The sequence below is a fragment of the Saccostrea echinata genome, unplaced genomic scaffold (assembly GCF_033153115.1).
Source record: "Saccostrea echinata isolate AGI-Se365-2 ecotype Australia unplaced genomic scaffold, CSIRO_AGI_Sech_v1 ptg000033l, whole genome shotgun sequence".
NCBI classification, from domain to species: Eukaryota; Metazoa; Mollusca; class Bivalvia; order Ostreida; family Ostreidae; genus Saccostrea; species Saccostrea echinata.
The window spans coordinates 3885045-3957133 of NW_026889782.1; the positions used below are offsets into that span (position 1 = coordinate 3885045).

At 33.7% G+C, this 72089-nt stretch overlaps 1 protein-coding gene and 3 long non-coding RNA genes across 4 annotated transcripts; all 4 read right to left on the reverse strand.

The window, feature by feature from the left end:
* Positions 1–9242: 9242 nt before the first annotated feature.
* Positions 9243–28525, reverse strand: LOC133198033 (von Willebrand factor D and EGF domain-containing protein-like). The gene is made up of 16 exons (XM_061334188.1): positions 28516–28525; positions 28141–28409; positions 27485–27571; positions 26380–26775; positions 24076–24161; positions 23720–23783; positions 23343–23528; positions 21182–21405; positions 15935–16190; positions 15642–15797; positions 14754–14922; positions 14303–14493; positions 12828–13067; positions 10273–10387; positions 9972–10119; positions 9243–9423 (listed from the first exon to the last, which is right to left on the reverse strand). Exons 1-16 carry the CDS (start codon positions 28523–28525, stop codon positions 9378–9380), a joined length of 2643 nt encoding a protein of 880 aa, XP_061190172.1. The 3' UTR covers positions 9243–9377.
* Positions 28526–28630: 105 nt separating this feature from the next.
* LOC133198581 (uncharacterized) lies at positions 28631–29697 on the reverse strand. The gene is made up of 3 exons (XR_009722502.1): positions 29586–29697; positions 29365–29499; positions 28631–28763 (listed from the first exon to the last, which is right to left on the reverse strand). It is a non-coding gene; the product is annotated as an uncharacterized LOC133198581 (long non-coding RNA).
* A 1374-nt stretch (positions 29698–31071) lies between these two features.
* On the reverse strand, positions 31072–39131 carry LOC133198582 (uncharacterized). Its single transcript, XR_009722503.1, has 3 exons — positions 39042–39131; positions 31279–31375; positions 31072–31172 (listed from the first exon to the last, which is right to left on the reverse strand). It is a non-coding gene; the product is annotated as an uncharacterized LOC133198582 (long non-coding RNA).
* Positions 39132–46110: 6979 nt separating this feature from the next.
* On the reverse strand, positions 46111–47588 carry LOC133198686 (uncharacterized). Its single transcript, XR_009722546.1, has 4 exons — positions 47531–47588; positions 46837–46933; positions 46464–46611; positions 46111–46174 (listed from the first exon to the last, which is right to left on the reverse strand). It is a non-coding gene; the product is annotated as an uncharacterized LOC133198686 (long non-coding RNA).
* Positions 47589–72089: the final 24501 nt, after the last annotated feature.

Here is a 72089-nt window from a genome sequence, read left to right on the forward strand (position 1 = left end):
CATAAGCTGCTATACGGGGGCATCAGTGTTTCACAAACATCTTGTTAGATTTCTTTTTCAATCAATCATTGAGTGCGTGCGTTAATAATTTTTAATGTTTTTCTCAATCCATTTAACGACGCATATATGATAAACATGAACTACATGTCCAAGTATATATGTAAAATAAAAATAAACCTCGGTATTCTTTCAATGTTTGGATATTTTTCTAAAACTTTGAATTGATCAAATAAGACAATTTTTCTTGCAACATCAACTTTAGTAAAGTACAAGAGAATCCAAGTCCTTTCAAAACCAATTGTAATATAATTTGCGCCTTGAGACTATGTTATTATCTGTCTTATGTAAACCAACAAAACAATAGACAGAATTCATAATATTTATAAATTTGTGTGGTCAATGCTTGAATTGAAAGATCCATAGGGGACCCTAAAATTTGGTCCTTTTAAAACCATTAGTTCAGGTCCTCATATTTTCATATGGCGTGTAAAAACATGCCCAGCAGACAAGAGGACATGATTATTTAAAAGGATTCTTTATTTTTCATTAAAGGCAAATGTAGTACAAGTATATATATATATATATATATATATATATATATATATATATATATACATATAAAACACACTAAAACCTTATTAAGGTCTTCCGTTTCCAACGGAAGACCTTCTACTGATTGTGATGATTAAGAGTATTCTTATTATTCTTTTTTTTTTTTCCTAGACGCCTACTTTGACGCTTCATATCTTCCTCATTTTTAAACAGATTTTGTTCAAATTTTCAGAGCTTTTAGACTTTACAAAACACTGTCAGAATACCGTAATACAATTCGGAAATTACCTTCTGTTCACGAGTTATTCCCCTTTGATTGAATTTAGCATGCCTCCGATTTCCAGACAAAGGCTCGGAAATGGTTATAATTGGAGCACAAAACGCTTTGAAATTGAAAAGAGGAAGCATTGAAGTTGTGCACATCGGTTTTTGATTTTTGCATTAAAAATGGCGCTAGAGAGGGGTCAAAAGTTAGAACGCGGAAAACAGCAAAAAATTTGACATATTTTCCTTTATATCTTGAAAACTAGAAATATTTTGTTAAGACATGTAGAACAAAAGTTGTGCATAATTGCAAGGGCTTTCATATCATACTATTTAAAAGGGGCTGGCCCCTATGATTAGGGATCTTGGGCCCTTAAAAGTTTTTGCTTTATAACTCAAAAACGGTAAATATTTCGATCTGGATCTTGGGAACAAAATTGTTCTTTTACACCTTTTTGATCTACTGAAAATGTTGTTTTGTTCGAGTATACCATGGGTATTGCGTAATACGTATTAGAAAGCAGGCCAGGTAAACAGGTAACGTTTTTCATTCGGCAAGGAAATCAGACCTCTTCATGTGTATAACTTAAACAGACTTGCTATCAATAATATACCCTGCGGTATTTAATGTTAATTTTCTTTTTAATAAGGTTTAAAACGTGGTTTATGGTTCACTATTAAATTATTTATTACAACTAGTCTTTCTTTTCTTCTTTTTTAAATTAGATTAATAGTGTTCAAAAGCGGAGAATATTAAATCTATCTTTCTACGTTTATTATTACAACAAACTTTGTAAGTGATTTTAAACTGTATGCATTGAATAATTCACGATCATTAGCTGTATGCATATTACGGTCTCCATGTTCAGCTCGATGTTTAGTTATGTAACCCAACGCGCGAATCCCACGCTGTTGATCGAGGTCACCAGTGTACTAGCCACCTGTGGCCTTAAACAAAGCTAGTATTTGTGATCGCGTGTAATGTCAATTTTGTACAAAGAGCTATTAATTAATGGAAAGGTATGTTTTTAATTATATCGAATCAGTAAGATTACTTTACCGATCTTTTATAATCTTAATTCCAAACACTGGTGCAAAAAATCATTTTGAATTTTAATCGCTGTTTTTGTCTGTTCACACAACAATACATTTTAAAAAAAAGTTGCTCTATCCCGTGTTGTTGTATTTTAATTCATCTGCAATTGTAATTGAATGGGGGCTTCGGTAAATAATTGTAATTACTACGCACATATTATTTTTACCATCACTCTTGTGAATGTCCATTTATTATTTATAGAATTAAATAAACATTAACATAAATAAAAATTCCTTCAAATGTACTATAATTCAAGTCTTTGTAAGATAGCAAACAGTTTCATCCATCTCTGCCGCTTTGTGTCTTAAGTGTTGTAGTCCAGTCCTCGTTTACATACACGGTGCCACAGAGAGCCGCGGGCACCTCGATGTTGAAATACACTGTGTACTCTGATAGTTGCTCTACACCGCACAAACAACTAACGTGTACATGCAGTGTAGTAATTGGCAAAGATTGTTTGAAAAATATAAACTCGCATGTGTTCGCTATGAAGCATTCAGTTTAAATTTTATTTACATGTAGATACCTTATAAGAACAAAATAAAGTAAATGTATAACACCTAGAACAATGTTTAAAAATTAAAATACAAATATCGTGTGCTCGGAAGGGAAGATGGCTTGAAAGGGTGTGTCTGTGAATGCTTGGATCTAGCAACACACTTCGCAAAGTTAAGCATACTTGTGTCCAAATTCTTTAAAAGTGGGGGCAATCCCCAATCCTCGCACCCTTCCTTTTTGAATCTAAAAATATATACCATACTGAGAGTTGTATATAGAGCGGGAATGTTATTTTATTAGTCCTTAAAGGCACAACTTAAGAAATGACTTATAAATTTTTTTAGCTAAGATTGTTTCGCGATACAGCTGTGATAAATCTTAGGAACTTCTAAAGTTATAACTTAGGCATATCTTAAGATAACTTAGGAAACGTTTTTGAAACAGGCATGTCAAGCATTCAGTCAGATCTATTACGACGTCCATATTACCATATAAGAGAATGAAATTTTGTTTTGTATATAAAGTGGTTATTACAAATATGCGTGTTACAAAAATGTATGTTGAAATCTTCAAAAGCTATCGAATTATTTGCATACGTGTACTCGTACATATGAACATTGATCAACACTGATCAAGTGTATACCGGGACCCGGGATAGTCTTATTGTAGCTCTTGCTTTGTCAAATCATTACTTTCATACCCCTTGCATTTAAGAAAAACAATGTTATAAAAAAAATAATAATCTGACATATAACAAGTATACATGTAGCGTGTGCAATTTATTTGGCTAGGGGCATGTACACACGTGGTTCGAAACTGTAGGGGGCTACAAATGCGGCCATAACTAGTATATTTTTGAGGTGTTATAAAAAACAAATAATACTCACAAAAGCTTATAAAATTGCCGTTCTATCGATACCTTATATGCCATGTTTCATCCACCAACAACGCCACGACATCGATGAGAAATACGTTTCTACACGGGCATTTTCTTCGAAAAGGATAGGAAGTTAATGAATTAAAATAATTAATTCTTTTAGTTAACGCATTATGTTTACCTCTTTATTTGTTGTATGCAATAAGTATAGACCTTACTAATAATGACTGTTTGGTTGTCACACCTGTGCATGTGTCGTGTGAGGTACAGCGGTAAGGTAAATTACCGAGAGTCGCGATGTGCGGGGTGATTCGGAATACCCTAAATGACTGTGGTCCATTGAATTTCTACTAGTAAATCAACCTGTCAAATCTAACATGGGCCCACATAATACGACTAAATTCGTTTCATGAATGAACTGGTTCTTAACAAATATATGTACAGTATACACTATCTTTTCTTTAGATCTGTTTGTTTATTATTTTCAACCACAATCTGCAGTACATGTATAGTTACACGAAATCCATGCACAACGGCGCTACACCTGTCAATCAAAATCACTCGATATTGTGAACTCAGTCTGGTATTACGGCAGCATTTCCGAAGTGATTCAAAATATTCTATCGGCTAATTCTAATTTTTCGCGTTGAATAATAATATTTTAGAACAAAGTTGGAATTAAGGCTGGAGCTGCATGCTGTGAATTTATCACACCTGCAGTGTGCAGTCTTCCCTTCTTACATGTATATGAAGCATCTGTTGAGTAATGAATCAGAGAGCATAATATGCGGAACAAGTTTGATTGAGATTTTTACTTTTCCTTTAAGATAAAATGATTAATAACATAATTTATGCATCTAATAGATACATATAAATGTACATGTATAGCTTTTTAAAAAACAAGAATCTGTAATTGAAAATGTGAAAGTGAAGAGTTTAGGTAATAGTTCTTAGCCAAAATTTAATGACAGTTCATTCCTTCCTAGTCTCTATATAACTTTTAATTACGGCCGTGCCCTCTCCCCTTCAAAAGATGTCTAATACATGCTTTTAAATTCTGTTTATGTATCAAGAAATTTATACAGGTACTTGTAGACAGGATCCCCCCCCCCCCCCCCCAAATTCAACCCCAATGTTTGTTGGACATTTTTTTCCACAAATTATATTTTTTACACTTATTCATCATGTGTACCATAGGAAAAAATCGAGTACAAGTACCTGTGGAAATTTCTATTTGCCCCCCCCCCCTTCCCAAAAAGACAAATTGTTTTCTACGGGCTTGACAACAGGTACTTGTGGACAGACCCCCCCCCCCCCCCGATATTCAACCCCGGGGCTTGTTGGACATTTTTTCCACAAATTATATTTATTGCACTTACTCATCATGTGTACCATATGAAAAAATCGTGAAAACCCCAAAATAATCGTTCCACACAAAAAATGCCTCACTATGTATAGTTAAAACATTAATTTTTCATATTTCTTGATGAAATTAACATTAATAAAATCAACACAAAATTAATACCGAATTACATATCACTTGAATTTATCATAAAGCAGAAAATCTGTTCTGCGGGCTTCAAGGCCAGCTCAGGAACCTAAAGATGTCCTCATTTAATTTCCAAGTCCAGTACAGAACGTAAATTAAATGAAATAAATCACACGATCACTGGGAAGAACTCAAAGAAAGAAGACTCTTGAGGAAAAGATATTTTGATTCGACTTATAGACTGAAATAAACCGATATTCTCTTTTTGCCACTCTTTCCTGGTGCCCTGGGACTCTGAATGTAGGATCAGTATTTTTCTCACAGGTCCGTTGTACGGATTGTACGGGGGGGGGGGGGGGGTGGGCAGACCTTCTGAAAATAGTCTTTTGTTGTAGTTTTAATATGTAAATTTTGATTTAGTTGCTGCTTGCACCCTCCCCTCTCTTTGTTTCTCTACGGTCATACATAGGCGAATCCCAGCAAAAATGTAATGACCCCCCCCCCCTCCAACACACACTTTTTTTAAAATGTGTATTGCGATAGGACTTAAAATTGGAAAACATTTTCTGTATATCTCTACATCGAAAAATATAAAACAAATATTTTTTTTATATTTCCTTTTTAAAACAACATAGATAATTATGCATAGCTAATTAAATACTGAATTAAATATTTATCTTTGCAGACAATATGCTCTGGGTTATAGAACATGATGTGAAAGCGTATCGTAATGCACCTTGTAATCCTTTGGATTTTCAGATTTAAGGCCAATGCGAAAACCCAAAGACGCCGACATTTTATTATGCTACTGTAATCGAAGATCCGGGGGGCATACAGTTTTTGTCCTGTCCGCCTGTCTATTTGTCTGTTAGACTGTGTTAGCCTCTTTGTCCGCAAAAACTTTAACTATGCCCATAAAATTTGATTGGTTGGAACTACTGCTTTCATATTTCTTATGTGTATTCCTAGTAACAAGGACTTCCTTCAGGTACCAACATATTTGACCTCTTGACCTTGAACTTGGAGTTTGATCCTCTTTCGCAAAATTTTACCAAACTATAACCTTGGCCAAAACTTTTGAACAGTTGGTGCTATGGCTTTTATACTTCACATCTGTATCCCTTGTGATAAGTCTCCTCCTTGGGTATAAATATGTTTGACCATTTGACCTTGACCTTGGAGTTTGACCAACTTTTAAACAACTTTAGCCTTGACAATAACTTATGAATGACTAGTACTAGGGCTTTTATATTACATAGGTAATTTTCTTGTGACAAGGCCTGTCAATGTATACCTTTAATTTTGACCATTTTACCTTGACCTTTGAGTATGTCCTACTTTTGAAAAACTTTAACCTTCGTTTTAACTTTTGAACAGTTGGTGCTAAGGCTTTTTTAATACCACATGTCTATTCCTTGTAACAATTAAGACCTTCCCTCAAGTACAAACAATTATGATCCCTTGACCTTGGAGTTTGACCTTTTAAAGAAATTAACCTTGGCCATAACTTTTAAACTGTTGCTGCTGTGGCTTTCATACTAGTATATATTTCACAGTATATTCTTTGTTCAAGACCTTTATTTGGGTAATAACATTTTTTTTTTATCTTTTGATCTTGACCATGGAGTTTGACTTGCATTTGAGAAACTTTTAACTTTTGCCACAAGATGCCATATGGGGCATCAGTGTTTCAAAAATCACACGTTGTTCAGTATCCAAATCGGGCATAAAACATTTACAATGATCCTTTAAAGCAGTGAGTTGAACCTAATAAATTACGACTATAGAAATTATGATAATTTATTTCGATGTATGGTCTAAAAAAACGTTTATTATACCTCTGTGAAAACTAGCTTACAAGTGAAAAATCACTAGTAAAATAGAATTTGATTGGCCGAGAAAGTCACGTGTCCATCATGTTTGCCCTGCAACAAAACGTCGTGTTTCACGATTGTGACGTCACAATTAAACGAGTGAGGAGTTAGATTGTTTATAGCGACGCTGCTAACTTCGTTCGCGCGGTAACAACAACTTAAAATTCACCCCAAAAAATCACCTTAATTAATGGAATTGCATACAGATAGTAGATTAAACGTTCTTTGTTAAAATGTTTGCACTTTTCAAAATTCGTTTATGGAAATACAGCTAACATACGTCATGAGACGTCACAGTCTAGATGTTCTAAATGTCTCGTGCTGTTTGAAGAGGCGGATCTTAAAATTAAGTGAACAATGCACTCGCGCAACGGTCGCACCGTCAACATATTATCGTTGATTGATTGTGTCGATTTAAATGTTTAAAAGTGTAATGGTGTTTGAATGTTACTGGTGTGATCACACAAACTTGTCACGTAGGAATTTTTTTTTTAATGAAACGAGGCTATTGGTGTACCTGTAACTTACATCTCTTTCATATCGTTCTCATCAAATGCATGTTTGCTTTATTCATTGGATCTCCTTTGTAATTTCTGCATTTTGGTTAATTCGGTATTATAAACAATTTATTGCATAATAGTGAGGGAGACATAAGATTTCTTCGCAAATGAAAAATCATATTTCCCTCGGGCGTTGCCTCCGGGGAGTATGATTTTTCATGGGCGAAGAAATCTTCATGTCTCCCTCACTATCATGCAATAAATGCAAACTGTGAACTTGTCAATTCCGAAACACACAAAAGGGTATCGCTGATATCATACAGAGTGTATCATTGCCTTGATCAGGCCTATAGGAAGCAAATTCAGGGGTTTTTTTTGGGGGGGGGGGCAGCCATACATTTTCAGTCGACAGTTCAGGGGGCACTACTACCATAAATTTCCTGACAAGCAGAAAAAAAAGTCACCAACTACCAAAAATTCCTTGACAAGCAAAAAAAAAGAAGGTTATCAGACGTTTTTATTGAGGTGGCACAAGCTATAGTATCTATGTCTACTATAGTAATCTATATATCGGCAAAATTATTGGGGGGCCCTCCCTCGGTTCCTACGGCCATGTTGATTAAATTTAGGGTCACTAAGGAAAGAATGTTTTGACTGGATGAATGGTCTGAAAGAACATGTGTTAACTTGTCGAGTCGGTAACACATAGATGGGGTTTGCTTATAACCAGAGTGTGTCATGGTTTGATGCAAGGTCATTTGAACGAGTTCAAGGTCATCAACGGAGAAACAACATTCCTTAACTGTCTTTCTACTGGTGAGACATTGCAAGTTGATACCCCTTACAAGATTGCTTATAACCTTAGAATGTGGCATGACCTTGACTCAAGGTCACTTCTTCCTGTTCGCAGCTCCAACGGAAGACCTACTCGTTGCTTTGCAATGAGCTCTGCTCTAGTTAATTTTACTTTTAAAACAAGTACTTTGAAATTGTTCCCCTCAGTGTTTTAAGTTCTTGCCAACTTTTTTTTTTACTTTAAAGACTTAGTTTGATGATCTCGTTTATCTACATTTCATGATCAGTACTTTGAAAATGACTCTCTTCTTACATTTTTTAATTAACGATCGTTTTTAACCGGTGTTTTCATAACAAGCAAAATATATTCAGTGAAACTAAAATTCGGATGTTACGTATTCCTTCCGAAATCTTGCCTTATACAATCTAAAATTTAAGTCGCTTTCAGTTAAATTTTATTGTTTCAGATATTGTCTAGTCCGAAATAATTCTTATCTAGCCGATTTTTTTTTTTAGAATAAGTGATGACCGGATTAGAAAAGTTCCACTGTGCATCATCACACTAACAGTTACTTTGGTAAGAAAAGATTGTTGGTGTATTTTACCAAATATTATTAAAGATTGAAGTGTCTGACGGTAAACCAACTCTTATGTGGTGTTTAATTTTATGTGCATGGCGATGAAGGCTTCCACAAAATTTTCTTACTGCAAGTCAGAAACTTTGAAGAATAACTAAAATCTAGTCCATTTGCATTCCAAAAGACTTCATCCACAGAACGTTTCTATCAGATATGCTTTTAAAGGCATTATGACACGTTCAGTGCCATTTGATGCCAAAGCCTTGTATGCAAAATGTACTTAAGTGAACTTTATAAAAATTCAAGGATTTCTGCTCTCCGACAATCCTTGAAATTATTCCACGGTAAAGACAACATTAGCGTCATTATCTTTCAGGCTTGATAAGCTTCCTGAGCCATTGGTTGATAATCGGTAAACGCTGTGAGTGAGTAAAGATAAATTCAAGAATAAAAATGGACAAAAATGTAAATATATCGGGAAATCTATACAACAAACAATTTGTTAAGAATGTTGCAAATTGTTTCATTTGCATGGATTCTTATAGGTCTTTGTTCGAAAAAAAAATACACAACATAAATTTCAGACACATACAGCCCCTCACAGAAAATATATGAATACATCTTTTTCTTGATCGCAAAGGATTATATTTGGTTGTTAGTTTAAACAAATATGTGGACAATGTAACACCATGATATTTTAAAGAAAAGTAATAGGACATAATATTTATTTTACTTTTCCTTTTAAATTGATCTCGTTTCGTAAGGCATGTCAGGGATTCAAAACATAAAACGAAAGATTTAAGTTGTTTGGGATAAATATTATGCAACACAGAAAGTCAACTCTGGATATCCTATCAGTTGTCCAACTTTTTCGTGTCGAAGATCTGGTTCCTGTTTTTCCTGAAGAAAAAAAAATAAAGAGTCATCTCAAACATGTTTCGTGATTGTATGAAAAACATTTTACTGACGATTGTAAATCATACAACGACTTGATTTCCTAAAGAATCCAGCAAATTGATCGAAGCGGGCTTCTTTTTATACATATTAGATGATAATTTCTTTCGATATCAATAAAATGAAATATGAAGATAATTAACGAACATTATTCAATCTCGAAAGTCCAATGAAACGATACAAATTTGGAGCAGAGCAAACACGTGACCTGAAAATTTAGAGGTGGGATAAATCCAAATCAATTTTTTTAATGCAACGTATTTCGTGATAGTATTAAAAATAGACTATAAATTAGCTTCAGTAAAGTTGGTATTGTCATTTTTAACATTTTCTCAAAACATGATATCGATTAAAATTATTTTTTGATATATACTGCTGGTGTCAGAATCTATACTGACTTGGCTTTTGTTTTAAATTACATATAAAATGCATTATTTCATTTCTTAAATCAATTTAAAAATATATTTCTTTATTGAGATATGCAATATACTTACAATTTCTTGCATGTTTTAAAAATCACTATAGCAGTGATAAAGGATACTGCAAATCCACAGAGAGAACACAAGACAACAATAATAGTCATAAGCTGGACTGAAGACAGGGAGGATTTATTGTCGGCGGTTATCGTTCCTTGCTTACAGTCTGCAAGAAATTAGATTCAAATCGAACTAGTATAAAGTGTTCAATAATCATTTCATGCCTTAATTCAACGTTAAATTAAACTATACGATATTTAGAGAGAAAAATATTGGTATTATTAAAACAGAGGGGTATTGCTCTGAAATTTAGGCTTACATTCATATACCGTCCAATTGTACCGACTAACGGTGGTATTACACATCAAACATTCGTTTACACTGCTTTCTTCCATGAAGGGCACACACATACCTTCGATGTAGCAAAAATTCTCCTATGAAAATGAATAAAATCATACAAACATATCGCACCTAAAACATTCAGCTAGAAACTCTACTTAAGTCTTCAGGGCAGTTTATTGCATAAACCAGAAGACATGCATTTAGTAACGTGTCGAAAGGTACTTTTCCCCACAATTAAGCCCTCTGCGTCGTTTTTTTCTACAGGCATATACTGTAATGTTTTGGGGGTTTCTTCACAATGAATAAGGCATTTGTCGCCTGTAGGGCAAATGAAAAAATTCACAAGTCTATTAAAACAATACAGATTCTGCGGAGAGCAAATACAGGTGTCATGGAGGAGTAAGCATTCTCTTTCGACTGGCCACACCTACAATGTGCGCCTTGTAGTGATCGTATAAGCGGAAAAAGCCATATAGAAAATAGTGTGAAAAGGGAGCTTAATATTGTATGAGGAAGGTCAGTAAACATTCGACTTAACGATAGATTGTGTTTGCTAACAAGGTAATTGTACCGACCAGAGAATTTGCGAAATATTAACTTTAATTGAGACTGTTGATATTCATGTATCATCAACTTATTTGTCATAAACTCGACTTGTTTTAGAAATAGCTCATATGTAGAACATGTTCTTCGGAATAGGATAAATTTAGAGACATAAACTCTATATGCTGGTAAAAATGCTAAATTGCTACATAAATGAAGGGAGTTGTTGATAGAAAAGTTGATGTCATCACATGTATAATATAGTTTAACTGTTAGTTTCAAATCGACATTCTTTTTCTAGTAGAATATCCGATGAAAAACGTGTAAAGCGTTCATACTAATTGTTACTTGCACACTGAATTGTCTACGGATGTTTTCTGTTTCATCCCGATCTTGACAAGAAGCATACGGCGCGAGTGACCGGTTGGCTGGGGATGCTTACTACTCTATGGTACCTGATCCCACCTCTGCTGTTTTAGAGGCCTGTGCTTGCTCTCTCCTGATTTGTATCGTTTGAATGAACTTGTGAGCTTGAATACTGTTCATTATCTCCGTATATTTCACTCTCTGGTTTCTTTTTTAAGGGGTATACTAAATCAACGTAAGAATTAAAATAAATATTCATTTTGTATACTGATAAATCATCATTTTGGAATATTTTACCCTGCGCCGTTAAGAGATTTTTGTTTACTTTGATAATGTATTGCTTGGCAATAGAGCCTTGTAAAATACCATTGTTACCAACCTCGTTATCAGCTTTTCAAAATATTTCATAATGCAGATAATACAACATATTTTTTGACCCTTGAGAGGTAAGTTATTGCTATTGGCATGCGCACTGCTCCTGTAAGCCATGGTGAAAATATTCCAGCCTTGAGCTTGACCAACTTTTCAAAATTACCCCCAACGGTTAATTCTTTTAATGTCTTCTTCATTTTCCGCTACAGAGCATCTTGTTTTCTAACGTCTGGTTAAGATTTTGAAGATAAAGACAACTTATGAAAGGAACAGGCCGACTAATATCCTACAACACTGGAAGAATACCATCTTAAGTAAGCACTTGACCTTTAGAAAAAAAAATTTTAAAATCTAATACAAGTGTAGGTTGAGTGGAATCAAGATCCAGATTTCTGTTGACACGATTTGGACGTAGTGTGCAGTATTGCTGTCCTCGAGGACAACACACCAAAATGGACTATATGTGAAAGGATTCGTCCAATAATATCATACAATAAATATGATTCTATGAATACCATCAACATCCGCCGGTATCATCCCCATATCAAAAAATATAACCCTCTTTTCTAAGAAACTCTCACAGGACACCATCCATACCAATTTCCCTCCGCTGAACCATCCCCGCAAACTTTCCGTATTATCAAACTAATTGGGAATTTTTTCCTTAAATTCTCAAAGTACACCTTTCATAGGAGAAGCGGGTATTTGTGCAACAGATTGAATGTTATTTGATGAGAAATCTATCAGGAGCTTAAACCCAGGAGAAAACGATCCCATTAACCAAAAGGGAAGACCATAGAAAATAACCAGTGTTTTATAGGTAACATTAATCACAGAAGCAATGCTACAATTGAACGAAAACTGAATGAGTATTGGAAGATTTTATGACATCAATTCAATTGATCTAATCTAGATCATCTTATATAAAGGATAAAAAAAATTATAGCAAAAAGAAAAAAAATATAATTCCTATGATTTTCAGCCGTTTGCTTCTGATTAAACTCATTGAAAATCGCCCGATCACAAGTCAAATTGTCAACTAAATCTCTTGCAGCAAATGCCATATTTTCAACAGTTTCAACAATATGTTTAAAAAAAAATGGGATGTAGAAAAAAGAATGGTTAAAGGATGTTGCGTCTTTACTAAAGGGAAGAATAAGAACAATTAGCTTTGAAATACAACTCTGCTGATAATTTTATTTTTGGTTCAATATAAAATGTGGGAAATAATTAATCTATCGTATAGCTTACCTTTAAAGTGAAAAACACATTTCCGGATTCATTATGATACTCCTGACATTCAGATTGGTAGATATAAATTTCATATGTATCAGTGAAGCGCAGACCATCATTGGAGATGTTGAACGTTATTTCAGTTATCCACAAGCCAGAGCTGTTAACAGAATGAGGACAGAAACCCTCAAACAAAGTCCTCTCCTGTAGCTGTACCTGTTTGTGTTCTTCTGTGACTGTTGTTTGGTTTACGTTTACCTGAAATAGAAATTACGAGCAAGAATATTTCTCCCCAGCCTTCACTGAAAGTGGGGGATATTAATTTGGGTCTCTCTGTCCGTCCGTCCGTTTGTATTTCTGTCTGTCTGTAACACTTTCGTTTCTGCGCGATATCTCAAGAACCCTTTGAGCTTTCGCAATGAAATTTTGCAAAGCAACTCCCTATGGCCTAAAGAATAACCCTATTTATTTTGAGATCAAAAGGTCAAGGTCATAAATTCTGTCTGTTTTAACACTTTCGTTTCCGCGCTGTATCTCGCGAATTCTTTTAGCTTTTGCAATGGAGTTTTACACAACAACTCCCTGTGGCCTAAGGAAGACCCCTATTGATTTTGAGGTTAAAAGGTTAAAGTTCAAGGTCGTTAATTTATAAATTCCGTCTGTGTGTAACACTTTCGTTTCCGGGCGATATCTCAAGAAGCTTTTGCAATGAAATTTTATACCATAACTCCCAATGGCCTCTCTCACCTCTCTCAAAGTGTCCCGCCCCTTTTTTTCTTTATTTATTGTATCAATAGTCGCTTGGCACTATTTTTAGCACAGGGACATGTGGAGAGTTATTACGTATAATACAGGTTGTCGGCGGACTTGATATTCTAATTACATCTATTAGAACTGTTTAGTAAAGGCTAAATTAGACAACGTGTATTGTGTTAAATTTTGACAATATCGAACGTGAATATAAACATCATATGTGACCTAATGTTTGAATTTAATCTGCTGTATAATCAAGTGCCTCCTTGGTCTAGGGGTATGATGCTGGCTTAGCAAGCGAGAGACCCGGGTTCAAATCCCGGACGATCCTTTTTTCTCATTTTTATTTTTTTTATTAACTAAATGATAGTACTTAACATGTGAAATGAAAAAGTTATGATGTCTGGTGTTTACAAACTCATAAAATCATTATTACAGTGTGAAAAATATTCTATATAAAAAAAACCTTCTATACACATTTTAAGGAATAAGCAATCAAATTTTTTTTATCCATATTGGCATTTTTTATATGCTTCAATTTACATGTATACATTTAATAATTGTACAAATCCAGGGGGGGGGGGGGGTCCGACCCCCAACCCCAGAACTGCGCATGCTCTTTTTTTCTCTCTAAGCGGTGGATACAAATTCTCTGAATTAGCTTGTTTCATGTTCGTTTCGATGAAGAAGATAGGGATGAATAAAGGTTTAACAAAGGAAGTCACACTTTAAATACATACTTGTTTCACATTAACGTAACACAGTGAGCCCATATTTTCCACAAAGTACTTTCCGAACATAGTAGCCTCGCTACAGTCTCTACTAGAAAGATCACAGAGACCAGCACTGGGAACACTTGTTAATGTGGGAGGTCCGAGTAAATCAAAGGAACAGTCACTTCCTCCATGTCCGCTGTCACAAGAACAGTTTCCTAATAAAGCATTATCAAATAGAAGTTAAAAAAAAATAAATAAAATTAATTCCAAATTGTGATTCGGTATTTTCACTCCTTTTTTTGAAAAATCTCTTTAATTTCTAAACTACATATTATCCGCATTAAGAGACCTCACTTTCATTCAAGGCGACCCATCCATAATTTCTGTCATAAAATAAAAAAGTTTATATATCCAGTCAGGTTTTTCGCAAAGCATAATATGTAAATACTAATGACACCTAGTCATATAATATTACCTCCGCTGCATGTTCCATGACTGCTACAATTACTAGGACAGAGATTTTGTATTGTGTAAGTGACATTAGGTTCTGTTTCCTGAAGTGTGGCATTTAACAAAACGAACGTTGTGCATTGCTCTAAAGCAGCTTCTACATGAATTTGTGTCAGGTTGTCATCACCTGTCATCTAAAGAATTGTAACTAAGTTAGCAAACATTTTCAAAACAGGAATAGCATACATTTCAAAGAAGAAAATTAAAATTTTACGAAAAAATAGTTTCAATAGTTTCGACCGATTCCATAAAAACAAGTGGAGTCGCAGAAATCTATACATTTATGTAACACCGAAATAAATTAAAATCAAACCAAGTAAGATTTTTTGCAAGTAATGCAATATTTTAGCTTTTCCATTTATAATGTTTAACTTTTAATACTTTGAAGCATTTGTTCCAGTTGTAATCATTTTTTGGGGATGGGATGTTGTTCTAATACTTATTCAATACAATAGAAGGGACAATTCAAATATTGATAATGTAATACAGTATTGTACAATAAAAATGAAACCTGTACAATATATATATATATATATATATATATATATATATATATATATATATATATATATATATATATATATATTTATATATATTTATATATATTCAAAGGGGCAATAAAGGATTAGAACGATCATTGAATTAATATAGAAAATATGCAAAACATACATTTTTTTTTAAAATGCATATGGGAAATCATATAACCTAGATTCAAAATGACATTACAAAAAATTGTCAATTATAGACTTATCAAAACACAATTAAAAAAAAATTACATGTTAAATACTGGTTATAAAGTTCAATCAGAGAAATAACAAGAATCAACACAACGTGTCTGTTATTGTGTTTTTACCTTAAGGTCCTGAATACAGTTGGACAAAGTAACATTACTAAGGTCGGTGACATACTGCTGGCAAGTCCTGTATTCCGTAGAATCATTAAAAGCCTTTAAACAGACAGCCTGAGCATAATCCTCTGTTTGCACATACGTAACTGCACGTTTGCTTCTCTGAAAAGAAATGTGCTTCAAGTTATAGTGGTATAATATTTTTACACTTAACTTATATCAAGAATACTGAGGACAATTTTTTCTTTAAATTTGCAAATGAATCCTTTGTCTATGGTGTTGCCATTTATATAAATTACCTTAATTACCACTAAAGGCTCCTGAAATGTATTTTCCCAAGATATGTCACGCTTACGCCTTCTGGTTTTCATCAGATGAATGTTACAGGTGTATTGTTTCCCTTGGTTTGAATAAGAGGGCGTGAATGTGCTATAGGAGCATTCTGTTTTACCACTTTCGGTACACGTGCAATGGGGGACTTGAATGGTAGATAAGGATTCTAATTTGCTGTAAATGGAACTGTCGCCACTCAAGAGATTCTCATTGATCGGTATTCTATAAACCAACCAAAAGACATATTGCAATAAAGAATAATATTCTTTCAACCCAGCACTGTGAAGCCATACTAAAAGATACCGACGGAGCGTAGTTATGTACAAATAGATACTGTATGAAAGGGGTGCTCATTTCTCCATGGCACCTGATCCCACCTCTTTTTTAGAGGTTTGCCATTGTTTTGCATACAATTTGTAAAGTGATAAATAGTTTGTTTGTTTGTTTGTCCCTCTCGAGAATTTTCACACATATGGAGATGCCAACACTTACCGGATGATGATTGCAAATTTATACATGTGTACTTGGCACTCGTGGCCATTGAGCAGTGAGGGGTCTTTTTCTTGCTAACACCTTCTACGATACGGGACTTCGGTTTATACGGTCTAATCCGAAGGACCGGTCTCCACATCCCGTAGTGGATTCGAAACCGTGACGTAAAGATCAGCTCCTTACTCCGCGGTTCTAGAGCAGACGTTCTAACAACTGCGTGCGCCACGCGGGCGACAATGGACTTCTGAGAGGTTCGTTTAATTCAATCATTTCCTTACAATAAACAGTAAGTAAAATGAATACGTTGAACCCCAAAATTCTATTTTTATTCAAACATTCACAATATTGGCTTGTTTTATAGATTTAAAAACAGTATGGTTGCAGAAAGTTGGAATTTTTCATATCTTCTGAAGTTTACAATTTCTTAATATTTTAGAAAGAAAGGGGGCGTACAAGGCGAGGATAATTCCAGCTCTTTTTAAAAGTTCATGGAAAAGTTATGTAACCAGAGTTATGTATTATTAAAATATTAAATGCAATTTGCGCTGCTTTCATATATGTGAGTATGTGGTATGAAAGACTGTGTGATTGTGGCATTGGTATTTTTAGACACTGGACAAACGGTCACATGACTTTACAATTCTATTCACTAAATTCCCGCTTTTTCTTACTAACGACCCGCACTCCTATCCTAACCATTGAACCGGTTAGACGTATCACTCAGTGTAAATTCCATACAGATAGTAATTTTTGTATTCTTACTTGTGTGTGTGTCCCGGTAAGAACTAAACTTATAAAATGTTTTCTTATGTAAAGTCTGAGATGTTTCAATTGTCAGTCTAAATGTTTGTAACGTTTGCGTTTTGTGTCGTCTATATGTTTTTTTTTAAATTATAATATTTATATTTTATATTTTATTGATAAAGTTGCAAGTGAAGCACTTTTTGCTGGAAAATGGGTTTATCGGAGCCACAATAAGTGATTTTTGAATATGAATGGGTTAAGTCTCCATTCTGCATTAACGTTTATATGACAGAAAGGTAAATTTGTTTCCAACAAATGGAGTCTGAACCCATTCTATATGAAAATCGAACATTTCCGAAACGAAATTTACGCTTCGACAAACTCGATTATTTAAATTACATAAAAGAAGACTTCGTGGCATAGTGGTTATCGCGTTCAGTCTAATAAAAGATCAAACTAAATATGTCGCAACGCCACGAATGCCCCCGCAGGCAGCCAAATTTCTTCTTCTTTTTTTTTTTCTAATTTCAAGAGGATTAACTCTGTGGATAGTCATCGAACCACGACTTAATTCAAACTTGACCTATATTTTCTGGTAAAATACCTGCATATGCTATTCCAACCTTATATATACATCCCTATAAAAGTTAGAGTAAAAACTGAAAATGTTTTTTTTCTAAGTTCTAGCGGGATAACTCTGTCAAAAATCATCGAACCCTGACCAAATTAACTTGACTTGCGTATTCCTATGACGTATCCTTATGTCAAATTTGAGATGAATGTAACGACAAAGATTTATGATAAATGTGATGACTTTTAACTTTTTTAATCGTCAACTTCCCTTCGTTTTAAGTTCTTTTTTTTAGAATTTTTTTTTAGCGATTTACCCCTATCACCTGCATATGGGGTTTACATGTATGTCTCTAAGTTGATGTGATACGAAAGAGCATGCTCTACACACGAACTATTTCTTAGACGAGGCGAGCTCTTGACACAGGTGGAAGAAACAGGAATATCAACAGTCTCAATGAAAGTCATAATTTTGCAAGTTCTATGGTCGATACAATGACCCTTTCAGCAAATACAATCTATCATTAATACAAATGCTGACTGGTGTTTTTCATTCTTATTGTTAGGTCATTTTTTACATACATAATTGTCTACAGATTTTTTTGTGTTTTTCCTGATCATGGCATGGAGAACACGGCGAGTGTGACCGGTCGGCAGGGGGTGCTCACTCTTCATGGCACCTGATTCTCAACAATTGGTGGTTTAGAGGTCCGTGTTTGCTTTTGTCCAGATTTGTACAAATTGAATGGACTTGTGAGCTTGAATACTGTTCGTTATCAATATATTTCATTGTGAAAGTAGTCAAAGAATATTTTGAGATAGCAGTTATAGTATACACAGAAATAAATCGTGAAAATCCGCACTGTTTTGGGTGCTATAATATACCATTTATTTTCTCAAAGGATAGTATGGTAGCCCTCTGGTCATTCATCGCAATTTTTAAACCAGCGAGCTACAAATCTGCAGCTAAGGTGTAAGTATGAAATCTAGTGAATTGTGTTGTACATGTAAATTACTGCAAAAATTAAATAATAATTATAACAGATTTATTAACTACCGTTCGTGATTTCATGAAAGCAGCAGCAGCAACTTTCAAGTCAAGAAATATTTATCTTTTCTGCGTTTGAAAACAAAAAATGTTAAAACATCAAAATCAAACCGTGACTTACAAACGAGAAAATTTATATTGTTTTAATTAAGGAATGACCTGTGAATATTTGTTCAATTTCTGAAAGTATTATATTTCAATAAATTAAAGGTTTCGGAACCAAAAAATTTCACTTTTATGAAGACAAAATAATTTTTGTCTGTCCCAAGACAAAAATATTGCCTTACTTCTTCCTCCTTATTGTACACGTGCGCAGACAGCAGACCTACCTACCCTTTTTATTGGGAGGGTGTAATTTCAATACTCATTTTGGTGGAATTTCAAGGTAAAGGCGTAATCCTTTATGTTTCCCTAGTTTGATATTTTGTAATAATATTACAGTGCCTGGATAAACCGGTAATTGTACAAAAAAGCAAGCATGAATGTTTCTCTTTCACATTATTTATTGACAAAAAGTCTATGTGTTGTAAAACTGGTAACCTAAATGCAGTCATATCAAACTTATTTAAACTTACATGCTTAATGAACGTTTGGTTAAATTCTAGCAAATCATATAATTCAGAGCTTCATTTCCATGTTAATATAACTTCTACATTATTGCTCAATGTAGTTTTTGTTTTCTATATATTTACTTCTTTCTATGTTGTTCTAAGCAATGTAAGAATAAAGTGAATTGAAAATTAAACCGACTTTATTTATTGCACATTTCATTCAATAGTTTTCTAATCTTTGACATGCCATCCGTTTTAAAAAGGCTTCTTTAAAACTACAATGTATAATAGTATTTTTTTTTGTATCGTAAATAAGCATATCGTGAAGAATCGAAATCCTCTATTAAAAGCGTAAAATTATATTTCATACGTAACAGCGTATTTTTGGTAAAAAGCAGAAGAATTACGCCAAAAGCGGAAGGGTAGTAAGGTCTGAGACAGTTTGAAGAAGTGACCATGATCTCACGTTCCAAAAAAAAAAAAAAAAAAATAAATGTCTGTAGACCAAGAAATTTTATACAATCTTTTACACCTATAATATCTTATACAATCTTGTATCGTATATATTTATACAATCAAAAAAATTATAAGAACATGTATTTCTCACGTTTGTATGTTCAAATTCAATGTTGTTGCCAAGTATACGCTAGATATGAATAACAGAGACGGTAAGTGTAACCTTGTGTTGGGACATCGGTTAATTTTCAAAATCGATCATCGGTCGGAATCGGTTACTGCTTCCGATGCAATTTTACCGATTATAATCGGATGTCATAGTTCTGTATATAAAAAGAAGACTATTACAAGTATTTCATACATGTATTATTTCTTTATCATGAATATATAAAATATATAATATATTGTTTTCTTTGATGTTTTGCTTCTTTCAAACTTTCCACATATGCACGTTTGGGTTCCTAATCACCTCTGCTTTTTGCTATTTCGCTTTGTAACACATTAGGCGCAATATTCTTTCATTACTATGAAATGAATTTTAAACCGGGAACGGATTATTCCAGATTGCATTTTATACAAAGTACGTTTCCGATGATAAATTATGAAAAATAAAAATCGATCATCGGAATCGGTAGCATATTTTTCGTTGACAATCGATGTTCTCTGATTATCGGTACAACACAAGTGTAACCTTTGTTGTTCCGGCACTTATATTTTTCAGTCATTACAGTTTAATTTATTATATCTTCGCTATGATAATATTTTTCATACATCTTTAGCGTTATGATATATCTTCAAGGAAACGCATGATTTTGACTCATTTTGTAACTTAAAGTGATTGACCTTGCAAGACGATGGATAAACGAGGTATATCGGTGTTCAAAATGTGTAAACAAATTACGATGGAATAAATGTAATACACTCTCTCAATTTGAATATAATTATGGCATTTAACGAAGGTTAACATTGTAATTTATTCTCTTTCAAAATTATATTCATTTTCAATGTGAAATAAGTACTTGATCCGCTGTAAACCTCATTTAAATGCGTCCAACTTAACCAATTGGATGACATCGTGTCAACAAGTGCACTGTGATTTTCTACTTGTTTATACCTTGCTGTGTGGTATTAATCTTGCGTCGTAATCAAAAACTTCTTTACTGCTTAAAATTTTATTTAATTCATTTTCATTTTGAAGGGTGAAGTGATCTTACAGCAAAAAATGTCCGGATAAATTAAGCTCCGCTTTCTTTTTTTTAAGCATAAACAGTGCTGCAAAAAGTTTTAAATGGTACATCTTTTTTAATAATAATGGTTCTTGAATTATGTTTCTAAAATATTTTGATATTTACCTCCAAGAGTCAGAGAAATTGTTTGGAAACATCAAGTTAATACTATCTCTGATGTTGCTGTCCCTTCTTTTAAAGTCATTTTCTTTTACACCGTCAAAGTATCCACATAAACCATCAGCCTTCCTTACATCTAACGTGGAAGGAACGATGTCCAAATTTATGTTAAAATACCCATTCCATTCCATTATGTAAATAGAGAGGGATGTACCGGTTGGAAAATGCACCTGGAAATGACATCTCGAAGGTAATCATAAGATTAACTATACAAGAAAAAAATATATGTTGAAAAAGAACTATTTCTAAGTTTCTAAATTTTCTAAGCAAAATTCGATCTCATAGTTCACTGAAACAAAACATATAGTTAACAGTACAAAAACGCGGACTCCTGGAAATACCAGAAATGGAACGCAGTGCCTAGGATGAGTTCACAACTCCTGCCGACTGGCCACATCGACCTCGAACTGCATTAATCAGGGAGTTGAAGTGATAGCTAAATTGTCTTCTATGGTCAATAGAACGAGCATAGAATTTACGAAATGCTGACTTTAAACTAGGTTTTTGAAAACTTTGCAACATCAAGTTATTTGTAAGTGACCTGCCTCGGTTTCAAAAATTATCGTTCTCTAAGCATGGTCGTTAGTATCAGTAAGTCGGGGGACATAAACGCCATTGATTGATTGAATTAATGTTGTTTTACGTCGCTATCGAGAATTTTTTCATTCATAAAGAGACGTCAACATATACAGGTGAATGGCTTTAAATTTAGACCTTTACTCGGTACTCAGGGCTATAGAGCAGTGAGGGATCTTTATCGTGCCAATACTTACCGTGACACGGGGCCTCGGTTTTTAAGGTCTCATCCGAAAGACCCGCAACTTTCACTTCAAAGTGCCGACTGCTTGGCAAAGTAACAGTTGCCACCAATTTTTTATCGACTTTGGTCAGTCGCGGTCGTGATTCGAACACACGACCTTCCGATCACGGAGCGAGCGCTCTACCGACTGCGCTACCGTGACGGTTATCCAACAGATTGTTGGAAGACCCTTGCTCCAAAATTATTATATAACTTATTTATGAGGATCTCGAGCATTCTTTAAATATGAACCTTGGAGTACGTGTAGAATTAGTTATCTTATAAATGACCAACCACATGATACGAAAAGTTTCCGAGTTCAATTTGTATTGAAGAAACAGTTGTTTATGATATCAACTAGTCTAGTGTTAATTGTTTTTTGAGGATTATCCTTATAAGAAAGTAATAATACGTTTTGATAATTGACCTATGAAAAACGTTAAGATTTTATTTTTTTAAATGTTCTTTGCAAAGTATGAAATGACTATGTTATAATTTTGGCAATTATGCTGTGTCCGGTATATTCTGTATTTTGATGTGATTTTTCAAAATAGTTTTAATAAACTATAATTGCAACAACATATTTTTTAAAAAGTAATTTAATAAATATTGTTGATATTATTTTTTATTAAATTTGTGAACTCAATATGAGTCCATAATTAAAATTTAAATTCTAGATCCTTTTAACTCGTACAAACACGTTCCTTTTTCAATTATAATAAAATCATGCTTTTAATTTTGGAATTTGGAATGACAATGAAGATACAGAGACTGAACAATGAGTGAACGTTGTCTGCAAAATAAATGTTAAAGTAAGCAAAAGGTGAGCGTATGGGAAAATTGGAAAGTAGAACGCTTCAAATATTGTATGACCTGGACATGATTTTAATTAAGAGGCAGACGATTTAATTGATTCTGTATACCTCAACTTCCAATGCGGGGTATATTGATAAAATCATTGTCTACTACCATAAAGCGTCAAGCCTAATGGTTGTGCCAAGTTAGTACATGCATCAGATATGGATATACATATAATCTGCATCAAAGTGAAAATGCTTACAGAGTTTCCAAGAAAATTGTTATTCTCACATAGGTGCTGAACCGCACAATACTAAATTACCTTTAAGACCAGTATGCCTCTTAGCTTAAGAAGATAAAAGTGGTATAGACAGTGCGCACTAAATTGTAAATTGAAAAAAAAATAATTCAGCAACGGGGACTTTAAGGTTCGGAATTCAGTTTAAAAATTAATATATTAAAATTATTGAAATTCTATTAATTTTAATTATTTCCATTAATAAAATATACCTTATAGTGTTTGTCATGAATTTTTGTCACTTTTAAACTATTGTCCTCACACAGTTCAAAATTGATGACGCCATTATCTCCACAGAGATCCATTAGAAAAACATCTCTTCCTGCTCTTGCTGCAACTGCGCAGACGCACCAAGGACCGTTGTATGAAGGGAAACAAAGGTGATGTTTTGACTGAATCTTTAAGTAGATGTCATGAATTAAAAGTTTTAAATTTTTTGCTACAAAAAGTATGTGACACTTTACTGTCTTTATTTTATGTTTCAGGTCATTCAATAGAATTATTTAATATACAATTACGTATATTTGTCTAATTTCAATGATTACTTAAAGTTACACAGCACTTGAACCTTCTACTTTTTTCTGATTACCCATTGTAAATAAGCTTGATTCCTATAGTTTATAAGCTCTCCTGACGTCTGACATTCGTATGGGCTGTTTAAAAAAAGAATTGTTCAATAAAAAATAAAAAAGAAATATCATTTATATAAAATAATCCCAACATTTGCGGTGAATGAGTATTTTTAATAAATTGCAATCATTTTATTTGAAATTTGCAGAACTGAAAAGGCCTTATGCATATGCAAGTGATTTTAAATGCTGATGTGTTTTACTGATATTGATCATGTACTGTTCTCCAAAAAAAGAGAGATGAACTTTTATGATGCAGTTTATATTGATTTCACTCTTTAAAGCTGTCTGACTAATGACAAACATTAATTCTTACACTCCATCAAATGTATACATGTGTGGGTCTGCATGTACGCCACATGATCGTCCTTTCCATTGCTGGTTAGTATCCCATACACGTATCTATGGAAAATATAGCCAGCTTCCATCATCATCAAAGCACAGTAAAGTATAATACTAAGGTATAATGATTTTTTTTCACTTGTGCAATGCTGCCAAATATGTTGATGGGGGAAAATAGCCAAATACACACACATAATACACTTTTAATTGAAATAAGAAGTGTATATATAGAATTATGCAATCTTATCATAGTGTGCATACAGATTCACTTAAAGTCGGACTAAATGTGTAAGAAAACTTTAATTTATTGTTTTTAAAATATAGATGTATTTAAAGATATGAGATAGAAGAAAGAACAAGTTGTTACTGAATCCATCAACTCTAATGATCTACGCAATAAGTGTTAAATTGAAAACTTGAAATACACATATATTTATTATGTTTATGTTTCACAAACAATGAATTTTACATTGACGTTAAGTGGCATTTTACTTTATCCATTGAAACGCACTATATTACACTATTGTAAAAAGAGTTGATAAGTTTCATTATACATATACACGGTTTGTTTTTAATCAACGCAAGAAATTAAAGACACCCGATTCAGAAGAATCAGAAATCATGACAAGTTCGTTCTTTGACAGATGAGCTTTAATATAGATGAAATTGAATCCGTTTTCCGTTGATTGACTCTTGCGACGACCATTAGGGAAAATATCTTTGTTGAATCGAACCATGAAAAAGAAATTCTGTTATAGTACTGATATTTGATTTTAAAAAAAATGTGAAGGTATGTTTTCAAGACGAGAGACTTTCAATCTCTTTCACGTTTTTGCGTTTAGGAGTGTTTTAGCTCACCTCAGTGAAGTGAAAAGGGGGGGGGGGGGACTACCCTCGGCGTCGGCGTCCTACGTTAAAATTTTTTGGAGCAGATTTCTTTGAAGTATTTCTATGCACTACATTAATCAGATATACATGAAAGATGCTTCTTGTATATATCATTATACCAGTCAAGGTTTCGGATGCTGCAATTCCAGCTAAAGAATGATCAGATTTATGTTTTTGGAGGAGGTTTACTTTTTATGAGCAGGTGAACGTTTTTAGACCAGGTCTCATTTCCAAATGCCTATAGGCTATATGCTGACTAACTTGCATAAATGATACATCAAAGTATGTACACTACCAAGCTCGCTTCGGATACTGGACCTGACCTACTCTTTCCGTCTGAGTAACAAGGTTAAATAAAGCAGTTTCATTCTAAAGTGATGATAAGCCCTATGTTGACCAAACATGGATGATACATCTTAGGATGCACACTATGAAACTTGTTTCGGATGCTGGATATGATCTACATTTTCCGGATGAGCGACCAGTTTAAAGTTTTTGAAGCAGGTCACATTTCAAAGAAGGTATATGTCCTATGTGGACTGAACTTGCATGGATGATTTCTTCTAAGGATACATGCTGTCAGGCTTGATTCAGATGCTGATCTGAACTACTTTTTTCAGATGAGTGATTAGGCTAAAATTTTTTTGGAGCAGGTTCAATCTAAAATAACTGTTTGTACTATCTGGACCCATTACAAAAATGCGCACTACTGGACTCTCTTCGGAAGCTAAATTTGACCTACATTACCAAATGAGTGACCAGGTTAAAGTTTTTTGGAGCAGTTATTTTCGTTCGTGACTAAAAGTCTTATTCTAACCACCTTTGCACTGAAGATGTATTTATTGATACACACTTCCAGACTTGCTTCTAATGATTGATTTGACCTACATTTTCCAGAAAAAGTGACTAGGTTAACGTTTTTTGGAGTAGGCCTAGCTTAAGCAATTATTAGACCTACCTGGAAGAAACTTGCAAATATGACGTATCATGAGATGAACACTACAAATCCTGTTTCAGATGCTGGATCTGACCTACATTTTTTTGATGAATGAAGAGAATAAAATTTTTAGAGGTCTATTTTCAAGTAACTTTAAAACATTCCTGAACCTAACTTGCATGGATGATTTATATAGGGATGCACGATACTAGTTTATTAGTGTATTGTGGGATTTTGCCTGAATTAGAGGAAACATTCACTGAAGTGAGCTCTGTAATCTCTGATTACCTATGTTGAAACACATTGTATAACTTGCACGAACTTTTCATCATTTTTCTAAAAACTTTTAAAAACTTACGAATTAAATTGAATTTTTATTTTTATTTCAAGAATCCGAAAGATCTTCATGTAATGAGGCTGCTGAACATTTTTTCATGAAGTCAATGGACTTACCAAAATATCTTGCAAAGAAACATGTTCAAATATTTTACTGCCAATCCCATTCGTACCGCCAGTCTTCAAATGCAGGGTCATGTGAGTACTAATGACGTAACCATCTGTGTCTTTGCTATAAACAGGAAAAAAGATTTTTTGCCTCCATTCGCCGTTTTCATATTTGTGCTTCTCATGATAACCAAAGCTTTTAACTTTGACTTCGCAGTGGTTAGAAGAACCGCCACCGCCGGTTGTAGAGGCGCCACCTGTTTCGAAAGCCAAGTGGATGTTAAGGTCACTAACGGGTTGTAGAACACCATTTATAAAAAGCGATTCAGAAGCAAACGGTATTGTCATTTCAAGTGCAATGTTTTCTGACCCTTTTCTTTCCAATTCTATGTTAGGATTTATTACCTGCAAAAAGATATTTTATGAAAGAATATATAAACACAAAGCATAAAAAGAGGCCCATATGCCACAACGCTCACCTGAGTCACGCTGTCCCTTATGTTCTTCATCATATCCCCCTTGTATTTCCTTTTATACCTTATTGAGGCTCCACCAAACACCCGGAAGCCATGATTTGAATAATTTAGAAGGTTCACTACCTCGAAGGCGTTCACATAAGATTCACCTTATTTGGTCTTGTGATTCTTGAGAAGAAGACTTCTCCTATACATTTAGATGTAGAATTTTGTTTCCAATTGTGACCCCACCCTACCCCCGGAAGCCAGGATTTGGAATTTAGTATTTATACTACCCCGTGAAGCTTCAACCTTAGTTCCTTTTCTGGCCCAGTGGTTCCTGAGAAAAGTTTTTAAATCAAATGACCCCTCCCTTATTTTGTCTTTTCTTGATTATGCGCCCTTAGAAGGAGGCTTGGTCCTTGATTTTAATAATTTTAAGTCCCCTTCACCCAAGGATACTTTGTCAAAATCAACCTTGATTAAATTTACCCATTGGTTCTTAGGAAGAAGTTGAAAATGTGAAAAGTTTACAAATGGACAGTTTGAAATACGTACGGACGACGGGTGATCAGAAAATTTCTCTTAAGCTTACAGATGAGCTAAAAAGGAATAATCCTATTTAAATGATGCCAAAACTTTTACAATTAAATCCATACACGTATTCCGGCGAAGAATGGATTTCCAACTTTGGTGCGACAAGGGAGGTTTTCCTTCTTTCGTTTTGCTCCAACTTTACAGTGTACCTTATAAAGATGGAAAAAAAGTTACATTACATATAACTATATGAACAATAGTAAAACTATTTTTTTAATCATTAACGTACATGTTTTCATATAACTACATGTATCTGAATTAATTGGACATGGAAACAAACTTTTAAATGAATATGGGTAAAAAACATTTTCAATAAACATTTGACACCGTTCACGGTAGCTCAGTCGGTAGAGCGCTCGCTCCGTGATCGGGAGATCGTGAGTTCGAATCTCAGCCTCGACAGACCTAAGTCGATAAAAAATAGGTAGCAACTGTTCCTTCGCCATGCGTTCGGCACTTTGAAGTGAAAGTTGCGGGTCCTTCGGATGAGACCTTAAAAACCGACGCCCTTGTCACGGCAGGCGTTGGCACATAAAGATCCCTCACTGCTCAATGGCCCTGAGTGCGGAGTAAAGGTCAAAATTTGAAGCCCTTCACAGGTATAAGGTGACGTCTCTATATGAGTGACAATTTCTCGAATGGGACGTAAAACAACATACAATCAATCAATCATTTGACATTTTATCGACGTAATATATGAACAATAATTATTACTTACATCTAATCCAATTTTCTTGTTAAATTCCAGAATATCATAAGCCGATAGCACTGCTGTGTAATTACTAGACACATCAACGGTCTGATTAAGTACGTTTGTTCCATTTATGAACCAAGATACATCATAAAACAAGTTTTCATCAGTTTTTATGCTGAAGGTACACAATAGGTTTACAGCAGGGTCATGTCTGACCATATTATTTATTTCTTCTCTTCTCCAGGTCATCTTGTTATAGATAACGGATACAGCTGAAGGTGCCCAATCTACACCTAGAAAAACAACCCAAGCAATCCACAAAAGAAAATGGCCCAGTAAAAATAACATGTTAAGAAATGCATTTACATACTATGAATGTTACAGAAATATGAAACTTACAGTAATCCATGTCCACTAAAAAGAAATGGAAAAACCCTCATGAATATAGTACAGTATATCAAGATAAATTAAAAAAGACAAAACGACAAGAAAAAACTGTAACCCACTTGCGTCACATGTGTCGTTAATCAACCCAGCAGCGCATCCTCCATAGCAAGATCCAGAAACTCGGTCGAATGAGTTCGGTGTGATGCAGTAATTACTACATTTTAGAGAGCAGTTATTCCCGTACCAGCCGGTGCTGCATGCTGTATCAAAATTTTTATTTTACAATTCATTAACCATATTTCTGAATGAATCGTGGTTTATAGGCCCCAAAATCATAAATTTAACACAGACTCTAGTAAATTCTGTACAACTTTTGAAATGATCAAATTTTCATTGAGTGTTTGTATTTGAATATTTTACGAAATTGCAACTTTTTAAAAATGTTCGTAGAATTAAAATCAATATTCAAAATCTAAAATTTGACCTGAGTATTCTCATTTTATGATCTTAAAGCTAGATGTGGTCCTTTCTTTTAAGTCAGTTAATATGGACAAGTAACAAACTGAGGTTCAAAGTAATGCTTTATAGATGTATTGCATGTCTTCCGAGACAAGTTTGTTTGTTTGTTTGTATGTTGTTTAACGTCCCTCTCAAGAATCTTTCACTCATATGGAGACGCCACCACTTGCCGGTAGTGAGCTGCGAATTTTTAAGACAAGTAAACAACTCTTAGATTGAAACTTAAAAAAGTGGTTTAGCCTTGGTTTTTTTTTTTTTTTTTTTTTTTTTTTTTTTTTTTTTTCAATACAAATACAGAGTTTTATTTATACAGTATAATGTAGAACAGGAGAAAATCCTTACGTTGATTACATTGAGTTGTTGTCCATCCTTTCGCACAGCCAAATAAGCAATTTCCAGTCACGTGATCACAAGTTTCATTGAAACATTGTCCGCATCGGTAAACACAGTTGGCACCGTATGTGTTATTTGAACACTCTACAATGTATATAGTTAAAAGATTAAGAAAAGAGCCCGCTTTAATTACTTTAACTGTATAAACATTATTGTTTTATGTACTCTACCTTCTGTACAGTTTTCTCCAGTGTAACCAATCTTACAAACACAGGACCCGTCTACAGCGTTACATTGGTCACAGTTCTGCCAGCACGGTTTACAGGGACTTCCGTAGTGATTGGCGGGGCATCCTTTAATGAAAATATTTTTCTCTCAATGTAAATTAGAATGTTATGCATCCTTTTTAATTTGTTTTACATTATTTAGTTTATTAAGGTAGTATGAGTGTGAGATGAAAGTAATGGAAAACAAATGATTTTGGTATCAATGGATACACATATGTATAAAGGATGCTTAATTATAAAATAAAGAAAAAGAGTGTAGCCGTTTGCCATCTAGGGGTTGCAAACTAAGGGAAGGAACTCTGTGTAATTTTTTTCCTTAAAAATATAGTCCGTATATCAATTTAAATAAATAAGTCAAAGATGACGTAAAATTTTAAAATATTTATTAGTAAACATGTAACATCTGTTCTAACATTTAAAATAATAAAAAAAAAAAATTATAACAATTTCTACACTTTACTCGCAGCGCCACCTATGATGTCTAATTTTGAACAGCGAAATACATAAATCGTTGATCTTAAACAAATTGTAAAGCACAGACAGAGTAATGGAAATAGAAAAAGCAACTTATTTTCATAAAATATAATAACAATCAATCAATGTGTCCAAATTTCAGAAAAAAGAGTGGAGCCATTTTGAAAATATTCAGCCCGAATTTCCTCTGATCAGCTTTTCTCTGCAAAATTTTCATGTTTACGACTGCTCTAAAATTGTCTTCAATTACAATTCAATAAGAACAAATTAAATGGAAAATGAACTTGGTACAGTATTTCATGAACTATATATTACCTGAACAACTTTCATTTGTAACATTTAAAAAAAGTTAATGTTTCATAATGTCCTCACAACGCCACCTTTATATCGTCCATTGACTCACAATGAAATATGGAAAATGTGAATCGTCATCACATATTTTACAACATACAGAATAATGGAAATAAAAAAAAGCATATTTGTATGAAATATAACAACAATCAATCAATGTGTCCAAATTTCAGAAAAAAAGAGGGGAGCCATTTTGAAAATATTCACCCCGAATTTCCTCTGAACAGCTTTTCTCTGCAAAATTTTCATGTTTACGATTTACAATAAACTGATTTCATTTACATTTCCAGATTATACATATATATATATTGAAAATGAACATTGAACAAATTGTATGAAATATATATTATACCTAAGCTTTCATTTCAAGCAATATAACAATTACTTCATATTGTTTGATGAGCTTAGGCAGCATTAACTTTTTTCGAGCATATTTCACAGCAAAATATTACAAGTGTGAGTCAAAACCAAGTTTGACAACAGAGTAGTGGAAACATTAAAAATAACTAATATCAGCAATTTCACATATGATTCCGTAGCTCAGTTGGTAGAATGTCAGCTCGGTAAGTGAAAGGCCTGGACTCGATCCCTGGAACGTGACGTACATAAGGCATGTATTAGGTAGCAACTGTTCCTTCTGCAAACACTCAGCATTTGAAGTGAAAGTTGTGGGGTTGTTCGGATGAGACCATTATCCTCGAACATCTACATTATAAAAATAGGTCATGTGTCACAGTATATGCTGGCTAAAAGAAGATTTCAAAGAATATTTCACTCTAATTGAGATGTCACTGAATTAATTAATACACACCAGCAGCAAGCTTTACATTTGCAGCCCAAATTCTGTCATACCTCTTCCCAGTTGGTATATTGTTTACCAGCTTGCAGGATGTATTACTGCAAGGTATCTGCAAATGCACAAAATTGCATTCAATATTACACCACGAGTGCTCAATGAATGGAAATAATATCTATCTATCTATCTATCTATCTATCTATCTATCTATATATATATATATATATAAACACTTTAAAACACTTTTTGAAATATTTCAACCGTGTTACCGGCCTTCATCAGTTGTGTTTATTTAAATGCATAGCAACTAACGTTGAACAACGTATTATGACGTCACAATGTACATACAATAGAAAGACAACGTCATGAATCAAAATTGAGCGAAAAACATCTGAAAAGATTGCGAGAGTTGCAAAAGTAATCAAAGAGACTTTAGATATACAGTACCAACCAGACCCAACCTGACACCCAAGCAGTCCCAGAAAGCAGTCCCCAGGACTGCTTTGGGACTGCTCTGGGACCGCTGTGGGACTGCTCTAGAAAGCAGACCCAGCAGTCCCTGGGACTGCTTTCTGGGACTGCTTTGTTCACCCATGCGTGAAAATGATTCTGAGTGACAAGAAAGCCCCGCCCCTTGTGTATTCTGAATATACAGGTTTCATTTTGTACAGTAGTTTTGTTTACATTCAGCAGAGAAGTTGTAAAAGAAAATTAATCAACAAGAATTTTCCAAAAAATTAACAAATACTGTTAGCTACTGAAAGATACATATGTATACATGTACGTCAACCGCCGATTTCGCACCTTGGCAGTGTAAAATCAATTAGAAAAATTAATTAAATGTTGGTTATAATAAAAAGTTGGTTTGCCAGTTTAAAAAGCAGAAGTTTTTTAATCTGTGTATTTAATATAAATGCAGGTGTTTGAAACTAAATGATTTATATAATTAATAAAAGCTGTTAAATTTTGTACTTAAATTTTACATTATTCTTTGTCCTAAAGGAGGACACAATCACGGCATTAAAGTTTTAAAAAAATTTCAAAGCTATATAAATGCTGCACTGGAAAGTAATTATTTTTAGACTGTAAAGGCAGATATCACGGGAAAAAAATCAATTCCTTTTTTTTTTACCGCTTAAAAATAAAATCTAATAATTAATTCAAATAAGGAATATTTTTCTTTTTGTATGAAATAATCTCCCGTCATATAAACATCCTGAGCAATTATTCGTCGATTTTTGTCCCGGATTCCGGATTTATTTTTAACTTATAAAAAAGTTTTAATAAATATATAAAATTATTTTTTAAAATAAATATGGTTGAAAATATCGAAATGTGTGTTTTATGTCTTACTTCTTTTTGTGTACGTTTGATGAAAAACAAGATACACGTAACAACTGCATAGTCTGGCCGATTAAAAGCCGTACACGGTGTATAAAATGTGTAAACACTGGCTAAGTTTTCAATCGCCTTTGGGCATGAATAGCAGACATTTCACGCGTGTTATTTGGGTATCAGTGTTACACATCACTGACCATACTGGTCAACAATGACATTTATTTCGTTCTTCAAACTGCAAAACTCTTGTTTTAATAAACGTGGTTTAAATATTTCAGGATTATTTAATTTCTTAAACTGTTAAATATCTGAGATATTGTCACTTGCCTGATTTACATGTACATGCACACTGATTCAAGGGCTGAGGAAATATTTTGGTGAAATTGTTTTAAGTTGCGTAAAGATTCTTACAATAATTATATCGACAAGTCAATGAAAATGATAACCAGAATATATTAGTAAGCAAAATTTGATAAAGAATTAACTGTCATCAGATTCATGTTACACATGTATATTTTCTGAAGCTTCAACGTCAATGAAAAACATAATACGGAGTAATATGGGAATCAGCCTTGCTCTATAATTGTAGGATCTACATGTATTTCAAAGTCATTGAATTCTAGTCTAAAAATAAGTCATTCATTTTATTAAGCACATGATTAATTTTCTAGAAAAAAATATGTGCAGTAACCATTGTCAATAAATAAGATTTAATAAAAATGCAATGGTTTAATTTGGTTTCAAATTAATATACTACAGATGTAATTACAGTTTGAGTGTGAAAGTCTTTTTTTTTTTGATATAATTATTTATTTCTTATATATACTGCAGTTTTGTTAATTATTCAGAAATAATTGTCACATAAGAATTGTAAATATACTGTACATGTAACATGACTAACACTTTTTTCGCCTAAAAAAGAAGTGCATCATTAAATTTCAACTGCCTTTATATTACTGACATTGTTTGTTGATACACTGTGTAATCTCAGTTTTGACTGAGCTCCGCCCATCAAATTATTAACCCCGGCTACTGGGACTGCTTTTTGGGACTGCTGGGGTTGCTTTCTGGGACTGCTGGGACCGCTGTGGGACTGCTCTGGGACCGCACTGGGACTGCTTTAGCAGTCCCAGAAAGCAGTCTCCGGGACTATATATATATATATATATATATATATATACACTAGTATATGTGTGTGTGTGTGTCATTTTATTTCTCATATCAATATTTTATACTAAAACCATAATAATAACAAGAGGCCCACCGGCCTCCTCGGTCACCTGCCTACCACTTGCCCAAAGGGCAAGAAAATTACTATAGCTTTCAAATCACCTACATCCATTTCAAAACTATTCCAAACATGTCCAATTTTTTTATTGTAATCAATATAATTGAACAAATAATTCACTGTTAATTGAGTTTTATTTCCTCTAAAAAAGTAGTTAGATTTTTCTGTATTAAAAAAATTCTTGATAATATCTCTTTAAAAGTGAAGCTACCCCTTAATTTAGACAAGATTGAATCCCTTCAACCTTATAAGGATGCTTTGTGGCAAGTCTGGTTGAAATTGGCCACATAGTTTGGAGAAGTTATGAATGGATGACGCACACACCTACAGAAATAGGTTACCTGAGTAACACAGGTGACCTAAAAATTATAGATTCTTATCTATGCCCACATTTATTTGTCTTTGCTCTAGTTTTTATTTATATGTATTCAAATAACTAGAAATAGCGTTGAACTAAAATTAGGCATCTTCGCTAGCCAAGGGTTCCCGATCTGAAATCTTCTCTACAACCCAAGGGTTGTAGAGTAGATTTCGGATCGGAAACCCTTGGCTAGCGAAGGGTTGTAGAGTAGATTTCAGATCGGAAACCCTTGGCTAGCGAAGATGAAATTAGGAGATATCCATATTCTGTGGGATATTGGTTTCATGATAAACATTCTTTGATCACTGCTAGTTATGCTGTCGTTCGGTGTTTCACTTAGTACATCATTAAACAAGAGGCCCATGGGCCACATCGCTCACCTGAGCATTGTGGCTAGGAAAAAAGCAAAACTCAGTTCAGTATTGAAAAGCTTACATGCATAAATGGTCCCGACCTACCCTTAAAAAGGGGGGGGGGGTTGGGTTGAGGGTATGATTTGAACAAAATTGAATCTACACTAACTAAGGATGCTTACAAATTTCTTTGACTAACTGTGGCTTCTTTTCCTAGAAGTTTAAACTTTCATTGTTGTCCCACCCTACCCCCGGGGGTCATGATTTGAATAAATCTACACTATCTGAGGATGCTTCCATATAAATATGACCAATCACGGCTTTGCTGTTCTTGAGAAGAAGATTTTTAAAGATTTCTCCTATATACTCCTATACAAAACTTGGATCGTCCATTGTAGCCCCCACCAAACCCCTGGGGGTCATGAATTGAACAAATTTGAATTTACACCACCCGTGGATGCTTCCATATAAATATGACCAATCATGGCTTTGCTGTTCTTGAGAAGAAGATTTTTGAAGATTTTTCCTACAGTACCTACCGGACACAACCTAACACCAGAGCGAACCCAAAGCGCACTCCGGGTTCGCTTCCTGGGTTCGCTGCGGGTCCGCTTTCATAAAATTTGGGACCGCTCTGGGTGCGCTTCGGGTTCGCTCTGCGTTCGCTTGAGCGAACCCGGCGTTCGCTTTCCGGGTTCGCTTTACGCACTCATGCGTGAAGCGGACCCCGCTTTAATCTTGCCACCAGTAAGCCCCGCCCCTTGTATATTCCAAATACAGTAGTGAAATCGATCATTACTGTTTTTATGGCGATCAAACATGTACATGTAAGTGACAATATGGAGAACGTTGATAAATTTTCAAGGATTTTACCGTACATTCGACGTAGAATTATCACTTTTATTTTTCTTAACTTACAAGCTAAGTATATCTCGAAAGAAAAAGAAGAAAAGGTGTTAAATTTATTTTCGATGTATCGGATGGAGTGAAATTGATGAGTATCTTAATTAAAAAAAAGCTTTCAAATTCACTTGTTTATATTATTCATGCGTTTTAAAATAAGTTGGAACTTCCAGATGTAATTGCAATTGCTAAATCGTAATTTAAATGTTTGAAAGACAAACAACTGAATTACGATCTTATCTATGACATAGCTGAGACATACTGTACACGTAAAATGTTAAGTTTTCATATTTAGCAGTTTATATTTAAGCTAGGTTGTCGTCCATTACATGTACATGTAGGTCGTGATAATCACTAAAAATTCTCATACAGTGTAACTAGAGTTTCGTTTCACAGATCATTTATAATTTACTTCCATGCTATAAATCATTGTTTTATAACGGAAGACTTAAAAAAAACAATCAAAAAGCCAAAACAAACAAACAAACAAAAACTGCTTACTGATCCTCTGATAAGAATATATTATTTTTTTAAGTTGTTTTCAAATACATGTAAATGATCACTTGAATAGTTTGTGTTCCTTACTGGTTCATGAACCCCCCCCCCCCCGCCCCACTACATAAATGTACATGCTGGAGCGGCATGTTAACAAACAAAATTCTAAATGTTTAAAAATGAATAAAAACAAGAAAGAAAACAAACAAAACAAGAATTCAAGAACTGTAAACTCACATGATTAAGTAGATGAAATTAAGATAATAACGCCCGATTTGTTTTTAATTGTATTATTTCGATGAGCCCCCCCCCCCCCCTTCTCCGTACTCGAATTGTTTTCTATGGGCCGGTTGTAGCGATTTTAATTTCAAATAATATACAGTGTTCTCTCTCTCTCTCGTAAAGTTATTTTACTGATTTTCAGCATTCAGGCGGCAGAAAATTACATGAACATCTACTTTTTATGCAACGTACCAAAGAACTATGACGTTTCCAAATTCAAAAAAAGAAAATAAGAATAATAATTGAATTTCTCATTGATAACGTGTCCAGACGAGGTACAGGTAACTTAAGGGGCAGTAGGGGGAGTATATACTCAGGTATACCGTGGCCATGGAGACAGTATTCATCCAGCTAGCAGGTGTCAATTAAAAAAAAACACCGCAATTGCCCTTAGCACCCGCAATATCTTCGAAACAGGTGGATGATTACCGACACGTGATGACCTTGGCTTCTCTTTAAAACTATAATAATTAAAGTGTTAAAATTAAATAATAATGACAATTACAAAGTTCAAATACAGTACCTATGTAATGAAAAAATATATGTGCGTTTTCGTATTAAGGTATCTTTGCAAGTTCAATTTACTAATGTTGGAATTACGTGTACTTTTCATGCTTCATGCACAAGTACGAAACGTACCCGAGTAGTATTTTTTTTATATCCATATAGAGTATTTCGAAAATTACATGTAGTACCTGTAAGAGGTTCGTGAACATGTAAACCTGTATAATTATATACATCGAAGCGATTTTTTTTTATTATTATTTTTTTTTTTTTTGACTGACTTGCAAATAGTTACAAAAATTCAAAAAACATACAATGTAAGGTCTACATGTAGGATAATTAAAGTTGACAAAATAATCTTTTCCTATATACAAGTATTTAAATCAAGCTATTTATTAAATTATGGTAAAAGTTAATTAAAAAATATCATAGTAGTTAAAAAAAATGAGATTTTTTTCCCTCCAATTTACGTATTGACATAATGCCCATTTATACTGTACAATGTACATTTAATTTTTTTTTTTTAATGATCAATTATTAAGATCGATAATTTCGATGTTGATCTGGATAAATTAAAACGTGCATGTAAATTGAAATAATGAATAAAAAATAATTAAATTAAAGCACGTACATGTTTTTATACTGTATCTTGAGATAATAAAATTCTATAATTTATCGAAGACCGGTTTTTTTTTCTGTTTTTTTTTAGTAACAATTGTTATAACCATTATTATCTTCTTTTTTCTATTATGAATTAAAGTACTTGTCTGACAAATTTACGCAATGTATATTTATATATTAATGGACTTTAAAAATATAAAGAAAATAAATATGTGGCTTGTACGATGTTTTCATTACAAACTGGCATGTTGACTGGTCGATGCGCTGATGGTCAACGCATTTTATCACTTATTCTGATTGACAGATCTATTCGGCTTGTTGATTGGTCGACGCGCTGATAAGTTAATTGCTAATCCTGATTGACAGCTCTGTTACGCAACACCGAACGCGCGTTCGCTTTCTGGGACCGCTACTGAATTTGGAGTTCGCTTTCAGCGTTCGCTCTGGGTTCGCTCGGGGTCAGCACTAGCGGACCTCAAGCGAACCCAGAGAGCGAACCCAGGGTGCGCTCTGGGTTCGCTTTCTGTTAGGTTGTGTCTGGTCGGTACTGTATATATACTCCTATGAAAACTATGATTGTCCATCGTAGCCCCCACCCAACCCCTGGGGCTCATGATTTGAACAAATTTGAATGTACACCACCCGTGGATGCTTCCATATAAATATGACCAATCATGGCTTTGCTGTTCTTGAGAAGAAGATTTTTGAAGATTTTTCCTATATACTCCTATGAAAACTATGATCGTCCATTGTAGTCCCACCCAACCCCTGGGGGTCATGAATTGAACAAATTTGAATCTACACCACCTGAGGATGCATCCATATAAATATGACCAATCTTGGCTTTGCTGATCTTGAGAAGAAGATTTTTGAAGATTTTTCCTATATACTCTTTTGTTAAACTATGATCGTCCATTGTAGCCCCACCCTACCCCCGGGGGTCATCATTTGAACAAATTTGAATCTACACCACATGAGGATGCTTTCAGATAAATATGACCAATCATGGCTTTGTTGTTCTTGAGAAAAACATTTTTAAAGATTTTTCCTATATACACCTATGTAAAAATATGATCGTCCATTGTGGCCTCACCCTACTCCCAGGGGTCATGATTTGAACAAACTTTAATCTACACTACCTGACGATGATTCCACATGAGTTTCATCTTTCCTGGCCCATTGCTTCTTGAGAAGAAGATTTTTAAAAGATGCCATTAATTTTTCACTATTTTGTAATTATCTCCCCTTGGAAGAGGGCATGGCCCTTTATTTGAACAAATTTGAATTCCCTCCACCCAAGAATACTCTGTGCCAAGTTTGGTTGAAATTGGCCCCGTGGTTCTGGAGAAGAAGATGAAATTGTGAAAAGCTAACGACAACGACAGACAACGGACAAATTTTGATCAGAAAAGCTCACTTGAGCCTTTGGCTCAGGTGAGCTAATAAAATGTACATTCAATTCGCATTAATTACAATAAATGGCCAAATTATGCTAGAGCAATCTTTGTAAGACTATATACAGACTTGTAAGGCAAACTAAACAGCCAATTTGTTTTAACTTGTAATGTAAGGCAAGCCTTACTACATGTATGTGTACCGGCTTATATGGATAAATATAAAAAAATAAAAATACCTTTAAAATGGCAGAGAGATCGTATGTTTGAATTGTGGTTGAAAGCGCCTACTGAAGAGGGAGACCACACTTCTGGCAGGCTTGTAAGACACCAAGCTCCACAATTCTCCAACCCTCTGTCCATCCAATGCTTTTGCATGAGCTGGTACAATCTTTTCATGATCCACAACTTGAAAATTGGGAGTGCCACACCCTTCATCTATTGGATATTTATTTAAAAATAAACTTGAAGTACTTTTTAAGATTTGAGATATATTTTCAAATGTAATTTGTGTATAAAACAAAAACTGCATGCATTCCATTAGCTCAAGATTTGATACTTAACCGATACTGATACAGAACTGGTTATCTTTTTTCATACTTGTATGTAAAATTTTCTGTAATGAATTTAATATATAAATATTTTAACATTAAGTTTCCTGCCGTTTGACCCAAAGTATACCGATATGACCTCGAATGTGATCCTGACTTTCACTATGAATTTACTTTGAATTTATTTGACTTTCCAATCAAACTTTCTATGGAAGTTATTAATAAATCACAAGAAATTGTGTTGTCAAGTGATCTTGAAATAAGACCCCTTAACGTAAAAAAAAAAAATATGTTAACTTTATGCAGATCAACATTTTTTTTCCACACAACAACCCTAACATTACTTCTTTCATATGTACATTTGTATCCCTTATCAATCCTCACAGTGTATATAAATAAAGATAAAGGAATTAATCTGTAATAAAATTACAGCATTAAAATCCTTTTGCAATGCAAGTTTAACTTTGATGGTCAATTAAAGTTTAACATTTGACTTGTTTACCAATTTTACACTGCACTAAATGCCCATGGTGGTGACCCATGCAGTATTGACATGTTTTTGTTCGAAGTTCCTACACAATTTGAATTAATAATTAGTATTATGAATCAAATTCATTCAATTTTAAAGACATATTTTCCAACAGAAAATCTCTCCTATTCATACCTGGGTCTGAACTTACAAGTGTATGAGTTGAACGCTAGTGCTACCCACATGTGGGGGGGGGGGGGGGGGGCAGATGGCTCAACGAAGAATCCTTATGATATCACTTGGCATTTAAAAGTTTATCAACTTGCACAAATATTGATTAATTCAATAAAATATCTCCGAACTTTACAGATTAGTTTACTTGCAATCTCCGAGCATTTTGTTTACATAAATGCCGGGGCTACGTACTTTCTATTTCACAACGGGGAATAACTCTAATCAAAAGAAAGGACTTCTTGAAGAAAAAATGTTATCATCAAAAGCAACATGAATCACTTAATCGCTCAAAATTTCTTGATACGGCTGATTCCTTGTTAATATATGAATTCCAACAACATTTTTATTATGGCTAGTAACATTTACACAGTCTGAGATCGATTAGGGATATGTAATTTTTAGCCTTCGTAACCGTCGTTTGATGGACTAGGCCTACATTAGGATTTGCCGCTTTTCTTACCGGTTTTTGAACACATATGGTCACTATGACACCGCATCCACCTGTGCCTCTGGTCTTCTGACTGGTTTTTGTACAAAAAATTCCGTTTGCGGGTGGCAAAGCCGCCCTTTGCATGTCCCATTTTCTCTCGTCTGTCAGTTCGGGAAATCGCGCGTTGTAGTTACTATGAAGATCGGAAACGGGTCAGTTGTCGTAATAAAAACAAGACGTACTCGTTGGCAATGCAGATAATTTTAAATCGTATTTTTATCGAAAAAATATATGCAGGAAAGGTACATGCACAGCTATATTAATTATTTAATGTTTCATACACTTCAACTGACGTTACATTGAATGCAACTTTCATTCCACTTTGTGTTAAAAAAGCTCACAATCATTCAATCTTAAGTATGAAGTACATGTAGAAAATCTTATATTTTGTTATATTGTAGTACAAACGCTTTTACTAAATGTTTAGTAATGATAACATATTGAAACTGCATCAAAACGAGTATGTTCTTTGAATAAATATTTTGACATTAGAAAACAGAGTGGCAAAGCTTTGAACTTGCTTTTATGGTACTTGAATACATGAACTAAACACTGCATTATGTAAGGAAAATTTGGCAACAAAATGTATATACAATATTAAACAATAATGTATGAAGTATTTTTTTTCTTCTAATTTTCTTAACATTGTTACATGTATTATTTATGTGCCTTTATTACTTTTACTTACTTTATTAATAAAAGTCTAGATATTTAGTTTTCCTGAGCTTGTTAAATATTTTATTGTGTAATTTCGTTATTTTAAAATCGACGGAAGAAGGAGGGGAAAAACCGTTTTTGTGTATAAAGGGTAATTCTGTGCATTCAAATTACACCTCAAAAGTCAGAAAAGTCCTTGCAGTCTTTAAGTTAATCTACATCAACTTTTATATCGGCAATTCACCCTTCGCGGAAGCTCAGTCGGTAGAGCGCTCGCTCCGTGATCAGGAGGTCGTGAGTTCGAATCTCGGCCGCGACTGACCTAAGTACGATAAAAATGTGTAACAACTGTTTCTTCGCCATGCGCTCGGCACTTTGGAGTGAAAGTTGCGGGTCCTTCGGATGAGACCTTAAAAACCGAGGCCCCGTGTCACGGCATGCGTTGGCACGATAAAGATCCCTCACTGCTCAATGATCCTGAGTGCCGAGTTGAGGTAAAAATTTGAGGCCTTCACCGGTATATGGTGACGTCTCTACATGAATGAAAAATTCTCGAATGAGACGTTAAACATTCAATCAATCAATCATATATTGGTAACGCCGGGGGTCAATAGAATAATCAGCGTGTCTTGGAATATATTTATATCGCTTGGAAGAGAGAAGAAAGACAGGTAATGTATTTTTCGGTATTTTAACATGTATTAACAAGGGCCAAAGGACCTGAGTGCAATACAACACCGTTCAGGATCCACAGAAGTAAAAAACAAAATTAACTGATAGATGAAGCTATGTTACCCACTTTTGTAACTTTCGAGACCTGAGTTATCTTCTTGGAATCTTACTTGGTCTTCCCAAGTGTTACAGGGATGATAATGAACTTGCCTCACTGCTTGAAAAAACACCTTTACAAAACTTTACTTGCAAAGTAAATCTCTTTAAAGGTGCTCAAAAAAAGCAAGGTCATCTTTGTATTAACTTTACAAAAAGTAAAGGTGAAAAGGTAACCTTTACTTAAACGAAAAGGTAATTAAATTTAACCTTTCACCTTTAATGCTGCATTAAAGTTGATATATATATATATATATATATATATATATATATATATATATATATATATATATATATACATTTGTGGTATCTCTCTATTATATAAACATGCAGAGAGCAAATATCTTCATACCTGTATGAAGTTTTTCGAAGGTCATAGGTCATTACGTGACCTAATCACACAGCGCAGTAATATCTACATAAAAAGACTTACTCCACTAAGCAATATAGCATGTTTTTCATGCATAAAAATGTACAAAATACGCAAGTAAAATAATAATAATTTTATTTACAATGTAAACGAGTATTTAATACAGTTCTTGATCGATTTTACATAGAGAATAGAAAACTACGTGTTATAAGTTTCATGTCTGAGCTGCATAGCCTCAACGTTTACCCTTATTTTTCTCGCAGACCTCTGAATGCTATAATTTTTTTTCCATTAAACTTCACTCACAATAAATTTGAAAATCTGTTGAAAAATATCAATGTAATGCAATCACGCCACAAACAGCTGACAAACACTGCACTTTGGAAATTCGGTAGGCACACCTCCATCATCGAGATCGTTGTGACGTTGTCTTTAACAATGTAAGCTGTCGCCAGTGTCAACATCATAAATTAATAAATATGCCTTACTGAAATCGTAGATTTTATGTTTTTGATCAAAGTTTGTACTTGATTTCAAGTTATCTGGTCCGGACAAGTGTCAGTTCAAGTGTCTCCATCCATCCCTTTCCGACCGAAATTCCTCCAACTTTTTATTATCAAACATCGGACGTGTTTCTTGTGTTTTTTAAACATCGAATATGGATTCTCATGAATACAAAAATTCCCAGATACCAATATGCTCACTATAATTGATCACAAGTAGCCTTTCACAGAATATTCCCTTCAAAACAGAATCCTTTGCCAGATGAATTTGAAGCGTAACCGCTTTTCAAGCCGATTTACAACTAGCGTGATTTGTCAAAATCTACGACGTACAGTTAGTGCAATATTTATATTCGATTACATTCGATTGTCCGTCTCAAATGTATATATAAGTAATAAATAACAAGTTTAAAAACTTCAATGGGAATTGAAGTGGGTCGGTACGTGATCAAATCTTCTGAGAAGGCCTTCGGCCTTCACAGGATTTGATCACGTGACCGACCCACTTCAATTCCCATTGAAGTTTTTAAACTTGTTATTTATTTCTTAAATATATATGAAACTTTTTTAAATCCTTATTTAAATACTGGCCTTTGTTTAATACACTCTACTTAAGATTTCAACAAATGGTTTTTGACTTTTAAAATAAATAGGTACCTGATGTGTCTATTGTGATACCCCAGGCAATTTTTGTTAAACTCGATCTTACTAAAAATACACTAATTTTCAAGCGTTATACCAATTTCCAGTTGTATTTAGTATTAGAGATTGTCATCTACAAAATATAAAAATTTATACTATTTTTGTATACTGTAGACGGACAATCAAAAATGTAAAAATGGTATCAGATATCAGAATATAGATATAATAAACTTTAAAATTCCCTATGACTCTACCTTTAACTTATCTGATTAGCTGATATCTGATAGATAGAGAACTCTTTTTTATTTGCTTTTAGTGTAGATATATTGAAACCTTTTCTGTTATAATTTCTGCTTCATAAATATCTACCAAAAACAGTTATAAACATTAGAAGATTACATCTTTTACTTGAACAGGCAATAAAATGACAAAGAATAAAATTAAAAAGGTTAAAATACAATACAATATTATTTATCCTTTATGGTGGATGTACATGTGTTAAAACTTTGCAGTTTAAATGGAATTAAAATGCCAAACTCAGTTATTACTCAAGATCACTGACGAGAAACTACACAACATAAATCAGGCAAAGTACTAGTATTTCCAACTTAAACTATTAAAGGCTATCTAATGAGTATTTATGTACAGGTTAATAATGTTGACATCTTGTAAGCATAATGGTGCAATTTACATATTCACAACATAAACAAAATTGCTTAAACACCTATTAGAATATAGGTTCAGATGTAGTTTTGCAAGATGAATAAGTAAATGCATGTGTCCATCTTCACGCAGTGAGCCTGTTTGAGCTTGACTTTATACTTGGACTAAATGTTACATGTATTGTGTCTGTGGTAGGAGATTATGTTTGCATACGTGTTCATCTTCACACACACCGTTCACGGTAGCTCAGTCGGTAGAGCGCTCGCTCCGTGATCGGGAGGTCGTGAGTTCGAATCTCGGCCGCGACTGACCTAAGTCGATAAAAAATGGGTAGCAACTGTTCCTTCGCCATGCGCTCGGCACTTTGAAGTGAAAGTTGCGGGTCCTTCGGATGAGACCTTAAAAACCGAGGCCCCGTGTCACGGCAGGCGTTGGCACGATAAAGATCTCTCACTGCTCAATGGCCCTGAGTGCCGAGTAAAGGTCAAAATTTGAAGCCCTTCACCGGTATATGGTGACGTCTCTATATGAGTGAAAAATTCTCGAATGGGACGTTAAACAACATACAATCAATCTTCACACGCCTTGGAAAATATGTAATTGGTTGTGGTAGATGCTTGAGTGTTTGCATATGTGTCCAGCTTCACACATTTTCATGCATGTGCTCGACTTCACACGCCTTGGAAAATATGTAACTGGTGTTGTGGAAGATGTTGTATGTTTGCATATGTGTCCAGCTTCACATATTTTCATGCATGTGCTCGACTTCCCACGCCTTGGAAAATATATAACTGGTGTTGTGGAAGATGTTGTATGTTTGCATATGTGTCCAGCTTCACACATTTTCATGTATGTGCTCGACTTCCCACGCCTTGGAAAATATGTAGCTGGTTGTGATAGATGCTTGTGTGTTTGCATATGTGTCCAGCTTCACACATTTTCATGTATGTGCTCGACTTCACAGGTCTTGGAAAATACGTAATTGGTTGTGATAGATGCTTGTGTGTTTGCATATGTGTCCAGCATCACATATTTTCATGTATGTGCTCGACTTCACACGCCTTGGAAAATATGTAATTGATTGTGATAGATGCTTGTGTGTTTGCATATGTGTCCAGCTTCACACATTTTCATGTATGTGCTCGACTTCCCACGCCCTGGAAAATATGTAATTGATTGTGATAGATGCTTGTGTGTTTGCATATGTGTCCAGCTTCACACATTTTCATGTATGTGCTCGACTTCACACGCCCTGGAAAATATGTAATTGGTTGTGATAGATGCTTGTGTGTTTGCATATGTGTCTAGCTTCACACATTTTCATGTAGGTGCTCGACTTCACACGCCTTATAAAATATGTAATTGGTTGTGATAGATGCTTGTGTGTTTGCATATGTGTCCAGCTTCACACATTTTCATGTATGTGCTCGACTTCACACGCCCTGGAAAATATGTAATTGATTGTGATAGATGCTTGTGTGTTTGCATATGTGTCCAGCTTCACACATTTTCATGTATGTGCTCGACTTCACACGCCCTGGAAAATATGTAACTGTGGTTGTGGTAAATGCTGGAGTGTATGCATACGGGTCATGCTTCGCAGAGAGAGAAAAGTTTTGTGTGGTCTTTTCTAGAAGATAATGATAATTTAAGTATACTCCAAATAAATCCTCTAAAGAAATGGATAATCATAATGAGTTACATACTAAGTTCCTCAGTGCACAATATACACAATTTTACTGAAAATTAAACTTGTGCAAAAACTCTCTTGCTGAATAACTTTCATTATTATAAATGCTTGAATGTTCATATATATATTTTCAGATATTTTCTAGTCAGTGTATATATTCTTGATCAAGATGGCATCCACATTTCATTCCCCTCTCTGTCATCTTTTCATGGTCACCAATTAATTCAACAGTAGGCTGGGTACTCAGATCTCTCAGATGTTGGACAAAAGGAGTGCTAATAATAAACATAATCTCCGAAATTATAGAGAATAACATCCATTTCTTTTCCAGGTTTGCATTAATTAGTTATCTTTTGAAATTAAAGCACTTCTGCAATAACCTTGAAAACTTGCCAAGATACTTTAAATGTTTGTAGCATGCTTTAACCACTTTAATTCTATTTTTGGAAGTTTAGAATTATTATAATAGAAAAACAAGTTCAAATATAAAAATAAAATGTAAAAGATCTTAATAATGAAGATTCATTTACACAATGTGATAACACATTGAAGTCAATTCCTCACCTGCCTTGCTCATAATTTATCTTCATAATGGAGTTGATTCTATGATGATCACTTTCAATCATTTAAAAGAACTTCTTCATCTCAAACTATCTGAAGGTCATCCATCTTCCCAACTGCCACTCACCCAAAGTGTACCGAGACTTCTGACCTGTATAATATCCAAATTTAAGATTATAATATTAAAAAATCTCTTCACCATACTGGTCTCTTTAAAAAAAAGTGAGAAAATAATTTAAATACTTTTCTGAAGGTGGAATAATGTAGTGAGTATCTAACAATGTTTAAAAATATTTTGATCTCTGTACAGTGATAATGTATGAAAAAGTGATGCCCCTTGTATTTGAAAAAAAAATTCCATTCTTAAGGACATTACCCAACATGGAAATAATGTACATTTGTCTCTGGCACAACCAAACCACAAGAGACTTTTCCATACTTAGCACCATGCATTAGCTCTCCACTCTTTGTTTCTACAAAAGATAAATTGTGAAAAGGTAATTTTTTCGACAGCTAAGTCGGATTAATTATTTTCCAGTCAGTGATGAACAGAATATTTGATTTCCCTAATGATCAGGGACAGATTATTCATGTTTATCTTAAATGAACAAAGTTTGACTACCCCCCCCCCCATCGCCACTACAAAAGGAGAAAATAAACTGACTCAGAAACTCTTATTTCAGTGAGGTAAAGGGAATAATGGCATAAGACAAGGAAAGATTATTAATCATTTTTTCATTTGAGATGAGAATATATCTTTTAACAGTTTAAACATTTTTGAGGTTAATACATTTTTAACCCCCCCCCCCCCCCGCATCAAACATTAAATAGTCGCCCCTTTATTTAGCTGTCCTAAATCTATAACAAAATTTTTATTATGATTTTTTCCATTTTAATTTATTATATCCTGACACTGATACCACCACTATATAGAAGATGCAACAAATTAAGAGGTGACCCCTCTTCTTCCCTCCCTCCCCTAGATGTTTCGTCTAAATGTAAACGACTGCTGTTCAATATCTTGAAAGACAGAAACAGTTACACACAACAAATAAGCACATTTTTATTACCTTGCAGTCAGTGTCGAGTGACACACGTAAACAACATCCCGCAATCTCTTTGTTTATTCTTGCCTTGGCGGAATTTTGTTGCCTTGTAGACTGGTTCCCATACATTGCAAATGCCCTGAATAAGTCATACGCTTATTAGTTCTGTTTATAAGAGGTAGGGTAAGTCAGGGTAATTTCGACCACCGTTTAATTTCGACCACAGGAACACAGCACCACACAAAGATCTACGGAAGTACTGAGACAAGTTTAATTTATTTGGAATTCAAGAAAACTATTCCTCATATTGTGTTTCCTAATATAATTATTCATCGCAAATATGGTTTGATCAGAGATATAAATAATATTTTTACTATTATTTATGTCTCCAGTTTGACGTTCGAAGTCCCCGTCTTCAGTGCGCTTGATTTGATCAAGGAAATTGTAAACCTATAGGGTTTGAGACAATTATTTTAATCAGAAAATAAACATATTAAACTATTTACAATGTACTTAAGATAGAGTGCACTGACCTATAATCCAATCGGGATATGAAAGTGTAAGACTTTTCCGTAAAAGTAAACAAGCCTGGTAATCGGATTAAGGACAATGTAAGCTACCAGGATGTTTATCTATCTTGGGAAGTCGATACAGGAACAGTACCGGAACATTGCTAAAGTTATCTTAACATTATATTAACTTTTGCACAATACTAGGACGTTGGACTGAAGCTTATTTAAGTTTATGTTTCAATTACAATTTATTTTATAAAATTCCAGGATTTTGTACAAATTTATTGAATAACTTGTTTACTTGAATCTGATTTGTCTATTTCATACGTAATAAGTATTATGTATTGTACATTATAAAATACGATCTACGGCGTACTTCAAGAGAGACGCTAGGAGAGCCACTATACGATCAGCTGTACGACTCACAACTATCAGTAAATAAACTCTTTGCAAACATTTTGGTTTCATTGGCTTACAAAATGCAAGAGAGACAACTCGTACAACCTCTCTTTAAGTTTAACCTTGTTCAACAGTCAACAGCACGAATTAAATTAAAATTGTTTTATTTTTTCTTGAAGTATCTTTAAGTTGCAGAATTTTACAAATTTATATTGGATTTCTCTCAAAATGCACAAGAAACGTCCATTTGATTTTGGTCGAAATTACCCCTACTGATTTTAAGGACGCGGGGTAAATTCGACCACTTATTCTGAAATATGTGATAGTTGTCTTTAACAGCTGTTTAATGCAATGCAGAGTTAGATCTTAAAAATGAAATTAATTATACTGTATATGTACAATATTATGTATTATCTACATGTACATATAACCTTTTATATTTAAAAAAAATATGTCAGATTAATTAACATATGCATGCCTAGCTATATATATCGTCGGGTCGTATGGATATTAGTACTGATCCATTTTAATCTTTTTATTGAGAGAGAGAGAGAGAGACAGAGACGGTATTAATTCTCGGACCATAATTTTTTTTTTTAATGCGACAGGTAGAGTTTACTTGCATTGCAAGAGTTATCTTTCTTTTTGATGTTTGTTGTGGTCGAAATTACCCCAAGTTCGGTCGAAATTAACCCATGCAACATGCTTACTTATTTTTAAACCAATTCATTATTTTTTATGCATTTTTAAATCCTAATGCAGAAAAATATGAAGAAAAAATCAAGTAATTTACTTTGAATCTTTTTTTTAAACTAGTACATTTGAAAACATTCGTGATTTGTGGATTGAAAGCGACAAATCAGCAAAAGTGGTCGAAATTACCCCACTCTACCCTAATATCAGTAATATGTCCCGTTCATTTGACAACCTTTACTTTAAAATACTGAAATATATTTTATCCTATATACAGATGTTTTCCACCTCGGTATTGTGTAATCCTCTTCATCCAAGTCTTCTCGAATTCAAAACGAACGATCTACTTTTAACAGCAACCCAAATATGGCACTGTGTATTCGAATGAATAGCCAATCATTTCAAATCTAGTTGAGCGGGTCTCATCGGTATTTTCTGGTATTTTTGACGAAAATATGCAACTAGTGATCAGTTGAATTGATACCTTTTCATCTACCAGAAGATTTAAGGAGGTTATTGCTTGGAAATCCGAAAACTGCTCGAGCTCCCGGGCTGGCATGCACTGCAGGTTTGTTTACGTATTCAATCTGTTTTCAGCATATATTGTGAAACATTGAAACTGATGAAAGTAAGGAAAAACTATTCTGAATATGTGTTTTAGATAAGTAACTTGATAAATTGGGGATAATATTCCATTTTTTTCTGTAAATGATCATGGATTAAACAAGACCAAGAAAAACAATTCTAGGTCACAGTTTCGGAATGTTTAGCTGTTTACATTAGTGCTAGAAAAAAAAATTTAGAAGCCAGGGGAGGGGCAATCTTCTTAATAGAGGACAAGTTAGGTTATATTTTATAGATATTATTTTGTATTCTAAACCATGTCCATTTTTCAAAAACAGGTACAGTGAAATCAATTATGCAGGTTCTTGAAAAAAGTCATGGATGACAACAATGTATGATTTACCAGACTAATGGATCCCAATGTTTTTTTGATGCTACCTGTACGTATTAGTTTTAAAAAAATCAATAAATAGTATCATAAAAATGTTACTTAAACAATTATTTACATTATCAATTGCTTGACTTGTTCGGGAGTCAGTATAATTATACATTTCTGTTTTCAAAATATATGTTATTACTTTTTCCAGGCTCCAGCTACTCAGCTTACTGTGAGAGAGTTAACACCTTATTGACATATCTTTCATGCAGAAGAAACACTTGAGAAGAGTTCAAGAGTTAAATTTTATAGATGGTAAGTGTTGCTTAGACCTAAAGTATTCTTTAATTGTGAAGAAAACAAACATAAGGGTGTTTGGCAATTCATAACTATTAACTGCGATTGCATTGTGTATTTTTAAAATCATTCTTTGGTATGCTTCAAACTCAAAAGTTTTTATGAAAACATTGACTATATATATCCAGATGTATGAAATGTTTATCAAAGTATAAATTCCATTTTAGCATGTTATCTTCAAAATGAGGGACCTGTCAACTTTTACAATTCCAAGATCAGGAAATAATTCATGAGCAGCAATATGCTACTGGGAGAAAGGTACATCCTTAACCATAAATTGAATATCATACTATAGCTCTATAAGCAGCAACTATTGGTCTTTTTGCTACCTGATGACTAAGAAGGAAAATGGAGTTAACTATATGTGTTCAGTAATTATCCATAGATACTGATGCCAGTACTTTTTCACAAATTATGTTGCAAGTAAGACAAACATTTTCCAATTCTGCAAAAGTATTTTAGCTAGAGAAGATCACGAGAAATCTTATATTACTCCTACATTAGTATATTTTGTAAATAATCCTTTCAAAAGAAAAATTAGGTAATGATAAACAAAGAAATTACAGAGTTATTCAATTTTAATCTTAGGGGTAAGATAAGGGCTAGTGGCCCAGTCCATTTATATCAGAAAATAAGTTAATAGCAACATGTTCCTCTGTTTGTATCTGTCTTCTTTAATAAGATTAACATTGTCTTTTTGGTAAACATAAAGGCTGATATTAATGGTTCAAAATATTTTCTTTTTGAGGTTAAATGTCATGTATGAAATTTTTATCTACATGTATTAATATGGTTGCATCTTGTTTCAATTTTCATTAGTCATGATACTGTGAATACTGATATCACAGTTTATTTGAATTTATAACACAGATGCCTATGAAAATATTCATATTCATGTCACTGAAAATATATATTTTTTTCTTCTTTTAAGGAAAACAATAAAAGACTGCCTGCATGAGAATAAAAGTTTTGGACTCTGAAAAGGAATACAGTACCAACCAGACCCAACCTGACACCTAAGCAGTCCCAGAAAGCAGTCCCCGGGACTGCTTTGGGACTGCTCTGGGACTGCTGTGGGACTGCTCTAGAAAGCAGACCCAGCAGTCCCTGGGACTGCTTTCTGGGACTGCTTTGTTCACTCATGCATGAAAAAGGTTCTGAGTGACATGATAGCTCCGCCCCTTGTGTATTCTGAAATTGCAGGCTCCCTGTTGTTGTTTTGTTTACTTCTAGCAGAGAGGTGTTTAAGATAAAGAATAAAAAAAAAAACCAAGGATTTCTTAGAAATTTTTTAATAAGTAGAGATAGATTTACATGTAATTACCAAATGTCTTCAGGGGCTGTAAATTTACACAATTGTAGTCTAGAATTGATTTAAAAAAATGAAAGTAATTAAAAAGGGAAGAAAGTATTTAAAAAGGGAAGTCAGGAGATGACTTTTATTCCTTAAATTAAACTTTAATACAGGTGTCTGAAAAAAAATATCTAGGCCTATTTAATTAATTAATGCTAATTAAAATACAGGTGTTTAAAAAAAAAAAAATTAGGCCTATTTAATTAATTAATGCTGTCAAATTATGTACTCAATTTTTGCATTAGCACTATTTAGAAAACAAACAAACTTGTCATTACAGTAAGATATTCAGAGGGACATACTGTACTGGATTTTTTTTAAATTGAAAAGGCTAAAACCATGCTAAAAAAGAGCAGGCTATTTTTTTACCGCCCTCAAATAAAACCTAATAATTTTTTAAATGACAATGAAGTAAAATTATTCTACCAGGCCAAAATAAAAAATACCTTTGTTTCCCCTAACGCGACCGACCCAATGAAATCCCGCCGACTGAAAAGTTTTTTTTTATGAAGGTTATTCAATTTTTTTTTAATGTTTATCAACTTTTATAAAATATAATTTCATGAAAACCCGTTCTTATCAGAAATTCAGAATGTATTTTCAAAGCTGCTGTCAGAAAAAAATAAATAGTTATCTACCTACCTACCCACCTTCAGATTCTAGGGTCGGGTTAGGGGAAACAAAGATATTTTTAATGATGGCCCCATTCTTTAATCATTTAAACAAAGTGAACAATTATTGGGGGATTTATTTATGAATTTGTTTTTGATTTATAAACAAGTTATTAAAAGAGTAAATTTATTAAAAAAAAATAAACACTTGAAAATATTGGGAATTGTGACTTCTTTCTTATTTGTTTTGTGTTTTCCTGGCCAAATAATAAAAAGCAATACAGATGTATAAAATGGTGTCAACACCTGAGGTTTCAATCGCCTTTGGGCATGATTACCAGAAAGTCAATGCATGTTATTTTGGGTATCAGTGTTACACATCACTGAACACGCTGGTCAACAATGACACTAATTTTAATCTATGCACTGCAAAAAATCTTTGTTTCAATAAATGTGTATAAATCTATTTCGGGATTAATTTATTTTGAACATAATCTGAGGGTTCCATTCGCGTGATTTACAGATGTACACTCGAACGTTTATATAATAAGAGTGTTATTGTTTTCTGTTACATAGAGAATCTAACGATCATAATAAAATTGGCAAGTCAGTGAAAATAATCATAACTGAAATATAATACTTGGCAAAATTTAACAAAGAATTTTTCAAAAGCTCCAGTACATAAGAAAAATGTATTCAGAGTATAGTACGGGAATCGGCCTTATTCTATAATTATAAGATTTATTTAAAGCTAGTTCTGATAGAAAATAAATAACTCAAGTTTAATTTTCTATAAAAAAATAAATAAATATGGAAACCAATATCAATCACAGTAAATTAAGAAATTGATTTATTTGGGTGAAAAATTAATATACTACATAACTGATTTTAAATATTCAGGTTATTAGTAGGTGTGAACGTCTTCTTTGTTTAATATTATTTGTTTCTATACGCCTAGTGTTATTTTTTAACAGTTCAGAAATAACTGTCGCATGAGAATTGTAAACATTTGTTGACACTGCTCAGAAAGAAATGCATCATCAATTTCAACTGCCTTTTATAGTTACATTGTTTATTGGTAATCTCATTTCTGAGTAAGCTCCGCCCATTAAATTAATTAACCCCGCCCACTGGGACTGCTTTCTGGGACCGCTGGGACCGCTGTGGGACTGCTCTGGGACCGCTGTGGGACTACTCTGGGACTGCTTTGTGTCAGGTTGGGTCTGGTTGGTACTGTATATATGTGACAAAATATATATTTGGACAGTTGTTGATTTCCACAGAAACGCATGTCGAGTAACAAGAAAGTGGAGCACAGTTTCATGTCAAATCCAAATCTTTAAATTCAAGGATGAACAATTGGTTCTTTATAAAACAGAATGACATGTTTGAAAAGGATTTTGGTGAAATGTACTCTGTCCTGGATACTTATTTATGTGTATGGGATTATATTTGCAGGATAGACTATGAAGTATGAACAACAGATACTGTCAAGAAATTTGATGTTTTTGATTATATGTTTGTATAAAAATGTTTGGTATAGTAATAAACAAAGTTAAAGTCAATCTTTTGTTACTTTGTATATTAGGTATGATGTCCAGACTTCTTTTGCAGTTTCAATTTGGAAGGAAAAGCTTATTTATCATATGCACAAGCTTTATTCAAAGGAATGGAAAACAGTAATTATCTTTTGTGGCTATTAAAGATGTTATTTAATCGAATTTAATATATGTGTAATTATCAAATTTAATGTACCCCAACTACTGTGTTTAATGTTTGTAAATATTAACGTTACTTTTTTGTAAAGTCAAGACAATGTGGGACATTACATCATATTTAAGGACATACGCAACGTAGTTTGAACTTTATTGTCTTTTTCCCTGGAGTTGAAGAGTTCCGATACTTAAAGGAACAGTGTGATACATTTAAATGTCTATATATGATGTTGTACACTTCTTCTAAATCAAGTTTGGATAAACAAAACATCTAGAATATATGTTCAATAATTTTTGTATATTTTTCTTTGAATTATACAAGAATTTTCATCAATTGATATCTTTTCAAAAACTCTGGTAATGCATGCTGATTTTTTGTCTATGAATATCTGATGGCACTATAATATTAAATTAAGAATATCTTGAAAAATTATCAGTAGGCAAGGTACGTTGCGTATGTCCTTAAGTGCATGTAAAGTTAATGTAAAGGTTACCTTTTCCAACTTTTGACTTTTTTCAGAAAAGCCAATTAAAGGCATAGTAAATAGTAAATTTACATTATCTTTACTTGTTTTGTAAAGCCAAATTTTCATGCAGTGCCTAGTGCGTATATATATATATATATATTCAATATATATATATATATTTTTCACTTGCCTCGTGATACAATTACAAGTACACAAAGAGAAATCCCTAATACCTGTATATCTACTTAAGGTGATGCCTCTTTGCTGCACAAACAACAACTTTATGTACTCTATTGCCAACTAAACTCTGACCTCCATAAATTTACCCGGACACTAACTCATTAGTAGTCAAACAGGACATTACAGTGTAATCATTCTACATACATACATACAGCTGGCCTCTTTTGCTACATTAATAATCTTTTTCTCAATCTTTTATACTGCCTTTCATACAATAATCCAATTTTCAGCATGATTTGCTCGTATAAATTTAACATTCTTTTTAATTTTGTTTATATATATATAACATTCTTTTTTTTAATCAAATAACCTGTTAATTAAATTATATGGAAGGATTTCTTGATTTACACAATTTAGCAAAGGGGGAGGGGGGGGGGGGTAACTCTCATTTGCTACACTTATTACAATTTTGTACTCTGTTTGCCTCCTAGATACCCAAGAGCAGAAAGAAAGGTACAAATACTAATTATATTTATACATTGACATTTTTTGCTACATTAATATGTTAGCTTAGCACAGGAGTAGAGAAAACGATTTTCAAAGTATAAATGTTTTTTGCTATATTATTTATACAACCCTGTCCAAACATCAGAACCCCTGACCCAGGGGTTTTGAAATTCAAAACTTTAGAAGAGGCTCATCATAAGTGAAGTTTAATTTGTTTGTTTTAGAAGAGAAGAATTTCTAAGCATTAATTCATTTTAAGTATATAATAAATAATCCCCCTCCCAGGAACAGGTGGAATCAACTATTTTTGTAACTCTCTCTCTCTCGTAATTCACACAATTCTGTTAAAGAAAAGATATTGGTCATTTTGTATATAATGAATTGTGTTGAAAAAATAAAATAATTAAAAAAAAAAATAATCCCCCTCCCCAGAACCCCTTACCCTGAGGCCACATCTTTCACAATTTTGGAAGAGGCACACTTCCTCATAATTACTATGTACTAAGTTCATTGGCTTAATACCCAGGAGCAGTGGAGGAGATTTTCAAAGAATTAATGCATTTCACTATATAATCATTAGAACCCCGCCCCAACACCCAAACCCCTTACCCTGGGGCCATGAAATACATACGTTTGGAAGAGGCACCCTACCTCATCATGACTATGGACTTTGTTCATCGGCTTTTTACCCAGGAGCAGAAAGTATGAACACCTTCACCCATAGATTTTTACCCAGGAGCGGAAAGTATGAACACCTTCACCCATAGATGCTTTATGCCAAAATTGGTTGAAATTGGTTCAGTAGTTCCAGAGAAGAAACTGAAAATATTTATATGTTAACGCACAACGCTCGACGATGGACGAAAACAGATAGCAATAGGTCACCCGAGTAAACTCAGGTGACCTAACAATAAAACATAGATTAGTCGGCGCTTGTTAAGCATATGAGTATTAAAACAGGAGGGGATTATTTTATTAAAGAATTAACACGAAAACCCAATTTGAGTTTTTTATTGAAATAATACGAATTTTTTGTTCATCCCTTGTGATTCGGGTGCTCATATTCCATTTTCAGAAAGGATAATAGAAGCGAATATGCACATTTTACTGATAAATTTATCAGTACATTTTGTGTAAAAATAAGCTTTTCAAACCTTATAGGCCTAGTGCTTGATAAATTTACTGAAATATATTAATTAAATCACAAAGTTTCAAAGCTGTAGTTAAATTTAAGCAATACAATATTTATTATTTGACATTTTATATTTACATGATTTTGACTTTATAAAAATTATGCTTTGGGATCGTTTCCATGATGCTCTCGTTTGCGAATATGCACATACTACTGATAGTTCTATATTAAGCGTTATCTACTTACAATCTTTTCATATATAAATATATTAATTTTTTTGTGTTTTCAGTCGCTGTACTATTTATTATTTTCATGTCTATTTACACAAAAGCGCATGTAGTATTTTTGACTGGATGTCATAGGAGTGTCGATGAAAGTTAACATTGCAGAAAGAGGAAAAAGTTTTGTATATTTTGTTCATATTCGCTTATTTCCTCTATATCAAGTATTGATAAAGTAATTCAATATTGACATTTTATAAGAAAAAAAAAAATAAATAAATAAACGATTGCTTGTTGTCAGTTTCATTACGAATTGTAACATAGATCTGCCAACCGTAACCACCACCATACTCTTTTTAGCTCACCTGAGCTTAAACTCAAGTGAGCTTTTCTGATCACATTTTGTCTGTAGTCCGTCTGTAAAATTTTCACATTTCCGACTTCTTCTCCAGAACCATTGGGTCAATTTCAACCAAACTTGCTACAAAGTATCCTTGGGAGAAGGAGATTCAAGTTTGTTCAAATGAAGGGCCATGCCCTCATTCAAGGGGAGAAAATTCAGAAATGGTGAAAATTTGTGTCATGTTTAAAAATCTTCTCAAAAACCACCGGGCCAAAAAAGATGAAACTTTCAGGAAACCATCTTTTCATGGTATAGATTTAAATTTGTTCAAATGATGACCCCTGGGGGTAGGTTGGGGCGACAATATGGGATCGAAGTTTTACACAGGAATATATAAGGAAAAAACTATGGTATGGAAGCATCCTCAGGTAGTGTTGATTCAAGTTTGTTCAAATTATGACCCCAGGAGGTAGGATGGGGCCACAATGGGGGATCAAAGTTTTACATAGGAATATAAAGGAAAAAAATCTTTTGCTCAAGAACAGCAAAGCCTTGTTTAGTCATATTGATACTGAAACATTCTCAGGTATCTCGGGTCAACCACAAACATCTTTTAAGGAGTACATACTCAGGAATTATAAATCTTAAAACTCAAAAACACACTCGGCGGAAAAATAATCATAAACAGAACACTTTCAATAGGTCTTTCCACAGAAACGTGAAAAGACCTAACTATGCAACTGGAATTTAATTATAGTTTGCGGATATCATCTTATACTTAGAGGAGTAAGGATGAACTCTGATGCAGGCGTTTGGGAGTTTATTAGCAAAATTTATATTTTTAGGTCACCTCAGTCACTCAGGTGACCTATTGCTATCCGTTTTTGTCGTGCGATGTGCGTTAACATTTGAACATTTTCAGCTTCTCCTCTGAAACCGCTCAACCAATTTCAACCAAATTTAGCATCTATGGGTGAAGGAAATAAAAATTTTGAATTTCATGGTTCCTGCCCCCTGGGGCCTGAGGGGTGGGGCTAAAACCACCAAAATTAATGCAATCTTTAAAAATCTTCATTACTCCTGGACATCAAGCAGTCAAACTGTTGGCATGATTGTAATAAGCATTGAGCCCTCTATCAAAATTGTGAAATTCATGGCCCCAGGGTCAGGGGTTCAGGTGTTAGGGTGGGGCTATATAGATCATATAGTGAAAGTGCATTATTTCTTTGAAAATCTTCTTGTCTGCTCCTGGGAATTAAATAAACTAACATAGTACATAGTTATGAAGAGCAAGAGTGCCTTATGCAAAATTGTGAATTTCATGGCCCCAGGCCAGGGTCAGGGGTTCAGGTGTTAGGGCGGGGCTCTATTGATTATATAGTGAAAATGCATTACTTCTATGAAAATCTTCTTCTCTGCTCCTGGGTATTAAATAAACTAAGTACATAGTTATGATGAGCAAGAATGCATTTCCCAAAATTGTTAATTTCATGGCCCCAGGGTCAGGGGTTCTGGTGTTAGGACAGGGCTTTATAGATTATATAGTGAAAATGCATTATTTCTTTGAAAATCTTCTTTTCTGCTCCTGGGTATTAAATAAACTAAGTAAGTACATAGTTATGAAGAGCAAGAGTGCCTTATCCAAAATTGAATTGTGAATTTCATGGCTCCAGGGCCAGGGGTTCTGGTGTTAGGGTGAGGCTCTATTGATTATATAGTGAAAATGCATTATTTCTTTGAAAATCTTCTTCGCTGCTCCTGGGTATTTGATAAACTTACTAAGTACATAGTTATGAAGAGCAAGAGTGCCTTATCGAAAATTGTGAATTTCATGGCCCCAGGGTCAGGGGTTCTGGTGTTAGGGTGAGGCTCTATTGATTATTTAGTGAAAATGCATTATTTCCTTGAAAATCTTCTCTGCTCTTAGGTATTAAATAAACTAAGTACATAGTTATGATGAGCAAGAATGGCTTTTCCGAAATTGGGAATTTCATGGCCCCAGGGTCAGGGGTTCTGGTGTTAGGGTGGGGCTATATAGATCATATAGTAAAAATGCATTATTTCTTTGAAAATATTCTTCTCTGCTCCTGGGTATTATTTAAACAAACTAAGTACATTGTGATGAAAAGCAAGGATGCCTTATCCAAAATTGTGAAATTCATGGCCCCAGGGACAGGGATTCTTGAGCTATGGCGGGGCTATATAGATCATATAGTGAAGTCGATTTATTTCTTTGAAAATCTTCTTCTCTGCCCCTGGGTATTATTCAAACAAACTAAGTACATTGTTATGATATGTCAGGATGCTTCTTCCAAAATTGTGAATTTCATGGCCCCAGGGTCAAGGGCTCTGGTAAAAAGGGGGGAGGGGCTCTATTGATTATATAGTGAAAAAGCTGAATTTCTTTGAAAATATTCCTTTCTGCTTCTGGTTAAAAAGCAAAGAAGCTATGTGTATAGTTATGATGAGAAAGAGTGCTTCTTCCAGAGTAGTGAATTGCATGAGCCCTGGGTCAGATGTGCTGGCGTAAGGGTTGGGCTCTTGATAATGTAGTGAAAATGCATTAATTCTATTTAATAATCCTGTCTGCTCCTTATGTAAAGCAGATTAACAAAGTGATTACTTATTTTGAGCAAACTTCTGGTCCCAGGGTCAGAGGCTCTGGTGTTTCTCGGTGGGGAGGGGGGCTCTATTGATAATATAGTGAATCTGTAGTAAAAATGCATTATTTCCTTAAAAATCTTCTCCGCACCTGGGCATGTCAAAAAGAGTAAATGGTTTAATAAGGAAGGGTATTTTTTTTTTCCAGATTTTTGAACATCTGGACCTGGCCAGGGCTCTATTAATTTGTATTCTTCTGAGAGGAGTTATTCCCCTTTGCATTTACTTTTGATAATTAATCACTGTATATAATGTACTTGAAAGGTTAATAGAATAAGAGAATTATACAAGAATTTTTATTGTATAATACAAAAAGTACTTTTATAGCTTTAATGATCAGTTAGACTTTTGAGTATTAGATAAATAAAATTGAGACAAAAATAACTTGTCTTATTAAATGTTCATCAAAAACCAAGAGAGGTCAATGTAAGAGTTTTAAACAAGGAATTAAAATAGTATAGAAGCACTGATAGTTTGTTAATATACTTTATGGTGATTGGTGATAATGGGGAACAGATTAGAAGCTAAATTATGAACTGTTAATCGTCCTATTTCTCTTGCTTTTGGGCAACAAAGCTTCACTTTTCAGTTCATTTTATATTCTATGGATCTTCTAAATTGTTGTATTATACTCAGGTGACCGTTACAGCCCTTGGGCCTCTTGTTTTTTATATGTACTGATGCTCGCCGAGTCGCCTTTAGGTGATTTTGTTATCGTAATCCAAGTTCTAAACAGTGCTTATTTTTTATGATTTCCGTATTTCTTACTTGTAGAAAATTAAGCCAAACTGAATTTGAAAAATTATCTATTTAATTTGAATTAGTTTTCGCTTTTACTATAATTCCCCCCAAGTGTTTGAACTTAGGTGTTTTATCTTTTAAATAATGTTTGATTTCGTGACTGCGCTGGATACCCCTCCTGGCGCGGATCCAGGATTTTTTTACGGGGGGGGGGGGGGGCAAGCCAGTCCAATTACAATCCAGAAATTTCTTGACAAACATAAAAACTTCTTTCCAACACGTATCAAGCCTAGAAAATTTCTGGAGAAACAAAACAAAAACAAAAAACAAAAAAAAAAAAAAATTCAAAACAAATCAAAACAAAAAAAAAATATATATATATGATAAAAAAATGTAATGTCCATTTTAAGACGTAAAAAGGTACCTATTTCGTGGTGATGGTGGTGGGGTCCATGTTTTCTAGGGGGGTCCACAGTAATTTTATATTTGCGTGTGTATAATTTTAATGACTTTGCAAATTCCAGGGGGAATGGGTGGGTCCGGACCCCCGACCCCCCTTTAGATACGCGTATGCCCTAAAAATGACACAATTATGTATAAGAAACAAAATATTTGTATACCGGTAATCTTTCAAGCTTTCATCAATTCTTAGTGCTTTAAATCGTATATGCCAATTTTCACAGAAAGGCGTTCATTAGGAAGAAAATTATAAACAATGTCTCAATACTTTCCGAACAGCCCTCGTATGCCAAAAACAAGAGGCCCATGGGCTACAACGCTCCCCTGAGTAACTCTGGCCCTGCTGCTCTTCACCATGTAATACCTATTGTGGCCCCATCTTATCCCCAGGGGTTTTGATTTCAACAACTGGTAATCAACACTACTCCAGGATGCTTCCACATAAATTTCAGAATTTCTGGCCCAGTGGTTCTTGAAAAGGAGATCTTTAAAGATTTCTCGTATATGTTTCAATGTAAAAATTAGAATCCCTTTTTGTGCCCCCCACCATACCCCTTGGGATTATGATTTTAACAATTTAAAATCTACACAACCCCAGGATGCTTCCACATAAGTTTCAGCTTTTCTGGCCCAGTGTGAGAGGAAGATTTTTAAAGATTTTTTCTATATATTTCAATGTAAAACTTGAATTCCCTATTGTGCCCCCCCCCTACCCTCAGGGGTAATGATTTTTACAATTTAGAATCAAAACTACCCCAGAATGCTTCTACATAAGACCCAGCTTTTCTGGCCCAGTAGTTCTTGAGAAGATTTCTAAAGATTTTTTCTATATATTTCAATGTAAAACATGGAATCCCTATGGTGGCCCCGCCCTACCCCCGGGGGTCATGATATTATCAATTTAGAATCTATACTACCCTAGGATGCTTCCATATAAGTTTCAGCTTTTCTGGCCCGGTGGTTCTTGAGAAGAAGATTTTTTAATGACTCACCCTATTTTTGCCTTTTCTTCATCAATTCCCCTTGTAAGGGAGGCTGGCCCTTCATTTTAACAATTTAATTTTTCCTTTACCCAAGGATGTTTTGTACCAATTTTGGTTAAAATTGGCCAAGTGGTTCTTGCGAAGAAGTTGAAAATGTACAAAGTTTACAGACGTACGGACGACGGACAACGGGTGATCGGAAAAGCACATTTGAGCTATCAGCTCAGGTGAGCTAAAAAGAAAAGTAGGAACAAGATCGTACCGTGTATCTCTATTTCACAGAGTGAAACTGATTTACTGACATTTTTGGTACTTTCATCAAGGAAAAATAGCTCCATATTGATTTGTTCAAGTTGCTTTTGATAAGGAATGATTACTTGGACTGGACCACCAGACAATTCAATTGTACCATTCTGGCCGATTCCGTCGGGTTCATTCGTCCACCACCACCACCATTTATGATTGAGTGTATAATTAAGTCGGATATTTGTAATATCTGTAAAAAGTAACAAACCAATTTTTCAACTAATTTTATATAATATCTGTAATAATAACATAACATATATATATATATATATATATATATATATATATATATATATATATATATATATATATATATATATATATATTTGCAGATTAGATAAGTTAATATCAGATTCAGAGTCAATCTGATTTATATTTTAACTACGTATAAATATTTTTATCACGGAAAACTTTATATACTTTATAAATATATATATATATATATATATATATATATATATATATATATATATATATATATATATATATATATATATATATGACACATACCGTTGTTAATGAAATAAAGCCGCACATCTTTAAAGTTGTAAGTATTATGAAGATATATATGCAGTTCATAAGCTTTCTCATTCATTACAGTATTCAGTTCAATACAGCTCGGTTGTCCGGTAGATCCGTCAACCAAAATGTAAGCAGGGAGGTCATGGTCCATGTATTCATTGAAATCGTACCACAAGTACGCCTGTTTTTGCAGAGCAACATTTTCGGTAACTAAAATTTAACATAAAATAGAACTTAAACGAATTAAATGTATAAATCTTCACTTTGTTAGAGATTTCTCTTAATGCGATACACTACTATAATCACTTTAAATAGTTAAGAAAATAGTACCTCTGTGTCAAATGTTACGAAAGCCCATTTAAGACCTATCAGGCTGTCACAAAATAATTTTGAATTCGATATAACGAATTGTCGAATTTGTTATAACGAACTTAATTCGTTATAACAATTTTTGGAATTTGTAATAGCGAATGAAAATTCTTTATAACAGAATTGTTTAATTTGTCATAACGAATTCAATAAACATTAAAAGATTAGATTCGTTTGAAATAATTTAAGAATTTGTAATACTAAATTAAATTCATTCAAACAAATTCTAAAATTTATTATTATAACGTATTAAATTTGTTTTATCAACTTAAACAACTGGGGAGGATAGAAAATATATATGAATTCGATATAAGGATTTTTCGAATGCGTTTTACCTCATTTTTTCGGTATAACAAATATTTTAAAAAAAACGTGTCAAAAAATTTAATTCGTTATAGAAAAATTTATATTTTCCTTAAAACGAGTTTAATTCGTTATAACAAGTTTTATATTTTCGTTTTAATGAGTTTAATTATATATAACAAATTTTGGAATTTGTTAAAACGAATTCAACACATTTGTTTTAACAGATTAAATTCGTATTAACGAATTCAAAGAAATTATTATAACGAATTAAATTCGTTATAACAAATTCGACAATGCGTTTTTTCGAATTCAGAGATATTTCTGATAGGTCAGTAATTGGCTTCCGAAGCCCATTTAGGACCTATCAGAAAATATTTTCGAATTCGATATAACGAATTGTAGAATTTGTTTAAACGAATTTAAGTCGTTATAACAATTTTCTTTGAATTCGTTATAACGAATTTAATCTGTTAAAACAAATTTGTTGAATTCGTTATAACGAATTCAAAAAATTGCTATAACGAATTAAATTCGTTAAATCAAATTCAACAATCAGGGCCTATAGAAAAATATGTATGAATTTGATATAACGATTTGGCGAATTCGTTTTAACAATTTTAAATCGTAATAACAAATTTTAGAATTCATTTTAACGAATAGAATTCATAATAACAAGTTTTAGAATTCGTTATAATGGATTTAATTCATAATAAGAAATTTTTGAATTCGTCTGAAGGAATTCAACAAATTTGTTATAACAAATTAAATTCATTATAACGAATTCAAAGAAACTGTCATAACGAATTAAATTTTTTATAACAAATTCGACAATTCGTTATATCAAATTCAAAAATATTTTTGATAGGTAACAATAAAAATACTATAATGAACTATAGTTTATTACGGAAGCCCATTTAGGAATAATCAAAAAATATTTTTGAATTCGATATAACGAATTGTCGATTTTGTTATAACGAATTTAATTTCTTTGAATTCGTTATAACGAATTTATTCTGTTATAACAAATTTATTGAATTCGTTATAACGAATTTTAAAACTTGTTTAACGAATTAAATTTGATTAATCAAATTCAGAAATCGGGGCTTACAGGAAAATATATATGAATTTGTTGTTGTTGGTATGTTGTTTAACGTCCCTCTCGAGAATCTTTCACTCATATGGAGACGCCACCAATTGCCGGTGGAGAGCTGCAAATTTTGTCCTATACTCGACACTTACGGCCATTGAGCAGTGAGGGATCTTTTTCGTGTCAGCACCTACTGCGACACGGGACCTCGATTTATACGGTCTCATCCGAAGGACCGGTCTCCACGTCCCACAGTGGGATTATATGAATTTGATATAACGATTTGTCGAATTCGTTTTAACGAATTTAATTTGATATAACAAATTAAGCAATTCGTTTTAACGAATTTAATTCGTTATAACAAGTTTTAGAATTCATTATAACAAATTTAATTTGTTATAACAAATTTTTGAAATCGTTATAACGAATTCAACAAATTTGTTATAACAGATTGAATTCGTTATAACAAATTCAAAGAAATTGTTTGAACGAATTAAATGCGCTATTACAAATTCGAAAATTCGTTACATCCAATTTAAAAAAAATATTTTTTGATAGGTCCTAAATGGGCTTCCGTAGTTTATTATTGCTAACTACAGTGATATTTTTGACACTATGAAAACTTTGATTTAATATAGTGATAACTTTGACACTTTGATTTACTAGAGTGATAACTATGAAAACTTTGATTTACTTTAGTAATCACTATAAAAACTTTGATTTACTATGGTGAAAACTTTAATTAACTATAGAGATAACTATGACACTTTAGTTATCACTTTGAAAAGTTTGATTTACTATAGTGATCACTATGACACTATAGTGATCACTTTGAAAACTGATTTACTATGTGTTAACTTTGACACTTTCATTTACTATAGTTAACTATAGTACACTATAGTAAACTTTAGTTAACTATAGTATTTTTTTGTTAGGGAAATGGGCTTCCGTACTTTTGGAATTAAGCAAAAATTTATACAATTGTGCAGAGAAGCGAAGAGCTTTGCCATCTCGACAAATGCACGTTTTCTTAATTCAAAAATATCCACATAGTTAACATTTAATCTTAAAATAACATCATTTAATAAGTTTAAATTTTCAACATTTTTACTCATTAACATAAAAGATGCACAGTTTGTTTTAAATTGAAAAAAAAAAAAAAACCATAGTACTTATGCTACAGTTAGGTCCTGTATAATTTTCCCTGCAAACGTAACAGGTTCCGTCATTAACATCGCAGACTTCACAATTTTCGTCCTTAACACAAAGCTTGCAGGTTTCACCGAATTGGTCGACGTCACATCCTTGAAAGGAAGTTAAATGGTTCAAAGAAAAAAAGGCATTTATTTACAAAGAATATTGTTTAATTTCAAAGAAAGTGGCTCCCATCAGCCACGTACCTCACATCACTTGACTCGACACTAATCCAGTGTTTCGGCGATGTGATATATACAAGGTTTATAGTTTTGATAGATTATTAATTAGCTGCAAATCCGCCATCATTAGGAGCCTATTTGTACATCTGTTATACAGATTATAAACTTAGTTAGGAGGAGATCTAGAGCGTATCACTCAGATTCTTATTGTGTTTACTGACAAAATAGGATATTCGGGGAGGATTGTATTGTAATCGTTTTATTTTTTTAGAATGTGTCCGTATTTCAATAATTTCTTTTACCTGATCTCACATTTAATAAACTTGTTTCAAATTTCAATAGTAATTTTTACTTTTCGCTATCTCCAAACCTTCATTAGATTACTGAATTCATAAATACCACGAAAACGTGCGATGTCAGCTAATAACTGTAAAGCGGCGTTTTGCAAAATATACGATAACTCTCTGAAAAAATATATATATACGTGTCAGATCTGATATAAAATGAGGGGAAAATATTATACTTGAAACCTCTGTATCAATTCTTTGGAACTGAAGCACTACTTACAAACGCTCGAACACTCGTGTTTCGAGGGTAAACCAACGGTACAGTATACTAAAGCAAATATTGATAACTCTGCATTTGCTGTTTTTCATCCGCAGCGTGAAAGTTAATGTTTGTTTGTTTAACGTCCCCTTCGAGAATTTTTCACTCATATGGAGAAACCACCACTTGCCGGTGGAGCGCTGCAAACTTATACCTATACTCAGGGCCATTGAGCAGTGAGGGATCTTTTTCGTGCCAGCACCCACTGGAACACAAGATCTTGGTCTCACCAGAAGGGCCGGTGAAGTTTAATGAGATGAAAAGAAAAGATACGAGGGTTGTTCGGAAAGTTCGTGGACTACCGTCATAAATTTTTTACTTAACGTCATATTATATCCAAATTTGGAAGAGATATTTAAATGATGTGTATTATTTTTTTTCAAAATATCGTGGTTTATTTTAAACTTATTTAGACTTGAAAAATGCGAAAATCGGACCCCAGAGCAGGCCAAATTTTGTAATTTACAACCGAGACACTAAATAATGTCTGAAGTCATATCTTCTGTAAAATGAAACAAAAAAAAAAAAACGGAAAAAATCCCACACATCCGAATTAGGAATTGTTTCATCGTTTCCGATTCCAAATTATGACATAATATTTTGCTTCTTTGAAAAGAAACCAGTTTCAGAAGATAGGTAATCCTCATTGGAAAAAGGCAAAAAAGATGACGTCGTAGAATCACGGAGCAGCAGTTAACCATACAATTTTGTGTTGTACTTTGGAAAACTCCAGAAAAAAAACTCTGAAAATGCAGGAGGAAGTAGGAAATATGTCAAAAGCGAGCCATGCATATGTGTGTACATGGTACAAGCGGTATTTGAATGATAGACTACTCGGCTTAGACGACGGTGATCTGTGAGAAAACGGATTATCTGTAAAAATCTTATCAAAAACATTGAAAGTTAGTAACGTCACGCTAAGATCTAGAGTTTGGCGCTTCACAGATTCTGATCTTGTGAAAGCACACTTGTGCAGTGAAAAAAATATAACATTGACAAACAAAATAATGCTACTGGAACGATTATTAGCAAAATAGATTTCAAGTGATAGAGAAACGTTTTAATGAGTGCACTGGTATTGGGCAATAATGTGTGGAATGTATAGATTTTTTGTGAACCTCATGTCGGTACGTTTTTGACGTTACAGTGTTGTTGGGTTTGCTCCGTGGTTACAAAACGTGTTGATTTTAAAATTAAATAACATGAATTATATTAAAGCACATGAAATGAAACATTATACATCAACAAAATAAATACTTTTACATATGGTAATTTGCTCATTTTAAAATTTTTGAAGATAGTATAACAAAGACTGGCATAGTCCACGAACTTTTCGAACAACCCTCGTACATTACAAAGACGTAAAATCATGTCACAGATTCCGATCTACCTTTTGATATTGATAAACATGTAATAATTATGGAATAAAGCCAAAGAAATCAATTAAACCAGTAGCTGCAGAACAGTAGCTCTCTGCTTAAGAAAATTCGGAAAGATAAAGCAGAGAGCAACAGATGCAAGCCTTGTAAAGACCTTCGATTTACGCCGCCGCCTTTTGTCGCTCGCTTCGGATATTAATGTAAATAAAAATATGTAAAATTCAGATGGTTCTAATATCATGTATATTGTCTATAAAGAAGACAAAATGTATGTAAAAAAGAAATGAGATAAATAAAACTCGGGTGTGTTATTTCAGGTCGACATCAACTGTTCTTCAACTGATCCTCTATAACCACATACGGCCGTTTGGAACCGTTGAATGGTAAAAAAAGAATCAGGAATTGGAAAAAAATATATGGTTAATTATGAGATACCATTCTTAAAGCGTAAAATACAAGAAATAAAACCATTAGTGAGCGACAAAAAAGCTACAGCGTAAATCGAAGGTTTTTACAACGCTTGAATCTGTAGCTCTCGGTTTATCTGTCCGATTTTTCTCAACCAGAGAGCTACAGTTCTGCAGCTAAGTATAAACTCAAAGTAAATACATCGTTTCAGAATATAAGAATTTTAAAACAAATAACCTTATTTTCAAACAGAAATGAGCCGTAATTTAATATGCAACCTTAACATTTTACAACTTAAATTGATACAGATCTATGGTTTAAAAGAAAAAAAAAGAAAGCTGCCACTGCAGTGTGCTCTTTGTTATGATCGGGAAATAACAGAAAAATCCGTCGACAATACAGTGTGTACATAAAGGCCTAACAATTAATATGAAAAACGTCAGTCAGCATTTGATTCAATGATAAATCGTATTTGCTGACAAGGTCATTGTATCGATCGTAGAACTTACGAAATGATGACTTTAAACGAGACTGCTGATATTCTTGTTTCATCAACTTGTTTGTTAATAATTTACCTTGTTTTAGAAATTGTATATACGTATCGAATCAACTGAGAGATATAAACCCCGTATGCAGGTGATGAAGGTAAATTGCTGCATAAGTAAGGGAAGTTGACGGTTGAAAAGGTAAAGTCATCACGTTTATCATATAGCTTGGTTGTTAGATCACCATTAACGTCTTTTTCAAGTAAAATATCCAAATATGAAACAGAAGTGTCAGACTTTGTGGTATCTTTTATCTCAAGCTCACCAGGATATCGTATCGACATAAGAATGGAATTCTGAATATTTAAGGAGGAGAAGAACCTTGAGCTGAAAAAATACTTGTCATTCATTTTTTTTTTTCATATTTTGTATATATCTAATTAAGTATGTCCAACATATCTTAAAGCAGTTATATCATTAGGTTTCTTATCTTATTTTGGAGATATTGATTGACAAATACTATGCCCTACAGTATCTAAGTGGAGTTTTAATTCTCCATGTTTCCGGGCTTATTACTCTGTCCATAATGAGATTTTTTAAGCATATATAACAAATATTGAAGTAGACATTTATCTTTTAAAATATATCAGAGTAGGGTTTAAAATTCGAAAAAACACGCACCTTTTTAGACATCTTAAACAATAAAAAACGTAATTTACAATAAATTCTATCATTCAATACTTTTTAATTTACATTGAAATGTAAATCCTTCAAATTATTGATTGACTGTAAAAATTTCGAATGGTGAAGCTGACCTCAATTTTTCACAGTACATCGTTAAAGAGGACATAAACATGACAAAACGTGCCACGTTACATTTCTCGAGTACGGGAAAAACCGACTATGACGTCACACGTAAGCTAAAAAAGCGAAATAAGATATACCTAAATAAGATTTCCGTCATCAGCCATGCAAAAATATTTTTTATGTTTCCCATTTCTCAAAATATTTCAACATATACTGATTATGAGATGTATGACCTGTTTTTACATGATAATTAAGCAGGTGCTATCATTTCACTTATCAAGGTAAAATACTTGAATTTTGCTGGATTCCAATTATGATCTGTGACAAAACTATGGCTCATAATGCTGCAAAAAATGCGCTGCAATTTGAAATTGCACACTATTAGTATTAAATATTTACACTGAGACCAAAAAAAACTTCATCTCGTTGGTAATTTTCTTTAAAGTACTCATTATCTTTAAAAAAAAAAGAGTTCTGATAAATTTTCAACGTTTCTTTGTATTGATTTTTGACTGTTGAAACAATGTTGAGGTTAACTAAACTTTAACATGCACATACAACCCAAATTCAACGTTGATACGTTGAAGAACAACGTTCATTCTACGTTGAAATGCCTGGGGGATATTGTTCTAAAATTTCAGGGAAAGTAATTCTATCTTCATCAGGTAAAAGCAAATAAGGTTACAAAAAATATTGTGTCAAACTCACCATATATTTCTAGCTCACACAGTTCAATATCAAAAATAGACAACCAATCAATCCAAAAGTCGATGTAGATGTATCTGCTATATCGCTGAATCTCGAACTTTGTTGTGTTGAGATTTTCAGTGTAAAATGTCGTATAAACATAGTAAGGCCATTCTTGAAAATTATCGTAATAGCCTACCGTTGCTTTTTCGAGAGAAAAATTCCCTATAAAGAACAAAAGATATTTTTTTTATTTTGTGGTTAATGTACAAGTATTGCTCGGATTTGCTCCATTCTTCAAAAGTTATGGAGCCGAGGAACAAATGTGAAGTAACAAACAGTAATCTAGCTAAAATGTCAATTGAAAAAATTCAAATAGGGAACAAACCAAACGCGGAACTCTAAAACCATCAGAGTTGGGATAAGGTTTCATGGAGGCAAACGGAGAAATCCATAGACAATTCAGTATGTTTTTATGTTGTTGAACGTTCCTCTCGAGAATTTTTCACTCATATGGAGACGGAGACGACACCACTTTGCCGGTGGAGGGCTGCAAATTTTAACCTATGCTCGGCACTCAGGGCCATTGAGCAGTGAGGGACCTTTTTCGTGCCAACAGCTACTGCGAAACGGGAACTCTGTTTATGTAGTCTCATACGAAGGACTGGTCTCAATGTCCCACAGTTGATTCGAACCTGCGACGTAAGGATTGATTGATTGATTGTATGCTGTTTTACGTCCCATTCGAGAATTTTTCACTCATATAGAGACGTCACCATATACCGGTGAAGGGCTTCAAATTTTGACCTTTACTCGGCACTTACGGCCATTGAGCAGTGAGGGATCTTTATCGTGCCAACGCCTGCCGTGACACGGGGCCTCGGTTTTTAAGGTCTCATCCGAAGGACCCGCAACTCTCACTTCAAAGTGCCAAGCGCATGGCGAAGGAACAGTTGCTACCCATTTTTTATCGACTTAGGTCAGTCGCGGCCGAGATTCGAACTATCGACCTCCCGATCACGGAGCGAGCGCTCTACCGACTGAGCTACCGTGAACGGTACGACGTAAGGATAAGTTATTACTCCGCGACTGAAAAGCAGACGCTCGAACCACTGCGCCACACGGGCGACAAATTCAGTGTGATATAATGGTCAAACAATTTCTATGAAAAACATCAGTCAACATTCAACTTTATGTTAGATTGTATTTGCCGACAAGATCACTGTATCGACCTAAAATTCGCAAAATTTTGACTCTAATCGAGATGATATCCTTGGTTCATCAACAAGATTTTAAAGAGCTTGCATTTTCTTGGAAATTGTTCATAAATAAAGCATGCTCTTGTGTATCGAATAAACTGGGAGACGCATATACGTATATATACGTATAGTCTACGCCAAAAACTGTTTGAAGGAATTTAAAATCTATGTGACTATCTTCGATCGTGTACCGTAGTGTAGAGAACAATGTGCTTATGAAACCGGGTAAGCTTTCACATTTAAATATGACATTATAGAATTTGCTTTCTGCCACGATAGTGGTGATGCAATAGGAACTTGTACATTTTTTTCAATGTAAATAGCAGCTCTCTTTAACTTTAGTATAATGGACCAATCATAACAAGAGGCCTACGTTGTGCTCACTTGAATAACCTAGGCCCTGCTGTTCTTCACCAGATTTTCCTCCTTTTAGTACTGATTGTGGCCCCACCCTATGCCCGGAGGTCATGATAGGCACAATTTAGAATCTACACTTTTTTAGGATGCTTCCACGTATCTTTCAGCTTTTCTGACCCAGTTGTTCTTCAGTGGAATATTTTTAAATATTTTTCCTTTATATTTCAATGTAAAACTTTTGGTTCCTTACTGTGGCCCCAGCCTTTCCCTGGGGGCCATGAATGGCACAATTTAGAATCTACCCTACCCCAGGATGCTTCCTCATATGTTACAGCGTTTCTGGCCCAGTGGTTC

What these genes read in the sequence shown, in the direction of transcription:
- LOC133198033 (XM_061334188.1), bottom strand. An exon ending in AGCCTTTAGTGGTAATTAAG is followed by an intron (nt 15,798 to 15,934) that starts GTAATTTATATA and finishes ATTTCTTTTCAG; the next exon opens with AGAAGCAAACGTGCAGTTAC. An exon ending in ATGTGTTTTTCACTTTAAAG is followed by an intron (nt 10,388 to 12,827) that starts GTAAGCTATACG and finishes TCATTTTCATAG; the next exon opens with GAGAATTTTTGCTACATCGA.